The 70,603-nt window shown below is 53.6% G+C and overlaps 1 protein-coding gene across 1 annotated transcript; it reads right to left on the reverse strand.

Moving 5' to 3' along the window:
- Positions 1 to 5,098: 5,098 nt before the first annotated feature.
- Positions 5,099 to 43,027, reverse strand: PARP1 (poly(ADP-ribose) polymerase 1). Its single transcript, XM_045982802.1, has 23 exons — positions 42,725 to 43,027; positions 38,271 to 38,436; positions 29,622 to 29,737; positions 28,817 to 29,031; positions 27,210 to 27,309; positions 24,803 to 24,919; positions 24,040 to 24,216; positions 23,145 to 23,289; positions 21,784 to 21,924; positions 20,259 to 20,501; positions 20,047 to 20,115; positions 19,680 to 19,812; positions 17,999 to 18,194; positions 14,347 to 14,475; positions 12,043 to 12,126; positions 10,585 to 10,707; positions 9,823 to 9,951; positions 8,766 to 8,864; positions 8,203 to 8,355; positions 7,328 to 7,455; positions 6,644 to 6,705; positions 5,971 to 6,085; positions 5,099 to 5,889 (listed from the first exon to the last, which is right to left on the reverse strand). The coding sequence occupies exons 1-23, from the start codon at positions 42,842 to 42,844 to the stop codon at positions 5,808 to 5,810; spliced, it is 3,042 nt and encodes a 1,013-aa protein (XP_045838758.1). The 5' UTR covers positions 42,845 to 43,027; the 3' UTR covers positions 5,099 to 5,807.
- Between the last annotated feature and the right edge of the window lie 27,576 nt (positions 43,028 to 70,603).

A 70,603-nucleotide genomic window follows, 5' to 3' on the forward strand; every position in this document is an offset into this window, starting at 1 on the left:
ACACACCAGGCACCCCTGCCCGCCGGACACTTCTGAAAGGGCAGCAGGAGGAAAGTGAATGGTTGTGATCACCTGTTGTGCCTGCTTGACATGACGCTTATAGGATGTGTTGTGTCAAGTGTCTGTTAACTGCATGGGGTGTCCGATGCATCCCCTCGGTTGTTGCTGCGTCCCTGGTCCCTACACGGGGCTGGTGTGGGGGATGCCCAGGAGAGCCAGCGGTGCCTTCCTTGGGGCTCACCCATACTGCCCCCAGAGAGTCCCCAGCCCTGCCCAGAGGTCGTGGTAGCCATGCCCATGGCTGGGCACCACAGGGGCTGGAATCCCCACCATACACTAGAGTCTGGCAATGACCTTGGCAATGTCATGGAAGTGCAGCGGGTCTGCAGGGTCAGCGCTGAAGACTGCCACTTCGACTGTTCTGAGCACTATCTGTGTTCCTGTGGTTTACAACTTCACCAGTCTCAGAAGGCGAGAGCAGCCGAGGGAGACTCAGTGATTCTCTGGAGCCGTGGTCTGAAGGGTCCTACCTTCCTGGGCGTGCTTCCGGGGAGTCTGCGCCCCATGTTCCTTGCTGGGAGAGCCCACCTAGCCCTAAGACGGGCCGCACAGCCTGGGTGTTCCCTCTCCAACCTCCCTCGAAGCTGGGGTCCCCATCTGGATCCCAACCTGGGCCAACGAGATTAGTCTCCTGGGAGCAATGGAGAAGTCATTGCTTTTTTTTGTTCTATTTCGTGTTTTGTTTTTTTCTATTAAAAAGATGGATGACGGCCAAGTCTCTCCTATCCTGCTCATAGACGTTGCTGTTAGGTGTCTAGCTGCGGTCTTTCAGCAGTGAAGTGGAAGCCAAGAGAAAGGCAGAGCTGAGTTCATCAACCTTGGCACTGTCCACTTGTTGAGAGATAAGAGCTGATGTCCAGTGGGCTGTCCTTGTCCCGAAGCCGAAAGCAGCCGCGTTCTGGGGGATTCCCAAAAACCAGGGAGCATCTGCTCAGTTCCCAGACCCAGCTTAGGAAGCCATGAACTAGAGTCTGGTCTCCCCATCGTAGTGATGTCCACTCTGGTCCTCACCTTTATTCATTGACTGGTCATCAGCAGAGAGAGAGAGGCCAAGGACAGCTGGCACATAGGTCTCTAACTGGGCTGGCTCTGGAGGGATTTGTATGAAGGGCAGTCTTCAAAGATAGGGGCTGACAGGTCAGAAACATCACGTGTGGATGCCTTCTGGGTTCATCCTTTCAGGGCCGACAAAGAGGAAGAGAGCCCCTGTGCCGGGGGACACGGAGGCCCTGCTACCTGCCTGTTACCACGTCTGCTTCCCCCCAACCCCTGTCAGCGGTCAGTCTCCCGATTCATCCCGGGCAGCCCCATAGGCTTCACCACCCCCTCGCTGTGTGGTTTGGGCTCTTGCCGGGTCAGAGAAACAAAATTGTCTAAAACCGTATATTTCTGGAATGCCTCTAAGGTGCTAGGCAGACACACAGGTCACAACTGCTCAAAGCTTTGTTATTCGCTCTAAACCAAAGACGCACACACGGGCTTATTCAAATCCGAAAGGCCCAGCCCGGCCCCTGGGGGAGCACCGCTCAGCTAAAATTAGCCCAGGCCATCTGCTTAGACAGCAGCTGGGCTATTCTGAGCCCCAGCAGGCCTGCCTGCAAGTGGGGCCGGGCCTGGGTGGGGGTGGTGTTGGAGTCTGGTCCCTTCGGCTGAAGAGAGGACAGGAAGGCATGGGAGGCCACACGGAGCAGGAAGGCCGGAGTCCTGGCGAGGTCTCATAAGGGATCGCAGGGCGCCACATGGCCCGAGCGCAAGGTTGGTGTCTTTGTCCCTGTACCTCGTCTCCCCCTTCTCATCTGGGTCTTCCTGTTTGGATTCATACGGGCTAAACATTTGCTGGGATTTCAACGGTGGTGGCTGAGATTGAGGGCACGTCGAGGTCAGGAGGCCGCCGGAAGCATTTGGCCCGGATCAGCAGGCACATTCTCGTAACAACTCAAAGGGGAGTGCCCAGCCAGCCCAGACGGTAGAGCGCGTGGCTCTTGATCTCGGGGTTAGGAGTTCGAGCCCCATGTTGGGTGTAGAGATGATTTAAAAAGAAAACCTTCAGACAGACAACTCAAAGAGGTGGGTACCAAAAGATTTCAGGGATTATGAATGGCTCGGTTCATCTTTTTATCAATGAAGAAAAAGCCTGGTTGAAAGGGCCAAAAGGGGCCATGGCTCAGGCGACCCCTGGGTCTACAGGGCTCGTGCTTTGGTCCCCGACCTCCACTTCCCCCACACGGAGCCCACCACTTGCTCTGTAAGAGCAGCCCTCCGTGTTCAAAGTGCACTGAGCTGGGTGGGAGGGGAGCAAGCTGGGGGAACGGGCCCATACATAATTGTTTTTAAGATTTTATTTATTTATTTGAGGGAGAGAGAGTGAGAGGGGAGCAGAGGCAGAGGGAGAAGCAGACTCCCTGAGGAGCAGGAGCCCAACATGGGACTCGGTCCAGGACCACGGGATCATGACCTGAGCCAAAGCAGACGCTTCACCGACAGAACTCCCCAGGCACCCCAACCTAGACATTTCTAGATACTCGACAGACAGGAGTCCAGTCTATACTCACAGCCACTGCAACCCATCACCACACACGCCAGACTCAGGTCCCAATGGGCTGCTTTGGTCCTCATTCCTACAGCTGGTCAGAGAACCTGCTTGCCTCAACTCCTTTCATGATCCGTGACCCGTCTGCCTGCTCTCGGTCAGGAATTCAGCTGATCAGCCCTTCGCCTGGTGGAGGGCCCAACCCTTCACCCCGAGGGCCCAAGTCCTCAACAGTCTTGTGTGTCACTGCTGGGGGTGGCTGGTTCCTGTTGGACACGGTAGTGCTAGGAGGTTCTCCTGAATCTAGGAGGTGCTCCCGAGTGCTAGGAGGTGCTCCTGAGTTTACGAGGAGCTCCTGAGTCTAGGAGGAGCTCCTGAGTGCTAGAATGAGGTCCCGAGTGTTAGGAAGTGCTCACCTCCATGGCACAACCTCCCCCCTGGTAGTCAGTAGGGTACTCCTTTCCCTGCTGTGGGGGCAACTTGCTCTCGGAAGTCTTAAACAGCCAGGCGGCAGTCTTGTCTTCCCTTCAGTGGAACTACAGTTGTGTCTAAGGGGAGCCATTGCTCGCTCAGGGCCTCAGACCTCCACACCAGCAGAGCTCTGGGGTGGGAAGTACACGACAGGTGGGTATCAGATGTGGTCACAGTGAGGACTACTCCCCACCCCCGCTCCTGGGCCCCCAGACCCAGGTACTGTGGCTACAGGGGACAGTGACATCCAGCAGTCTCGGGCTTATGGAGTGGAATGGATCCTACAAGATGGGAGCCATGTCTATCCAGGGTGCTCACCGCGCGCACACGAGGAGTCCCTTGTGGCAAAACCAGATGTGCCCACTCCCTCCACACCTGCGATGTGGGCTGTCCTCGCTGCTGGCACTGCCCCCAGCCCGGTGGTGGGCAACCTCCTTTGGACAAGGGTCCACTTACCCAGGAGACTTTATGGCTCTGGTTCCTTTTTACGTTTCAGAGTGAGGCTCCAAACACGTCTTCTCGTAGCCTACTTCCAACAGGTTGACAGACCTGCGCTGCTCCCCCCAGACCGGAGAGGCTGGCGAGGGACATGGGGCGCCCTTTGTCACAGGACCACACTAAACCCCTGAACGATTAACCCCAAACAAACTGCAACTCGAAGGCCTTGTAACATTCCTTTAAAAACCTGAGCCCCAATCTGCTGGCTTTGAAACAGAATTTAAAAGAAGGGACACCACCTTGGTAACATCGGAGTGTCACAGGAGGAAGCCGACCAGTCCTGAGACCCAGATGGACACATGGTGCTGGGAGAAGGCGGACGGACCCTGAGCCGGGCAGGCCTCTGGTGGGGCCACTAACCACCAGGGGTGGGAGGGTGTCCTCTTGCTCAGGGGACAGCCCGCGGGCACAGCGCTGGGAACTTCCGAAGGCTCTCCGAGAGCCTCCAGAGAGGGTGACACCCCGAGCAGGGCAGGGGCAGGGGCAGAGCCGCCAACGCAAGTCTGCCACTGCCACCCCGGAGGGACAGAGGGACAAGCACGTGTGCAGCGTCTGCCTCAAGTGCCTGAGACCGTGCATGTGGGCCTTCGAGGGGACTGGCGTGGGCAGCAAAGACCCTGGCTACACTCTTCGCTGAGGTTTCTTTGAAGGGCTCAGAAAAGTTACAATCACCAGGGTGCAGTTCAGCTACATCCTGGGGTAGGACTGGACTTCAGGTGAGGAAAGAAACTCCAAATATAAACATTGCAGCACTGTAGGTTCCCTCGGAGACATGAATTCAGAAACGTGAATCTCCTTTAAAAATCAGTTGTGATGCGAGGAAACCCGATGAGCAATCACTCCAACCTAAAAATACTTCGTTTCATCAAGGACCATGAGGGTGACGGCCTCTCCTTGCGCTGACAGGGACGGGGAAGAACACAGAAAACTCCTGATCCAGGAAGCCTGAGCCTTGCTGACCAGCTGATCTGGGACGCATCTCAGGTCAAAGGCACCAGGGACAAGTCCAGGATACTGGAGAAGGGCAAGGACTGCTGCCAGCAGGCTGAAACTGGACACCTGCCCCTGGGCCCCGGCTGCTGCCGTCCCTCAGGGCAGCTCCTCTGCAAGAACGCCAGGCTGCCCCCCCCACCACTCCCCAGCCAGGGATGCCCTGGGCTCCGCTTCCCTCACCAAACCCCCATGTAACTTTCAGGTTTCAGCCACTGGCCCCTGTGTCCCAGCAGCCACCCTGCTGTTCGCTGCGGGCTCCTTCCCCTGCAGAGAGGAGCGGCGGGGGGCTGCGCTCCGTGGACAGTCAGCCAACAGGATGTCCACCTGCACAGCGCTTGTGGAGACCGAAGTCTGTGTGCCTCCCGGCCTCTGGTTTCCTGCCGTGTGGACGGGCACCCCTCACCCCCCGCATGAAGCTGTTTGCGGCTGGACATTCTGGGTCCCCACCAAACGCAAGTGCCATCAGCCCCTGTAGTCTCTGTGAACCTCATGCCGGGAGGACAAACCGGATCCACAGTCAGAATGACACCGAACACACGACACACAGACGAGGAAACCATTTCCATTTAATCGGGAAGGACCACCAGCCCCCGGGTGTGTTAGTGACACCGTTTTCATCTGGAAGACAGAACTCCCGGAGGGAGATTCGGGAACCTCAAATGCAACTTTTCACTCAGTGCACTGCGTATTCTGAAGAGCTTCCACATCCCAGCATGTCCAGAAAAGGAAAGTACGTTTTTGTTTCTAAGGGTGAGAAATTGTTAATATTCCTCCTTCTGGTCTTCCCACAGGACTCAGATAAAAGAAGCAAAAAAAAAAAAAGGGACAATAAATGCAAAATAAAAAAAGAAAATCTAAGTAGTATGAAATTAGTTTTTATTTTTACCTCAAAATAAATGCTTAACATTTTTCCCAAACCAAAACTACAGGTGAACACTTAGAAAGAAGGGGGGAGTGAGTTCTCCCTTCGCTGGGGGAGCTGGTAAGTAAGGCAGGCGCTCCTCCCGCAGAACTAGTCTAGACACCCCCCCCATCTCCTCTATTGTCAGTCTTCCCCACCAGGGTGCTGGCCGAAGGAGGACCCCCTCCCCCACCCCCCTGCCCCCGGAAAGCTGGGGAAAAATCATCTAACACGTGAGCAAACATTCGCAGAGGAGCCTTCCTGAGACGCGGCGGCAGCCTCTGCCGGGTCTGGGGGCGCGAGCTCCGGCACCTCCATCCCTGTCCCCGGGCGGCGTCAGCCACGCGCCCGAGCTCACCACAGGGACGTCTTGAAGTTGAACCTGAGCTTCAGCAGGTACTTCAGGTTCACCTGAGCAACGTCATAGACGATATACCTGGAGGGGACGCAGGTCAAGGAGCACACACTCTCACGGCGGCCCCGAGCCCCGCAACCCCACTCGCTAGCCAAAGGATACTCGTTATACAGCAGGCAGGTGTCGTTCACGCCGGAGGAAACCCCCGTCCCCAGGGGTACCTCCACACCGTCCATTGTGATGCTGGCAGAAGGGTCAGGGGTCGTCTTGCCCAAACCTGCACGACAGAAGGCGTAAGTGGCAGGAGGAACCGTGAGGACATTAGCTTGAGAATGTTCAAGATCAGACTTGTGTCATGTCTACGTGTTCACTTTAAAGACGCGCACGCCACACACTCTGTCCTCCTTCCGGATACAACCCCGGGCTACAAATCAAGCTCCCAAGGCACAGGCCTCCCTGATTCCAGTAAGAGCAGTGCCTCACCCCCCAGCCCGGATCATATTTCTACCGAGCCCAAGTCCAAAGCCTGCACTTCAACCCGGCAGGCCAAGGTCCTAAACGTCAGGTGGCTGGAGCTCCCAGCTCCAGCCCGGACACCGTGGGCAGCACTTGGTCAGGGATGTCCCTCGGCACCGCTGCTGACCTTTAAAATGCAAAGCCGACACACCCAGTTCCTGAGGCTCAAACCACAGACGGGGTGTGACCCAATTATCTAATGACCCTCTAGCTGTCTTCCAGTGAGCCACAGACACGCAGTCCACTGGGGAGAGAGAGTGCCCTCCCCGGGCTGTCCAGAGCACCCAGGGCGGAAGCAGCACTTTCTGGAACATGGTACCTTTAACACTGTGCTTGCCCTTGGGCAGCTTGCTGATGTGTGAAGCGTGCTTGAGTTCGTACCTGTGCAAGAGAGGATGGTCTCAGAAGGGCGACCTGGGCTTTCAAACCACCAGTCTGATGAACAGGAGCCCAAGTGAGGAGAACCTAGTCCTCCCCAGACCCTTGGCTTCCAGAGGTGCAGGCGCAGTTGCGGGTCAGTGCTCTGTGCCACCACCACTGCAGGGCCACGTGGCTGTGGCCGCAGCTCCAGAGGCTTCTCAGCCCACAAGCCCCACCCCCTTGCTCAATTACTCGACCCTGCTCTCCCTGTCACTGTGACAGGCCCGAAGGGCAGGCAGGACCAACCCGATTTTTTTTTCTGCCAGGAATCTGAGTTCATCTCCAGGTTCATCTGAGTTGATCTCAAACACAAAATCTAACATCTCTGTGCGTGCATGCGTGCTGGTGGGGGGACCAACCATCCTCTGTGCAATTCAGCCCACAGAAGGTGAACGCTGCCAGTTCCAGAGTCCTGGCTGGACTGCTCAGCCCCGGTGCCCAGGCACTCCCTTAACTAGAACTGGTTTCTACCATCGTGGTGGGGAATTTCTAGGGTCCCCTCCTGGCCAAGGGGAGCTCTCCTGTCTTGACCACCCCCGTCCGTCCCCAGCAATGGCCCCAGGCCAAGACCAGGCTGACTCACATGTTTCCGAGGGCAACCTCTCCCAGTAGGATCAGGCCCACAGGGTCTGCCTGGGACGCGTGGCAGTAGTTGGCGCTCTTGGAGACCATGTCAGCAAAATAGATGCCTTTACCGAACATGTAGCCCGTCTGCAGGGTGGAAAAAGGGCCACAGAAGACATTCTGGGGGCTGTTCGCGACACTCCAAGCTCCCAAGTATGGACTATGCCCACAGGCCAAGCTCAGGGGCCAGGCTGTTTGGACCCTGGTCCCGTGGGGCCACTCTCTGCCCCCCGCTGTCTTCCTCTCTCAACTGGGGAGAGAACCTCACAGAACCCTTGTGAAAATTCACCAAGTTAATAAGCGTTTAGATCGGTGCCCGGCATGTGGCTACAGCCCATAAATGGCGGCTCTTGTGTTTACTTCCTTCTGTCAGTCAAAGGTGAGGTGTAGGGAAGTGAGGGCATCTGCCCAGGTCATGTGCTACCACATGGCACCAGCCAGCCATTCGCTGCTCCCCACCTGTTACACCTGGACAGCAAGAGGCCTGCAAGACTGCCTCCGAGCACTGGTCCCACGGGTCACCTCTATGACCCAGGCAGGGCCTCCCTCCGGCCTTCCCACAGTCTCCTGAGGAGCACACCAGGGCTCACAGAAGTCACCCAGCAGACAGGGGCGGAGGCAATCTGGACTCAGCTTGGCCTGTGACCAAGGCCTGTTCTTTGCATGTCAACACACTCATCAGCTCTCAGGGCAAGGCCCAGACACCTCACTTTCGTTTGAGAAGCCATGGCTGATAGCCGTGTAGATGCGCTGGCCACAGAGTGAGGGCCACAAGGACAAGGTGCAGATGATCTCTGGGTGCCGCCCGCCACCCACCCTGGGCCAGCCACCTACCACGGGCGCCTCAGGCGGGGCTATCCGGAGGCCCTGGGACAGGATGCCAGCGAAGTTGGTGGCCCGGGAGCCATGCCATAGGAGCCTACGGTTATGCAGCTGCCGGAAGGGCTTGTAACGCTGGCTCTCGCCTTCACGCTCAATCCGGAAGATCTGCTCGGGGGTGAAGGGCCGGAGACAGAGGAAGCCACATTACTCATCCACCAGATGCAGAATGGGCCAGCTGCCCCAGAGCCAGAGGATGCGGCTGCGGCCGGCCTGCGAGCGGGGTTGGGTCCCCAGGGAGCAGTCACCCGGGCAGGACCCCTGGGGCAGGACCCCGTCTGACAGAGGTGTACCCGAGACGCTTTGCCATGTCTCATTGTGCTTTCCGGTCTTCAAACAAGGCTTTGAGATTGGAAATAAAAAGGATTAGGGAAAGAACACTAAGCTACCCCCAAACCCCAAGACTAACCTTTCTCCTCCACTAGTAATAAGTGCTCCTCTAGTAATTTAAAGCAAAGCAAACGGTTCTTTACACAGGCCAGGCTGGAGGATGTGGAAAGGAGGAGGAAGATTCTTACGTCAACAACTTCCAGGTCATACGCGTTGTGTGTGGTCGCGTGAGTGTTCTTAACGTATTTCCTGATGGTCTCTGCTTCTTCCGAGTCTCTGTCCACCACCTAGAACGTTGTTGGGGAGTCTGCACAAGGGAGACCCCAAGCACAGCCACCCAGCACAGAGGCCACGAGACGTTCCTCAGCCAAGACTGAGTCGGAAGTTGCAAGGACCCACCCCCAAGGCTGGGTTCTGAGGAGGAGGACTAGCGCTCCAGGTCTTTGAATCCTCAAGGCTGTGCAGTGGCCAGAGCTTCTGCCTGCCAAATAACCGTCACTTCACTGACGTAATCGCCGCCGCACAAACACAAGTGTGCCACGGGGAAAGCTGTGTTCTCGGTTTTCGTCCTTGCAGCCAAAATGCAAAAAACCCAGGAATTCTGGTTTTCCTCAAGCTTCTTCAGTAAAAGGCTTCAGGATTGTAAACCGAATAAACCCTTCACCAGAGAACCCTGCCTGCAGCATTCCTGTGAAGAAGGTGCCCCAGGGACCAAACAGGTGACATCTGGTGGCTTATTCTACCCGGACCCCCAGATCTATGCTCTGTTCTAGGCAAGAAGCAGAGGCTCTTCCTGGTGATCTGAACACCCCCCATCCCAGGCTCAGGGCAACGCAGCCACACCGCAGGGTATGAGACACAGGGAGACCAGGCTCAAGGTCAAGGCAAGCTAGGGGCTGTGGCAAGGGGACTTCTGCCCCAGCACAGGCACCTCCAGCTAAGCAGGAACTCAGGCACTGTGTACTCATTATGGCTGCCATGCGCACTTCTGCCTCTGAAACGGGCATGACAAACCTTCTAAAGTTCATGCCACACAAGCCTCCAAAGACAGATCCTCTCTAGATTAAGGAAAAATGAACTTTCTGGAAGGCCGCTCAAAAATGAGTCTCTTGTGCCAAAGACCCTGGCTTGGAAGCCTGCCCAACAATCTGTTCTGAGGAGGTCTCCAGGAGAAACCCACTCCAGTCTGGGGACCGCTGCTCTCAGGACGAGCAGACAGATGCACCAGAGACGGGGGTCTGTTACCTTAATGTCAGTCTTGAGCTTCTCATAGTTGACATCGATGGGGTCCTTGCTGCCGTCGTCAGAGCCTCCCCTGAGCAAACTGTAGGCCACCTCAATGTCCAGCAAGTTGTCTAGCATTTCCACCTTGGCCTGGAGGAACAGATGGAAAACCCTGGGCTTGGGACCAGGGTGAGGGGAGACACACCTAGGTTCAGCAGAGAAAACCCTCACGGAGTGATGGGACAGTGATGGGAAGGCCTCCTAGCTGGTTAGGGCTAGCCTGTCACCCACCCGTAGCTCCTAGTGAACTGGGGGGTGGGGTGGGGTGGGCGTGTACTCCTTGCGGGAAGGAAAAGCCCAAAGCTACAAGGGTACTGTGAGAAGTGGGGGCAGTGACTATCGCTGGCTCTGAGGCGGCGGGGAGGGAAAACCAATCTGTTTGGCCTGTGGTCGGTTACCACCATGAGAAGAAATCCTATTCAAAACAAGGGCCCAGGGACGCCTGGGTGGCTCAGTGGGTTAAAGCCTCTGCCTTCGGTTGGAGTCATGATCCCAGGGTCCTGGGATGGAGCCCCGCATCAGGCTCTCTGCTCAGCAGGGAGCCTGCTTCCTCCTCTCTCTACCTGCCTCTCTGCCTACTTGTGACCTCTGTCTGTCAAATAAATAAAATCTAATCTTTTAAAAAAAAAAGAAAAGAGGACCCAGAGGTGATCCTCCCAGCACTAGGCCCTGCCGGAAGGAAGTGACGCCCAGGCTGCTCCTCCCTCAGGCACCCTCGGCTACCTGTACACAGTCTGCGTTGTTCAGCAGTGGGGGCTTCTTCATCCCAAAGTCGTGGGGAATTAGGGTGTAGAAGCGATTTGAGAGATCCAGGATCTGGGAGTCACTGCTGCCCTGGGACACCGCCTTCGGGGGAGGAGACAGAGCAGAGACAGAGCAGAGACCGAGACAGCAATCTGACCTGGCTCGGTGTGAGCAACAGCCAGGAAATGCAGTGAAAACGTTCAAGACCATCTCATGCTGGTGTCATACCGGCCCAAAGGCAGGACCCCCCACCCCTGTCCACTTTCATTTCTATGAAGACCTGAACAATTAGGGACCCATACCACCCCCAACACCATGCAAGGTGTCAAGTGTAACATCTAGGTGGAGAGCTCATGTGTGCTCCTAAAACTCAACTACATCAATGTTTGGGAACTTCTCACAACAGAATGGGGGTAAAACCCCAATGCTATGAATACGGGCAGCACACCCGCCCATCCACAGATCTTCAGCTTAAGGGAAGGAATTGACTTTTCTTGCACCTGAAGATCCAGGTGGCCACACACAGAAAGGCTGAGCTCCCCTTCCTGCCACAGTGCCCATTTGTGTTCCATATGCGAAAGGTGCTCAATAAATGCAGAGATGGAGGAGCTGGACTGCTATGATGCTGGGCAGGCACTTGAGTGGCCACGGGGCAGCGAAAGAGCCATAATTTGGCCCCCTGCAGGCCCCAGCACCCCCCACCCCCACTGCCTGGCCGAGCCCCACGCCCTCAATTTCTTTCTGTTGCTGCAGTTGGCTCTGGGTCGTGGGGAAGGACACTCTCCCAGCTTCTCCACCAGGGGTTCTGGACAGGGAGGGGACCAGGGCTCAGGAGCAGCTGTTGCCTGGGGCCCCTTCTCCAGCAACAGCCAGAAGTCTGCTTCCCTGTGCCCCTCCTTCACAGTCCAGGCCTGCACCCCATCCCCACGGCGCAGGAGGAAGGCCCTGCGAACTGGGGGACCCTGTTGGGTGCCCAGTGAGGGGATCAATGAGCATGAACCAAAGTGAGGAAATATTTCACTCTGTGAGATTTCCAAGTAACTGCAAAATAACACCAGTTTCTTTTTAAAACACTTTATCTACACCCAATATGGGGCTTGAACTCAAGACCCCGGAGATTAAGAACCACGTGCTCCACCAACCGAGCCAGCTGGGAGCCTCAATCTCAGCCTAAGAACACCCCAAATCAGGACGTTTTTATGAGGTAGGAGAACCAAATACCTCACCCAGTTCATAGGGAGTTTATTAAGTATCTGATCATTAAAAACATGGCTACTTCACTAGTCCTGGGACCACGTTGGCGAGGAGCAGGCACTTACCACACCTGCGGCATTGAACAGAGACCTCCAGCTCCCGGTCCTCAGGCCCTGGGACGGGGCAGCTTGGGACTCTGCACTGCCCCCCGAGGACAGGCCAGCAGAGCAGCCCCCTGCCTACCTGCTGCACCTCGCTGAGGATGGAGTAGGCCGCCTGGATCTGCCTCTTGCTCAGCTTCCCCAAGGGCATCTTCTGAAGGTCAATCTGAGGAGACGGGAATGCTCCCTTGCAAAGTCGCTCCATGCAGTGGACCACGGGCAAGCTGGCGAGTGCCCCTTGGGGCTCGTGGGCCCTAGCGGCAGCAGAGACCCAACCCTGTCTGCGGCTTGTCCAGGGCCCACACCACAGGCTCTGGGGGGGGGGGGTCTTGCTCGCTTCGTTTATGGCAGTGACAAGAAATAAGGATGCCTGCAGCCCCACACTCAGTCCACCCTGGCCCAGCACAACTTGGCTCCCAGGGAGGATGAAGGCCAGGCAATGGAGCCACCCCGGAGCCTCAGAGCCCAAGCCGTTCCCAGCTAAATAAGGACCAGAAAGTGGGAGAAGGGTCCTCCTAAGTACACGCTCCTGAACATACAGATCTATACCCAAAAGAACGCTATTTTTTCAAATCAGGTACCCTGAAAGGTCACACGCTGATTCTAGCAATATGCCTTGGGGATTACCATCAGGACAAGCAGCAAGCGTCGGGAAAGCATGTGGCCTGCTGCCTGCTCGGGAGGCGTCTACACTCACCCTCTGTCTCCCACGCGGAAAATGGGGCTGGCTTGCTCTGGAGGCCCCGTGCCCCTTGTGGGGGAGGGCCCGTGTGATTGGTGTCCTGACCTCCCTGGGGCACCCCGACACCTGCAGCACACAGTGGAGCCACGAGCCGCAGGGAAATGGGACGGGGAGCAGCCCCCGCTGGGCGTGGCAGACGCGGCATCATCACACACCGATGGCACTTCCCTCCCCTCAAAGCCAGAGTCTCTACCCTGAGGAGCGGTCTGGTCCCTGGGAAGTGGAGTACCCGCTGCCCGGTCTGGGGAAGAAGGTGGGGAGACTGTTTCAGGAGGGGAGCAGGTCGTGTAAAGGAGCCCAGCATCGCTGGTGCAGACCGGAAACCGGCTCCATGAGCCACTGAGAAAGGCACTGCAACGGTGGCTGGGGGCGGGCAGTGCTCTGAATAAACAGCTCCCCCCAACTGCGGGGTGTCGGTGCCGGCGTCCCTCAGCACCTCCTCACAGGCCACGAGGACAAGAATGGGGCTCACTCAACACAACCCAGGTACCCCACTCCCTGAAGAGAAACCCGGGGTCCAGCCCCGCAAAAGTGGAGGGAGGCCACCCGTCAGGCAAGGAGTGGGTACCCCACTCTCCACATGCTGCCCATGGGCTGCCTTCTAGCGAGCTCTGCAACAGCTCTGGCCTGTCTCCTCCTGCGAGACGGTCACCTGAGCAAGAGCCAGCCCAGAAATGGTATGTCCCAGAAGAGACCTGGTCTGCTAGGAGTTGAGAGACCCTATGAACTAGAGCACAGGAAGCTGGAAAGGACACGTGGTACGTTTCTTCTGAAACGTTAAGAGAAACGAAGACCCGCTCCTTTGCCCATGTCCCTGATGAGACTGTCCGCGAGCTGTCACACTGGTCAGCCCTCCCGATGGAGGTCGGTGTAGGGATCACTTTCATCGGGAGCGCACGAGCCCTGGGCATTTGCAGGCCTGTAAGGGGACCTGCAGACTCCACAGCGTTCATCAACAGCAGCCGTGGGGAACCGTCCTGCCACCGGTTCCAAGCTTACCTTCTGGGAAAGCCAAGCTGGGCTGGAGAACACAGGGACAACTGGCCTCAACCACATCCCCCTCATCGGGCCCGAGCAGGAGGAATAGGACAAACCCACCCCACCCTCAGCCTTTTCTTAGTTTTGTCTGATGCCTCAACGTTGCTTTTCTACACTTCGTCAATGCCGCCCACCTCTTCCACGGTACACGGGCTACGCTTGCCTTCCAGAAGACTCCGGCTGGCCGGCTCCAGAGCCATGCCCGCACACACCGCCACAGCAGCAAAGGGACATGCGCAGGGGAACGGGACCCAGGGGCAGCTCGCTCAGGCATACTGTCCACCTCCTGGCAAGTCTGCAGTCCCCAGGCCCCAGAGGCCTGGCTTGGTGTCTGGCAGGATAGGCAGGGGGCGCCTGGGTGGCTCAGTGGGTTAAGCCTCTGCCTTCAGCTCAGGTCATGATCCTCGAGTCCCAGGATTGAGCCCCACATCGGGCTCTCTGCTCAGCAGGGAGCCTGCTTCCCCCCGCACCCCCCGTCTGCCTCTCTGCCTACTTGTAATCTGTGTCTGTCAAATAAATAAAATCTTAAAAAAAAAAAAAAAAAAAAAAAAAGGACAGGCAGAAGATGTGGATGGTCACCCCGGCCGCCCCCATGTGCACGGTCACCTCGTATTCCACCATAGCTTTCTTCATGCTCTCCACATCGAAGATCATCTTAATGAGCTCTTGCACTGGCTTGGGAAGCTTGGACTTGGTGCCGGGGTTCACAGTCAGCTTCTTGACCGCATCTTCATCCTTTAAAGAAAAGTGAATTGGTCAGAGGCCCCGTTCAACAACCCAAGCCAAGCGGTGACAGCGTCTGGGCCGTAGAAGGAGCCACAGGCACCCCCAGCACAGAAGGCTGAGGTAGTATCCGCACCTGGACCAGAAGCTTCCCCACGATCCCCGTGGGAGCTCCAGACCCTTCCTCCAACGGCCACTGCAGGTGCCCAGCTCCGTGCCTGCTGACCTGCACTCCTAGCCCCTCGTGCCCTCACCTGCCCACCCTGGGAACTGGCCCACGGCCCACAGGGCCACCCTGGAAGAGCTGGGAAGCCACCAGGCCAAACCATGGACCAAGGGGACACCAGGTAACTTCTCCCGTCTTGTACTACTGCACCCCAGGGCCAACCAGAAGACGTCTATATAGTCTTCACCATAGTCCTAAAAGTTCACCAATTTCCTGCCACACAGACTGACAGCAGGAACTCTCCACCCTCCGTGGCCTCCCTCTGCTCCCTGTGATCACACTTTCTTTTTTTTTTTAAAGATTTTATTTATTTATTTGACAGACAGAGATCACAAGTAGGCAGAGAGAGGGGGGAAGAAGGCTCCCCGCTGAACAGAGAGCCCGACGTGGGGCTCAATCCCAGGACTCTGGGATCGTGACCTGAGCCGAAGGCAGAGGTCTTAACCCACTGAGCCACCCAGGCGCCGCTGTGATCACACTTAACACTGGACTGTGTGTTCCCACTCTCTGGGGAACCCAGGCTAAGTCAGGACCACACAGCACTGCAGACAGCTGAACCCTTGTCACTTAGGAACGGCCGGAGGGTAGGGACTGTGCCCTGTTCCTGACAGTGTCCCCAGCAACGAGCTGTGCTGGTTATCTGCTCTGAGTGGACACTGATCCTGGCATCTGTTGTGTTCGCCCAAGCGGCGTGGCGGGCCATGGACCCTGTTCACTCTTGGCTGCGGCTGTCAACTATGCTTTCTGTCCCAACACCAAGTCTCCAAGGCTCTCAGGGTCACGGCTTCTGGATCTCTGAGGAGGCCAACTGTTCACGGTAAACACCTTATTTGAACTGATCTACTCTGTGGTCTCCCTCTCCGGGGGTGATAAGCAGAGATGTTTACATATTCAGGAGCACCGTCACAGAGGAGCCACAGACCATAAACCACCACCCCAGGCCATCTGGGCAGCCCTGCCAGATGCTGCTCTAGGCCAGTGCACCTGAATTCAGTGGCCCTGGTTTTGAAAGGTGGCCAGTCTAAACAGAGACACACTGCAAGGGCTGAAAACACACCAGATTTCAAAGATCTGGTTTCAGAAAAGGTGGGAGGGGAAGGAAAATAAATAACTAATGTCAGTTTCATGGTTTCTTTCTGATTTTTAAAATATAGCTACTGAAATACCAAGCCTACACAGGTGGTTGTCTATCTCTATTGGACAGCATCTTCCAAAAGCCATGCGGGCGTTGGGGGGGGGTTCTCGACCTAGTGTGCAGGGCAAGACTCCAGTTCTCTGGTGAGGAAAGTACCCGTGAAGGGACAGGAGCGCCAAAGACACACACCGTGACTTTGTGCTTAACTCTGGGCAATCATGATTTGGCGTCTTTTTTCTCAAAAAATTCTAAATGTTACTTTTGAAATTACTGACCAGTAGGGGGCACTGCTGAGCCAGACAGGCCAGGATCTCAACCTCAGCATTACAAAGTAAATTCTATTTTTTAAAAAAGGTATTTTAAAGTAACTTCCACACCCAAAGTGGGGTTTGGACTCAAAATTCTAAGATCAAGAGTTGTTACTGACTGAGCCTCCCAGATGCCCTGGGGTTTTTTTTTTTTTTTTGTTTTGTTTTTAAAAAGAAATACATGAGGGGCACCTGGGTGGCTCAGTGGGTTAAAGCCTCTGCTTTTGGCTCAGGTCATGATCCCAGGGTCCTGGGATCGAGCCCCGCATATGGCTCTCTGCTCAGCGGGGAGCCTGCTTCCCTTCCTCTCTCTCTGGCTGCCTCTCTGCCTACCTGTGATCTCTGTCTGTCAAATAAATAAATAAAATCTTTAAAAAAAAAAAAAAAAAAAAAAAAAGAAATACATGAGCCCCCAACGGCTTATTGGAGCATGACTCGATCTCAGGGTTGTTGAGTTCAAGCCCCACATGGGGTGTAGTTTACTTAAGTAAACTATGTAAGCAAAAAGTCATGAAAAAAGTGTATTTTCTTCTCCTATGATTTTCTTCATGTTTTCTCCCCTCCAGCTTAGCTTGTGATAAAACGACAGTATACAATACACACATCACAAGATGAGTTCAAATCAACTTAGGCTACTGGTCAGGCTTCAGGTCAACAACAGATTAAGTTTTCGGGCATCAAGTTAAACATGGATTTTCGACTGCATCATGGGGAGGGGTCAGTACCCCTGACCCTCCACACTGTTTAGGGGTCAACTGCAACAGATTTTTCTATAAAAGCAAGAATAAGCATCTTATCAGAACAAATGTCCACAAAGGTTATCAGCCAAGGGATAATGGAAGGCTATCTGGTGATATACACAGGAAAATGAGCCAGCCACAAACATGTAACAGAGGGGCACCTGGGGGGCGCAGGGGGTCAAGCGTTTGCCTTCAGCTCAGGTTGTGATCCCAGGGTTCTGGGATTGTGTCCTGTTTTTCCCTCTGCCTCTGTCTGCCACTCTGCCTGCTTGTGCTCCTGTCTTCTCTGACAAATACAATCTTTTAAAAAGTGTAATAGAAATTATTAGAAGAGCATCTGGGACCCCAAACCACAAACCAGCAGAGGCCAGGGCAATGTAATTACATTATTGTGCATGCACAAGTGGGCTCAAGGACAGAGGGAGAAGCAGACTCCCCGCCAAGCAGGGAGCCTGACCCGGGACTTGACCCTGGGACTCTGGGATCATGACCTGAACCAAAGGCAGAAGCTCAACCGACTAAGCCACCCCCTGAACTGTAATAACCTGATGGCAAACCAGGCCATACGACCAGTGAGGAAAACACGGGGTCAGCCTAGAAGCCACACCTGGAATGTAAGAACCACTTCCCAATCCGCTGAGGGAGCAACTTCAAAGACCACCCCCCCCCCCACGTTCTCAAAGACGCTACCACAGTCAGCTGAGCTCCTACGTCGCTGTCTGGGTGTGACTTGTGGAAGGATGCTGGATCTCGTTCTCCGTCCACGACCGTGACTGTTATCATCACGGTCATACTGCAGGGCACTGATCTTCGTGTGTTGAACCAACCTCACATTCTTGAGCTCAATCCCCTCCCCCCAGTCGCGGTACAGAAATCCTACACTCGGGTTATTACTCCACGGTTACACCTCTGCATCTATGTTCCTAGGGATATGGGGGCGCTCCTGCGAGGTCTGTCTGGTTTTGGTGTTGGCCTAATACTGAGCACTGTCAAGAGTCGAGAAGTGTTTCCTCCTTTGAATGCTGGGCAGCACTGACCCACGAGGCCATCAGGCCCAGGGCGAGGTCTGGCTACTATGGTGCTCCTTCCTTCTGCTGGAAGCAGATGGCATAAGAGTAGGGATTACCTGGCCGTAGTCGATCTCCAGAGGGTAGAACTTTTTGGGATACTTTGTGAAGTTCTTAGAGTGCCAGGCATTCCCAGTTTTCTCTTCATACAGCTTCATGAAGTGCTCGATGGCATCCTCTTTGGACGGCACCTGCTCTAGTTTGTTGCTGCCGATGACGGTGCCCACGCGGCCCCACGACCTGAAGATCCAGTAGCTGCGAGGGCACGGGGTGGGGAGGAGAGAAGGAGGATCACACACAGACCCGCGGGCCGGCCGCTCTTGTGCTGGGAGCAGATTCCCTGCGTTCTGCCTGGGGACACAGAGCTGCGGCCCCCAAGATGATGCCACGGACACAGAGGAACAAAGGAAACACGGCAATGAAAGACCTTCACTTGTGAGGAAATGGAGGGTTGGAACTTTCAAGAACTGCCATTCGAATCGTATTGGTGAACGGACCCAGAAAGTGCCAAAGCGCAGGTTACCCTCAATCTGCCAGCCAAGCTCACAGAACAAGCATATAAACTCTGACTATAAAATAAACACCCATCTCACTCCTCAAAGAAACAAAGCAAGCATTGCTTGGAAGTCTTGTGCTCAAGATATACAACCATGAGCGACAAAACCGAGATACTGGAGCCTCTGGGCTCAGATGCAACGGGCTTGGGTGGGGTGTGTGTGCGTGTCAGAGGCATGCAGGCTGAGGCCACTGCTCTTGGTTCCCATGGCAACTGGGGGCCCACACCACTGGCACCCTAGGTGCCACACCGCTTGGCTTTGGGGGATCCATTTTTCTTGGTGGAAAGAACACATAACTTTTAACATCCCGACAGAGATGCCCCCTGGGTGGCTCAGTTGGTTAAACAACTGGTGTCAGCTCAGGTCATGAACTCAGGGTCATGGGACTGAACCCCATGTCAGGCCTCTCCCTTAGCCTCTGCCCCTACCCTGTGCTCGTGCTCTCTCAAACAAATAAGATCTTAAACATTCTCTGCTTGGGTTCTTCCTGGAAACATCTGGGAGGTGCTCTACTGAACTGTCCTAAAGAAGTGTCCAGACCTGACAGCCCACGCTGTCCCTTCACTGTGAAAACCAGTTAAAACTAGGTGACCAGAGCAGGTGATAAGACAAAGGACACAGGACACTGGGCTTATGTCTTCAGAAAACCCAAGCAGCCTACTAGATACTTTGGATTTTTGGGGTTCTATCCGATATTCACTTTTAGACGAAAGCTCTGGTGAGAAGCTGAGGCAATGGAAGGCACCCAGCTGCTTGGTGCCAACAAACGGCCACCAGTCAAGGCTTCGTAGGCGCTGACATCATGCCTCCCCCCCCCACGGCTACACAGTATCTGGTTTTGAACCATCAAATGGAGTCCCAGCAGGGAAGCAGTTTCCACTTGCCGGTAAGACCAAGTCCAGGTTAGCCCACGAGGGTCAGGACTGGGGAATCTGAAGGGCAAGTTCGGATCCGTGTGTATCCAGGGGTCAGAGGCTCTGGATTCCTCAAGGGGCTGTAGGCAGAGTGTCTTGGGAGACGGTGGGACAGCGTGTCCTGGGAAGTCGGGGCACTGGATGGCAGGGAGCCAGGCTGTGTGGCATGTCGGTATCTTCCCTCTGGCCAAAGGCCTCCCCACACCCCTCACAGGCCCACTCCCTCGCAGGGCCACCTTGCAGGGACCCTTCCCTGTCCCCAGACACACCGGCTTTCTCTGTCATCCTCTAGGAGCTGCAGCTTGTAGTAGGAGTTGGTCCCCTTCACGATGTCCACCAGGCCAAGGGTGGCACTGAACACCTTCCCTCCTTTCTCCAAGACGTGTGCAGAATGTTCCAGACCTGTTGCAGAGGCAGGCGCCTGGTTTTCTCTCTTAAAGGGCGCTGATAAGCTTGGGGAGAAGGGGGTCTGCAGGCGGGGACTCACACCTGCCTGGACACTCCTTGTGGGAGGCTCCCCACAAGGCCCAGGCGTCCTCAGGCCCAGGGGAGCCCAAGGAGGCAGGGGTGCGCAGGTGTGGTCCGGAAGCCCCCCGTCTCCTGACCACCTGCCCGCTCGCGCTCCTGTGTGCTCACCAGAGTCCGGATCCACAGCGGCTCCACCTTTAAGAGTTAATTTCATTCTCTTCTCAGATTTGTTGATGCCTTGGAAAAGAACAAGAAAGGAAAACGAGTAAAACAAAACCAGAAAGTCGGGGTGGGGGGGCAGGGTGAGGGGGTAGTGTGCCAACGGGTCTAGGCAGCCTCAGCCAGAGCGTCCCGGGACCCCGGGCAGCCTGGGGCCTCACCTTCCTCCTTGATGGGGCCCTTGCTCTTCTTAGAGAGCGCAGACCCTGACTTTGCTCTTGGGGCTGCAGGCTCTGCTGGCTCGGTCTTCACCTCAGCGCCCCAGGGGGCCAGGAGGTGGGCTGAGAGCAAGTCTGGAAGGCTCCTGGCGGAACTGGACACATCGTGGAGGAAGTCCTCAGACACCACGCGGATGCTGGCCTCGCGCACCTCTTCCATCTTCTTGCTCATCTTCTCCACCTCCTCTGCTCAGACCGGGGAAGAACAGCTGGAGCGTCAGTGCGAAGCGCAATCACAGCCCCACCGACCAAGCCCCCTCCTCGTCACCCAGTGCCGGCGGGGCCACATGGTGCGGGCAGATGCGCCCCAAGAGACGGTCCAGCGGCGGGAGCAGGAAGGGAGCCCATGTCCCCCTGCCAGACTCTGCTGTGTCCCACGCGCACGACTCATGTGCTTCCCCCCACCTGGCAGGAGGCCTCTCGGAACTGCCGATGCTGACGTGCAGAAGCATTCTAGTTTGACGGGGTCCTGTTGGTCTGGCTCTGCTCTTAGTGCCAGAGTCGGAAATCACCAAAACCAAGGTCTAGGGGGTCGCTGTCTGTCTCCTCTGAGTTCTATGGCTCCAGGTCTCCCATCCAAGTGTTCGATCCAACCTGTGTGGATCTCTGTTGGTGGGGCCAGGCAGAGACCCAGCTCTCCCCATCATGAACCTCGGCTCCTCTGTAGCAGATGAACTAACCATGTACACCGAGGCTCGCTTCCCGGCTCTCCAGGCCGTTCTGCTGGTCTGTGCATGTTCTGATGTCAGTTTGTCTCGTTCTGGTCACTAGAGCTTATGACACAGTGTGCTGTCAGGGATCGCGAGGCCTCCTGCCCTGTCCTCAGAAAGGCTCTGGCTATCTGCAGGAGCTGTCTGCTCCAGGTCTGACAGCAGCGCCAGGCTTTCACGGGGATGGCTTGAGTCTATGCAGAGCATACCTCGTGACCCTGACTTCTGGCTCCCAACTTGGTGAATTACTTACCTCCGATTCTGCAAGTTTCTTCCCTGGACACTTTATCTCGTGCAGTCATTTGGCATATATTCCAGTTTCTTTGTTCTGCCTCACTCTATGGGTTTCTATCCGTCGCCAAAGCAAGTTCCTGTCTGGGTCCTGAAGGACCACCTTCGTGTAGGAAGGAGTCTTTCTCCGGCCCTGCAACCCCTGAGCTTGTCACACCCCACCCCAGGGCTGCGGAGGGGCCAAGACCATCAGTGTCTCCGAGGGCAGTTCAGGCTGGCTGAGAACATCAGTCAGCAGCCTTCCACTGGGCACAGAAGGCACGCACACACAAGACATGGCAGCTTTGCACATATAGGTGCTGGCTTTCCCCCATAAACGACCGAACAATGCTGTGACCAAAGACACCCATCTGGGAGTGCCCTGCTGGTGTCACACCACACTCAGCGTGTCCCCTCCCTTCCCTCAACTTCACTGTCATCCCAGGAGGCACGATGCGGCACTGCTTTACACACCAGATTCAACTCACTTTTGGTACTGATGCACAGGGAGGCCTTGTTGGCTGTGCCCGTCAATTTCCCACCGAGTTTCTCGATCATGGCCTTCACCTCATCCTTGTTCCGTGAGAGTTTCCCAAGAGTCAGGATCTTCATGTTGGACAACGGCTTATCTGGGACGAGAGAATAGTCATCAGGCCATGAGGTCTCAGGAACACCTCAGCTCCCCTCTGACCAGCATACCGGAGGCAAAAGTCTATGAAGACAGAGGCCCAGGTCTAGTGGGAAAGCAGAGGACAGGACCCACAGCACGCGGAGAGACTGTCCCATCCCTTGGCATACAGAGGACCAGGCCAGGGGAGAAGCCCCATGATGACACTGCACCATAAATGGGCCAGCCTGGCCAGTGGGGGTTCCTGGCCCTGCCCCACAGGCAGAGCAGGACAGCCACTGTGGGGACCGCGGGGCTGACAGTGGGATGGGAACAGGAGAGGGAATCACATGAGCTCCCAATTATTTTATTCTTTTCCCAACTCCAATCTAAAAATAAGCTGCAATTTCTCATATGGTATTTATTAATTAACCCCATCCAACAAACGCATCTCCTCAAGGGCAAAGCTTCAGTAGGCAGGACACTGAGCAGGCGATGGATTCCAGGCACAAAGGAGGACCTGGCACTTGAGGCCCACACGGCCCCTAGACCAGGAAGGCCCACGACAGAGCTGTGTCAATCTGCAGTCCTAAACGAAGAGTCCTACACGCACTCCTAGACCAGAACCTGGAGGGGGATGTCCCTCGAGCCCTCCCTGTGAGGCCAAGTCAGCGCTGACCCCACACCAGCAGCAGCTAGACTCAGAAAGACCACACGTACACGTGTGCATGTGTGGGTGTGCACTCGTGCGCGCACACACACTTCCCCAGGAAGAGGCAGGTTACCAACAGGCTCATGTTTAGGCTGACTCTTGTCCTCCACCCACCAAACTGTGGCCATCCTCAGACTCCGCCACATGTCTCGGAGTGAACAAAGGCACTCTCCAGCAGACGGAAAACCCCAAACTGGTCTCACTCCGTGTGCTGGTGTGTTCGCACTCACACCGATCAGCCCTGCTCTGTGGGCCTGGTACATGGCAGGGCTATGTGCCCCAGAGCCCTGAGCCTCACATCAGGCTCGGAATGACTGACATGGGGTCGGGGTGCCAGGAGGCAGGGAAGCAAGGTCTATCGTGCGGGCAGGACAACACTCAAAACGTCGTTTCGGATCAGGCCCACTGGCCCTTAAGAGGCCACCTCCCAAGCACCTTCCACCTGCGAAGGGGAGCAGGATTGACACAGAGGGAGACCCTCCCCTACTCTGGTCAGGGTCCCCCTGCCCACGGCCAGCCCCAAGCTGTACCTGGCGGAGCGGAGCTGTTCACACCAGCAGGCGCCGAGGCTGTGGAGGGCGGGGCCGCCACCACCGGGGCACTGGTCTCAGGGGGAAATATTCGGTCCTGCTTTTTGATCTTCAATTTTTTGAGGTAAGAAATTTCTCGGAATTCCTGAAGAATTGAACTTTCAGTTAAGAAACCACTTCTTGGGGTGCCTGGGTGGCTCAGTGGGTTAAGCCTCTGCCTTCGGCTCAGGTCATGATCCCAGGGTCCCAGGATCGAGCCCCACAGGCTCAGTGGGGAGCCTGCTCCCTCTCTCTCTGCCTACTTGTGATGGCTGTCTCTGTCAAATAAAATCTTAAAAACGAAACAAAAAAAAGAAACCACTTCTCCCTAGAAATAACCCCTCACCAGAGCAAAGAGGATCTGGCTCGTCTGCTTCTCATGATACGGGATGACGTGCATGGCTGGGGTGTCAGGGGGGCTGAGTTGGTCAAGCGTCCAGCTCTTGGTCTGAGCTCAGGTCATGACCTCGGGGTCGTGGGACAAGCACCGCCTGGGGCTCCACACTCAGCAGGGAGTCTGCTTGGGACTCTCCATCTGCCCCTCCCCCTGCTCTCTAAAATAAATACATCTTAAACTGATGTGAGGCATCAGCATTCAAGTACATGGCACTGCAAACAGCGTGTTTCCAGCGGTTCCAAGTTTATAGTAACACTGGCACGCATGGGCGGTGAGCAGGGTTTTCCCTGAAGACAAACCAACGACGCTCAAACTCAGCGGACAGTATGGCCAGGGTCCCTTCCGGGTCACGCACGGGACCTACATGGTACTGCAGTTGTGGGGACTCAGACAAGCCCAGAAAGTGGGATGGCAGTGTTTATCTGCTCAGACCCCAGAACCCACCCGGCTCCTGCTTACCTTTGGGGTCACCCAGTCCTTCCGGCTGGGGGTCTGGGTCTTGACCATGCACTTGGTCCAGGCGGTGACGTCACCCGTACAGTAGTAGGCATCGCTCTTGAAGACCAGCTGGCCCGAGCACTCCTCGCAGGGAAGGAGGGCACCGAACACCATGCCATCTGCCACACGGTCCAAGATCTGAAGCCCAGAGAGGAGAAGCTGCAGGACGGCCACTCCCCAGCGTGGGCAGACAAGCACTCGAGGTGAGAGGAGAGGGCTCATCCTGACATGGACTCCCTGGGACCACTGGGCTACCCACGAGCTCGGGCTGCTGTACTTCCAGAGACCTCCTGTCCAAACGAAGTACCACATCCCCGTTCCTCGGTGATGTAGAACGAAGGGGGATCCAGAGCACCCCTGCTCCTGCGTGAGGAGCCATACCAGCTGGGGAAACCGGTGGGGTGCTAGCAGTCCTCCCCTCATGAGGGTGGCTCCACGCCCTCCAGACCTTGCAGTTCCTGAGTGTCTGAGCCTTAACATGTATGGCATGAACACACCAGGCAAATACACAGCCCACCCTAGTCTCCCCCAAATCCTAAACCTGGGGTTGATGTATGGGGAGGTTGTCCTGTCTTGGACGTGGCCACCATGCCACAGAACTGCGGCCTTTCCACTCTTCCCAATTGCGACCAGCAGGCATCCCACTGGAGGTACAGCGCCAGCACTCAGGGACCTGGCCGCCTCCCGTGTCTCCCACATGTCCCATAATGCAAAGGCAGCTCACCGCTGACTCCCCAGAGGGCACTTGCTGCTTGTTGAAGATAAGCAGCTCCTTCAGGTCGTTTGTCGAACACGCTTTCTTTAGCTCGTCCTTGATGCTCCAGATCAGCTCGTTCTGGGCCTGCAGACAGAGCCAGGCAGCTGACAGACCAGCTCTGTCCAGAGACCCCACCAGAGGGGGCTCCCCCGTCTTGCTCAGTCTCCATGGGGGTCCTTGTACGTCAGCTGGCTATACCTCCAAGCTGGTCTCCTCCACAGGGACGTGGCCCAGCCACGCTCTGGGGCATCCTGGTTCCACCCGAAGCACGCTGTCCCTGGGACCACCCCTCACAGACAGGCCCCCTGGTGCATGGGCCCACTGGCCCCAATACCTGCACCCAAGGACACCAGGCATGGCCATTCTCCAACCCAAACATGGGTGGGGACAATACCCAAGCACCCCCACCCACCTCAACTACGTATCCCACTCAGCACTGCACGGAAGCACATCTGTGCTTCTCAGGACACGGAGTTCTCCATCCCGGGAGCCATACACGTGGTGCCTCCTCGTGGAAGCTTTGAGCATACCCACCTCACCAACACCGTGCCCAGGCCGGCAGCAGCCTCCCCATCAGAGTGCGAGCAGGGCGGGCCTCCTCCCTGCTAGGCTTCCCCCCCGCTGCAGACTGCACCCCTGCAAACCAGATGTAAAAATGCCAGCCCCGTCGACCCCGCGAAGTCACTCTCCATTCCAAGAGTGGATTTTAATGGGGCCTTTTTATCTTTTTAAAGATTTTTAAGTTTTTATTTATTTATTTGACATACAGAGAGAGATCACAGGTAGGCAAAGAAAGAGGGAGAAGCAGGCTCCCTGCTGAGCAGAAAACCCGATGTGGGACTTGATCCCAGGATCCTAAGATCATGGCCTAGGCCGAAAGCAGAGGCTTTAACCCACTGAGCCACGCAGGCGCCCCCTAATGTGGCCTTTTTAAAAGACTTTTTCAGTCATCTCTGCCCCCAAAATGGGGCTGAAGCTCAGGAACCTGAGATCTAGAGCTGCGTGCTCTCCCAACGGGCCAGCCAGGACCCTGGAGCGAGGAAGATTTTAACGAGACCAGCGAAGCGACAGCACGGCACACTTGTTCCCAGCTTCGCGAACCTGCCCTGCACCCACCTGTGTTGTGCTGCCAGTCACAGGGTGGGGGGGTATGGGCCGAGTCCTGTGGTACAAGTTCCAACAGGAGCAGTGGAATACCATCACCTGCTCAGCCAAGGCCAGGCTGGCGAGGCCTGGGGGGGTGGGGGTGGGGGTGGGGAACATCTGCATTTCTTACATTCCTTTCATCTGGAGAACACCACAGGCGGTGAGCAAATGCAAAGTTAACAGCAGCCACAGCCTTACTATAGCCAGATTCGCAAACGGGTCCGCTGAGGGACAATCACACCAAACCCAGGGTTCTCACCAAGCAGCTCCAACCAGGTCAGAAACTGATCCTGATTTTTGTGCCACGGCAAAACCCGGATCCTCTCAGGGAAGCGCCACGCAGGCAGAGAGCACGTTCCCACGACAAGACCGATGCCAGTTCTCTGCAGCTTCCCAGTGCCCTTACAGACTCCACAGCCACAGACGCTGTGCACCAATGTGTGCGTCAGCACCGAACACCCAGCATTTCCTGACTCATCAACTTTACTGATTCCACGCCTGCATCATCAACACGGTGCTGAATATCCGTGACTACTGACTCGGTCCACGGTTCTGTCTGCTTTCACCACATGCCTTCCATCGCTTCTGCAGACAAGAGCTCTCCACGAAAGAACTAGGAAACAGCCCCGTCTCTTCCAATCCCCTGTGCGTCCCCAGCAAGTCCGGCACTCCACTGAAGAACTACGGAATGGGGGAGCCTGGGTGGCCCAGTTGGTTAAGCAACTGCCTTCGGCTCAGGTCATGATCCTGGAGTCCCAGGATCGAGTCCCGCATCTGGATCCCGCCTCTACCAGGAGTCTGCTTCTCCCTCTGATCTTCTCCCCTCTCATGCTCTCTCACTGTCTCTCAAATAAATAAATAAATAAACAAAATCTTAAGAAAGAAAAAAAAAGAACCAAGGAATATCCCTGACTCTTTCAGTCCCCTATGCGTGCCTGAACTTAACACTGTGTGCGGTGCGTGCTAGCGGCCCTCCAGGTCAGGATGCACGCTGCCGAGAGGCTGGGGACCAGCTGGTCCAGCCCCCGGAGCCCAAGAGCAGCTCTCCTTGAAGCACCAAGGCCTTCTCTGGGTGTGGAGGGAAAGCGTGCTATCTCACCCCTGCTCCCAATTTGGGAATTCTTGGAGGTCTCATCGCGTGGGATGCACATGCACCCTGGAACTTTCCTCCCAGGAAGACGGCAGAGAATTGAGGCAACAATGAGCAGACACACAGCTCAAAGCTCACCTTGAGGGCCCTCTCAAGCCTACTATCCCTGTCCTTTTCTTTTTTAGATTTCTTCTTGGCCACTTCATCCATCCCGTCTACCTCGTCGCCTTTTCTCTTTCTGAAAGAGACATGGGAGAAAAAGAACCATCAGAACCCTGGAACCAGCAACTCAGGGGACGCAGGAACTTCCTGTCCTGTAATTCCTGTCTGCCAGGCTCCGCATGCACATCTCGCTCTACTCCCCAGAGCTCAGGGTCTGCCGGGGCAGTATTGGTGACAGGCCCCAAGTACATCACAGTTTACTTTGCTTCCGAGGGGTGGCCCCAGGGCCTTGGAAAAAGCCTGCACCTGACGTCAAATCTCCCCATGTATCTCTTGACAGAAATGAACAGCTGGAAGGTTCTGGCAGGGACTGTGACAGGTTAAGCCCATAGCCGAGGGGCAGGGATTGTAGAAGGATGAACCACTCGTGCCAGGGTTGAGCCTTTCAAGCTAAACCACAGGGCTGCTCCTGCGGCAGTTATCCAAGGCTGGACTACACTGTCATCCCCCCCAGCCACAGGAGCAGGTCCCTGCACACCTGGCTCAGCTCTCACCTGACCGGGGTCGGGGGTGGGGTGGGGGCTGTGCAGGGCAGGAAGGAGGGTCCTCAGAAGTCATGGTGGTTAAGGGTCTGCTGCAGCTGCCACAGACCCGGCTTCAAACCCCTGCACTTTCCCTCACGCATGAACGGAGAACCCATGTGCCTTCCAGAGAGTGACTTGACCCCCGTCAAGCACCCAGCACAATGCTTGCCGCTTTGTTACTGCCTCGTTGATGCTGGCTGTTGCCATGGCACACGGGGGAGCTTAGGGCTCCCTGCACACACAGCATGGGCTGGCCTGACCTTAATCCATGAGCCCGATTTTCCAGTTTTCCTGTCTCCTCCATAGCTGCATATGCTGTGCACGAGCTTGTGTGTGATAAAGCCAGGTGGCGCCTGACAGTAGCCTGATGATGGGAAGGTGAGGATCACCCCAATCCCAACACTGTTCACAGCTGGGCATGGCCCTGCCACCCTTCCCCTGCTGTGCCCATGACCCCAAGTGACTCTAGACTGGGGCCCAGAGACCAGCAGAGGGGACAGGAAAGAACAAGCGCCTGCCGACTCCACTATGGCTCCTACTGGGCTTCCCGTCCTCAATGTTGGCGCCATAGGAACCCCATACCATTCTGACACAGCACCAGGGGCTTCTCATCCACAGCTCCCCTCCTCCCGCCACGATCCTCCTAGCAACAGCAGAGACCCAGAAATGCTGGATGCCGCAGGGACAGGAAAGCAAATCATGCAAAGGTCCCAGGAAATGTAGTGCTTGGCCCGGGCACGGGGAATACTCAGGGCCGGGGGTGCTGGCAGTGGCAGCTAGCTGGTCCCGCCTGTCGGTGGATCAGAAGGGGAAGAGGGAACAGATGGGCGGGAGCTACCGGAGTTACAGGACCGTGCGCCCAGGAGGGGCACAGGGCAGCCATCACCATCCCTCACTGTGCATCCCCAGCTCACTGAAGGTCAGCAAAGAGAGATGCCAGAATAGCCTGGAATCTGCAGGGTCTCCCTGGGAGCCCTACCCCCATGACCCCCCACCTACCCTTCACTCTTGACTCCTGGGAGCTGCTTCTTCAGGGTTTCCTTATCCTCCACTGCCAGGAGGTTGAAGCCCTTGAGCTGGCTAGCGCTGTACTCGGGCCGGAAGCCCAGCTCCTCCCTATTTCTCACAAAGCAGTCTGGGTGGTACCAGCGGTCGATCATGCCCAGCTGGGGCTTCTCTGGGTCCAGCATCTTCTTGGATAGGCGGATCTGGCCCTGCAGGAAGAACCACATGTGGTACCAAGAAGATGACAAGAGTGACGGTGACATCAGGGACTTGGGGAAACAAAGGTTAGCTGGTACCCCAGCCAAGGGGCCTCGGGTCCACACCAAAGGCACTAGAAGGGCCGCTGGCAGCCTCGGACTGCTTTCTGCTGCCAAGGACTATGTGCCAGCCAAAGCCTCAGCGCCCCCGTTTTAAATGAGGTCAACTCCACCCACCCACCCAGGCACGTGAGGACGCGCAACCTCTTCCCTGAGAACATTCTGCCAGCCCGGAGCTGATGTAAGCAGAGCTTGCCTTGACCACTAGCTAGGATGCCACCCTGCAAGCCCCCACCCCAGCGGGCTTGTTCCCCCACCGCTGTGGCCCCCACACTACAACTCTGTGCAGCCTTGGGGACCAGGTTGGGGACCCCAGGCCTGACATTCTCAGGAGTTCCGAGCCTGGGAGACATTCCTGATGCTGAACCGCCAGCGCTGGGCTAACCCCCATAGCCCTGCATCTTCTCTTCTCTAGGCACCCAACAAGGCGGCTGCTGCACAGCCAGGTGGCTCCAGTGGCCAAACCCCTCCCCTGGGCTCACCTTCTCAATCTTCTCCATGCAGCCCTTGCACGTGCTTCTATTGGACTTGGCGTACTCGGCCGCGAAGTCAGCCAGTGTCTTGTCCGTCTTGCCTCCACCTCCATCCTGGCCCTTGCCTGAAGGATGGAGCATAGCAGTGCACACTCAGCTTCAGGGCAGCTGCAGAGAGCCCGAACCCCCCAAGCCCCGGACACCTCGTGCCCGGGCAACTGCGACTGGCCCAGCTCTGCGGCGTCTGTCTCTAACAGCTGTGGCTAACACAGCTGCTCTTCTGGCAAGAAAAGACGACCCTTCCTTGGACAGGCTCTTGGAACCAGGGTGGCACCCGAGGGTGCTGGTCTCACCTTCTGGCTCCTTCCATCACTGCCCTGGCACCCCCTCACTTTGGACCAAGTGCTTGCTTCCTGCTTATCACGAAAGCCGCGTCCTCCGCAACATGTGAACTTCACCTTCTGATTTCCAAGATCCTTCTAGGCATCAAAGTTACATGCCGAAATTAAAGGGTTTTTTGTTTGTTTGCTTGTTTGTTTTAAAGGGGGTATCTTCACACAGAAACAGGAGTGCGAATAGCAAACATGCAGGGAGATGGCATTTCTCAATTAGTGGGGGGAAAGCTGGGGTCATTCAGCACAGAACCTTGGGGACCAATAGCCAAGCACCCGGGAACAAAGGAGTCTTTTCTTACATAGAAGTGAGTCCTAGACTGAAAGCTTCTGTCTTAAGATCAGGAACAATACAAGGCCTTCTTCCCCCACCACATCTACTCAAAACTGTCTCGAAGGCTCTAGCAAGTGCCACTAGGGCAAGAAAAGGAGACAGAAGGTGTAAGTTTGGAAAAGAACAGATAAAGCACCTCTACCTGTAGGGACAGGACTGCACCAGCAGGAATATAGAAAAAAAAACTACTTCTACCATTAAGTGAATTGAGCAAATCTGGATGAGGCAAGGTCAACATAGAAAATGTTCCTATATATGAACAATACACATTAGAAAAGGAAATTAAACCATACTCCTATTTAAGTAGCGTTTTAAACACATAGAACACTTAGAAACAGATTTACCAAGACACACAAATCCTCCCCAGGCCGGTGTGAAGTTAACAAAGGCCCAAGTAAGTGGAGAGATACTTCAGGTCTATGGACTGACTGACCCAACCGGGTAGCATTATCAATAAGCCAATCCCGTTTGACCCCTCCCTGCCCCCCTGATTCCCTATGATGCTAATTAAAATCCTAGGGAGCCGGTTTGGGCAAGAAATCCTTAAGTTTACCACAAAATTTGTAGGGAATAACAAAGGACCTAGAAAGGTCAACACAATATTGAAAGAGAACAAAGCTGAGTGAGTGATGGCACCATCTGTTTACTTTGGAACTCTGATGGGGAGGTAACCACTTATTCCCTCCACACTATCAGATTTCATGATGTCCCATAAAGTTGTAGGAATTAGGACAGTGAGATGCCGGCAGACACAGCAGCCAAGGGGACCAGAGTCCAGAGACACACCCAGCCATGCAGTCATGTGTCTTAAAGTCTTCGCACAAATGGTAACAGAAACAACACAGTACCCACCAGGAAGAAATAAAAAACCACCCCCTCCTCCCACCTAACACAAACGTTCAATTGGAAACCAAATATGAACGCCAGGACCACCACACTTCCAGAAGAAAACAAAGGAGGGTATGTCATAGTCTTAGAACAGGGAAGATTTCTCAGGTGGACAGCCCTTACTAAAAGAGAAGAAAAAAAAAAAAAATCAACCACTACTCTTCATAAAATGTCAGTAATTAAAGAATGGCAATACCCAGAATGATAAAAGGTATCCACGTTATCTATCTCTAATAAGGGACTCGCACCTAGAATATATTTTTTTTAAAAGACTTTGTTTATTTGACAGAGAGAGATCACAAGTAGGCAGAGAGGCAGGCGGGGTCGGGGGAGGGAAGAGATCATGACCTGAGCCGAAGGCAGAGGCTTAACCCACTGAGCCACCCAGGAGCTCTCGCACCTAGAATATTCCAAGAATTCCTACAACTCAAGAAAAAGACCAATACCAACCAAAACCATGCTGAGCTCTCACTACACTCAAATTGGGAGCAAATACCAAAGCGTGCCTGTGCCAGGTGCTGACAGGGATGGGAACTGGTACAACCCAAGGACAGTCGACAGTTTTCTGAAACAGCTGAACGGACATCCACGGACACTCTACCACTCCATTCCTAGGCGATCGTCCTGGAGAAACATGACTGCGTGTCATGCAGAGAAGTGTACACAAACGTGAACAATCACTGTATTTGCACCAGCGCGAGGCTAGGAACAGAAGGTCGGCTCAACAGTGATCTACGGCAAGGATCACCCCTCAGCAATCCCATGTGGTGACACCCCAGGCAGCCTGTGCCTCACAGGGCTTGTGCTGAGTGGAAGGAGGTTATGGGAGAAGTCCATGCTCTTCCTTTGCTTCAGAAATCCTAAGTCACACAAAGTTAATCCAGAGCCATGGTCACCCAGGTGGGGAGGGTAACAAAGAGAGGGCACAAGGAACTTCCCGGGGGAAACGGGAATGTTCCCTAACTTGATGGGGTACAGGTTACACGACTGCCCGCATCTGTCAAACTCACAGAACTGCATGGAAATTATTTTAAAAATCCCAGATGAAGAACTGAGAAACAAGAGCAGAACCAGAAGCTGCAAATGAGCAGACAGACGTTGATCAGAGAACATCCAGTTCAGGATGAAGCTTCAGTACAGCAAAACACACAAACGTGCTTCAAACAAACACGTCAAAGGGCAGGCTGGCTGGTTGGTGGGCACACACAACTCTTGATCTAAGGGTCGTGAGTTCGAGCCCCATGTTAGGAGTAGAGTTTACTTAACCCTCCCCCCCACAAAACTATGTATTTTAAAAAGTCAAAACTGGCAAATATATTTGCAAAACAGAAGACATAGAATTCATATTTTGTTTCATTACAAAAAAACACAAAATACCCTAAAGGATGAGGCAAGGACACCTACAAATACCAAATTAGTAAAACTGACTACAGAGTGTGACAAAGCGTTCCACCCCACCAGGAGCCCAGTGAAGAGGAATGGAAATACCTGATGTGGGGACCTGTCCCGGGCAGCGGGGGGGGGGGGGGGGGGGGGGGGGGGAGGTGGTGCCGCCAGTCTAAGGGCACCAAGCTTTCTGGAAGGCAATCAGACACAAACACAGAAGGCCTCAGGATGGTTCGTGCCTTCTAGCAGCCATCTCTCGGAATTAAAGAAATAGATGGACAGCTGCCCAGTCTGGACAGAAGTTTGAAGCACCTCTATCTGCAATGTAGCAAAAACGGATGACAGTGTGGCCTCAAAAGACAGGCTGTCTGGAACCAAAGCCTGGCTCACTGGCCTTGGCCTGGCCTTGGGGCCCATCAGTGCATCTCCAGTGGACATAGGCTATTGCACAAGGGTGAGAGGACATTAATGTCAAGGGTCGTGAATGAAGCACAAAATAGAGCAAACTTCAATAAACGATAAACAAATACTACATTAAAAAAAAAAAAAAGATTATTTGACAGACAGAGATCACAAGTAGGCAGAGGCAGGCAGAGAGAGAGGAGGGAGCAGGCTCCCCGCGGAGCAGAGAGCCCGATGCGGGGCTCGATCCCAGGATCCTGAGATCATGACCTGAGCCGAACGCAGAGGTTTAACCCACTGAGCCACTCAAGTGCCCCACAAATATTACATGTTTTTAAAAAACTCACAAGACTTAACATGAGGGGCGCCTGGGTGGCTCAGTGGGTTACAGCCTCTGCCTTCGGCTCAGGTCATGATCCCAGGGTCCTGGGATCAAGCCCCGCATCGGGCTCTCTGCTCAGCAGGGAGCCTGCTTCCTCCTCTCTCTCTCTGCCTGCCTCTCTGCCTACTTGTAATTTCTGTCTGTCAAATAAATAAATAAAATCTTAAAAAAAAAAAAAGACTTAACATGAAAAGAGTAAGTGTCGGGGTGCCTGGGTGGCTCAGAGGGTTAAAGCCTCTGCCTTCGACTCAGGTTATGATCCCAGAGTGCTGGGATCGAGCTCCGCATCGGGCTCTCTGCTCAGCGGGGAGCCTGCTTCCCCTTCTCTCTCTGCCTGCCTCTCTGCCTACTTGTGATCTCTATCTGTCAAATAAATAAATTAATTAAGAAAAAAAAAAAGAGTAAGTGTTAAGGGCGCCTGGGTGGCTCAGTGACCAACTCTTGGTTTCAGCTCAGGTCATTGATCTCAGGGTCTTGAGACTGAGCTCCAGGCTGGGCTTCGAGCCCGGGGTGGGGGGGAGCCTGCTTGAGAGTCTCTCTCCTCTCCCTCTGCCCCTCCCCCACTCATGTACTCTCTCTAAAATCAACAGATCTTATAAAAGAGTAAATATTCTACTGTAAAATCTAACATAGAGGTTAACATCACTAGGAAAATGTGAATCAAAATCACATGAAAGAACACCTCAGGATGGGTATTATAAAAAAGGGAAAACACACACCTCCTCAGACAAAAGAGTGCCAGTGAGGACATGGGGGACCTGGAAGGACCCTGAAACCCGAGTGCCGCTGACGGGGTGCACAGTGGTGCAGCCCCTGCAGAACACTGTGCATCACAGGCGGACCACGAGCCCCAGCAGCTCCCTGGGAGGGCAGGGGGCGGGGTCTGGACCAGGTCCCCGCACACCTTCGTCCATGGCAGCACCATGTGGAACTGCCCCAGGGCAGGAATGACCCACACGTACCCCAAGGCGGGGGACGGATAAACTGTGGCCTACCCAAACTGAAGCCCATGGCACGGACAACCCTGAGCAAGACAAGCCAGGCCCAGGAGGACAAACCCAGCACGACTCCTGGCACAGGAGGCACCCAGGAGCCCCATCCCGACAGAAATCAGCGTAGGGGAGGAGCCACTGTGAACCGGGCAACGAGTTTCGGGCGAAGGTGAGAACATTCTAGAGAGGGTCAGGCTGATGGAGTGCACGCGGGAACACGGCTCCGAGGGTGGAGTTCCCATTACGTGTGTTTTGCCACACACACAGTGAGAGAGCATTTAACAAAGTGACACTTAGAACCCCATTTCTTTTTTTTTTTTTTTTTTTTTTAAAGATTTTATTTATTTATTTGACAGATAGAGATCACAAGTAGGGAGAGAGGCAGGCAGAGAGAGAGAGAGAGGAGGAAGCAGGCTCCCTGCCAAGCAGAGAGCCCGATGTGGGACTCGATCCCAGGACCCTGAGATCATGACCTGAGCTGAAGGCAGCAGCTTAAACCACTGAGCCACCCAGGCGCCCCTAGAACCCCATTTCTGCAGGAAAGAATAAACACAGCACACACTCAACGATTTGAAAAAAATTCCTAAGGAGACATCCCACAAGGCCTATGACCATCATCTTGGAATTACAAGATCTGTTAAGACGTAAACTTCCTGGGTGTCTGTTTATTAAATCAGTCTCTTTGGATACAAAAATCCTTAGACAACTATAAGGTATTAATTATTACGTTAACTTTAGGACTTAAGATGTTTTGCAAGAGAAACAGTTACAGCAAACTTACCATGTTCCATATTACAAAATTATCTACTTTAATACACATCAATTGTAACTAGAAGGGACACATTTCTAAACAGATAAACCCCACTAACCAGAACACAAAAGGGGAAACCACCACAGAACAAGACCGTGCCACCACTGCCCTCAGTGAAAGCAGACCCGCTGGCTCTCTGGACCGTTTCCCAGCAAATTTGCTGTTTTTATTCACGAGTGTGAGCAGTGTCACTGACCTCTCAGTTTCTGCAGACCAGCAGTAGCGGGACACAAACCTGCCGAGTGGAGGACAGAAAGAATGGTGCAGCCCAGGGACCACGAGCTCTGCGGGGAAGGACGGCGGCCGTTCCCTCGACAGCCCAAAGGCACGAGAATGGGTTCCGCGGGGTCCACTTCTACGGTAGACCAATGAGAACCCAGCCTCAGGAGATCTTCAACAAGTGATGAAAACTATTTAAAATGTACAGGCAGAGGGGCGCCTGGGTGGCTCAGTGGGTTAAAGCCTCTGCCTTTCGCTCAGGTCATGATCCCAGGGTCCTGGGATCGAGCCCCGCATCGGGCTCTCTGCTTGGCAGGGAGTCTGCTTCCTCCTCTCTCTCTCTCTCTCTGCCTGCCTCTCTCCCTAGTTATGATCTCTATCTGTCAAATAAATAAAATAAAATCTTGAAAAAAAAAAAAATGTACAGGCATCTCAAGCAAGTTAGGTTTGTGGGTATCAACAAACTGACTCAAGTCTATGTGGAGGCAAAAAACCCAGGACGGCCAACACAGTACTGAAGGGGAAAAAGTTAGAGGACCGACACCATCCGACTTCAAGACTTACCATCAAGACGGTCAGGTACCAGGAGGACAGACAAACCGATAAACAGACCAGAACAGACCACAGTGACACCCCCCCCCCCCAACACAGTCACTGACACCTGACATATGAGCAAACACAATATAGTGGAGGAAAGACAGAATTTCCAACCAGTGTGAAGTGGACATCTGCACACAAAATGAATCCAGATCAAGACTTTATCTCCTTTACAAAATTTAACTTAAAAGAAAAATGTCAGGGGCACCTGGGTGGCTCAGTGGATTAAGCCACTGCCTTCGGCTCAGGTCATGATCTCAGGGTCCTGGGATCGAGCCCCACATCGGGCTCTCTGCTCCGCAGGGAGCCTGCTTCCTCCTCTCTCTCTGCCTGCCTCTCTGCCTACTTGTGATCTCTCTGTCAAATAAGTAAATAAAATCTTTAAAAAAAAAAAGAAAAAAGAAAAAAAAATGTCACACCGTGAAGCTCCCAGAATGTGACGTGGGAGAAAAACTTAGCTGACCTAGGTATGGTGATGACTTTTAGATGCAACACCGAAGACAGTCCAGGAAACAAAGAACGGTCAGCTGGACTTTCCTACTCTGTGCCAGACACTGTCGAGAGAATGAGAGAGAAGACGTGCCACAGACACGGAGAAGACCCTTGCAAAAAGACGGAGTTGATGAAGGACTGTATCCAAAATAGATAAGCAACTCTGAAACTCGACACTGAGAACATGAATGACAAATGGCAAAATATCCAGATTTCTCCCTAAAGGAGAGATGCAGACGCCAAGAAGCACATGAAGATGCTCCACATCATACGACATCAGGGGATTGCAAATCAACCCAAGACACCCCTAGTGCCTATCAGAACGGCCAAAACCCTGATCATGGACACCACCAAACGCTGGTGAGGGCGTGGGGGGAATGCAAACTGGGGCAGCAACTTAGGGAGGCAGTTTGCTGGTCTTCAGAAAATGAAACATCTACCCAAATGAGCTGAAAACCTATGTCCATAGAAAAACCTACGTGTGGGGCCCCTGGGTGGCTCAGTCAATTAAGCATCTGCCTTAGGCTCAGATCATGATCCCAGGGTCCCGCGATCAAGACGTGCATCGGGCTCCCTGCTGGGCGGGGAGCCTGCTTCTCTCTCTCCCTCAGTCACCCCCTGCTTAAATGCTCTCTCTTCTGTCAAATAAGTAAATAAAATCTTTAAAACAAAAAAACCCTACATGTGGATGTTTACAGCAGGTTTATTTATAATTTCCCAAACTGGGAAGCAACCCAGATGTCCTTTCACAGGTGAGCGAGAGACCGCGGTCCATCCAGACAATGGAGTATCATTCAGCACCACAAAGAACTGAGCCATGGAGCCGTGAGGAGACACCGAAGAACCTGCAACGCCCATTGGTTTCTAAGTGAAGAGGCTGCACATGACTGACCCCGAGCACAGGTGACACTCAAACAAGGGGGGAGGGGCTGGGGTGCAGATCCCCTTGTGCACTGAGAATCCGTGTGTAACTTCTGATTCCCTTGAAACTAAATAACAGCCTGCTGTTCACTGCAAGCCCCACTGACAACCCACAGCTAACACACCCTCTGTCACACGGTTCCGTGTAGTATTGTTCCCCCAAAAAGCAGACGACAGAGAGCAAACCATTACGGGAACAGAAACGTTCACAGCCCCCTATGGGACTTACTGAGGAAGACACACAAAGAAGGGGCCTGCACAGTTCAAACCCGCTCTGTCCAAACCGCACACCATCCGAACCTGTAACACGTACACCGCCACGAGGGAACCCTGGAACTGTGGACTTGGGGCAACAATGAGGGCTCCATGTAACCCCCGGATCGCTCTAGAGGCAGACAGGAAGAGGCCCTGCCCGCATGGGGGCACGACGCAGATGGGAACGCTCTGCACTTTCTGCTTCATTCTGCTGTGAACCTACAAGTGCTCTAAAAGAAAGCCAATTAAAAACAAAACTGCAAAAGATTCAAAAGCTTCATCTCTGGGGTGCCTGGCCGGCTCAGTGAGAGGAGCAGCAACTCCTGATCTTGGGCTTGTGGGTTCAGCCCCACACTGGGTGCAGAGATTACTTAAAAGAACAATAAAAAAACAAAGGCTCCATCAGCAGCATCTTAAAAAACAATATACTGTGCCACAGGCAAGTCAATGAGGCAGCTCGGTTATCCACATGCACAGGGGAAAACATGGCAGGGGCAGCCAAATGCTCTCCCAGAAAAGGCCCTCGTGGAAGCTGCCCGGTGCGGGGTTGGGGGGTGACACCTGCCACCTCCCTCATCTCTACACACCTGTCACACCTCCAGCCTCGGCGGTCTTCTTGACTTTCTGCTGGTCGTCCCACCTGAGCTCAGAGAAGCCGTCCACCTCTACGTCGGGCTGTCGGATGGAGTGCCCGACCTTCCAGAAGCAGGAGAAGTGGTACCAGTGTGGGACTTTTCCATCAAACATGGGCGACTGGAAGAGGAAGAGAGAGAGGTGAGCAAGCAGCCTCAAGCCCAGTTCTCAGCCACTGCGCATGTGAGACCCTTCTTCGCTGAAAACCCAGGACAGCAGTGCCCATGTGCCCCATGTCACTTGAGAAAAGCTGTGAGCCAACGAGAAATGGCATCCCCACCCAGATTTCTCAAGTTTTGCCCCAACAGCTGCTCTTCGGACGCGGCTGGGGAACAGCGGCGCTCCTCAACGGAGCTCTGCCCCAAGGGCCACACACCTCAGTGACACGACTTCCCTCCCGGGGCCATGGAACGCACACAAGATTCCCATTCCGTGACCTCATCCTGCTGCACCTGCCTGGGAGGCCAATGACTGCCCCCGTTGGGCCTAGGTGGCCCAGAAAGGGCTTAGTGTCTCTGGTGTCAGAGTACGAGGAACAAGTCCCAGATAATGAGCAAAGCAGAGAAACCATGTCAGGAAACCGTGTCAGGATGGCGCAGCCGTGCCAACATGAGTGGAAGGAACTTCTCTGAGGGCAAACGACCCAGCGATCTGTGGACAGCAGTCTGGAGCTGGACGGTCAGTGGGCATCCCAGGAAGCCCCGCCACAGGGGAAGGTGCTGACCGTCACGGCATGCTTCCTCTCTCCTATGATGCTTCCCACTCGCGTTGCTCCTGACGCGACAGCTGCAGGCTCTTCTCCTGGGGACACTGCCAGCTCTGGGCTTCCGGGGCCCGAGCACCCTCTGGCCTCAAGAGCAGATGGTGACGGTGACAGGGCAGAGTGGGACAAGCACCGCATTTACTCGGTCCCCGGCACCCTTTGCAAGCCATCACGGGAACCGTCAACTGCCTCCGGGTAGGGCACCCCCATTTCACAGGTGTCTGCAGCAAGTGACTCAGCCCGACACGCATCCGACAGCAAGGTTCTGTCCGCTCACTATGCTGCTTGGCAGAATGAGCTCCTTAAAAACACACACATGGTTCTGACCAAAGCAGAGGCGGCTCCAAAAATCTGCTTTTACAGGAAATAAAGCTAAATGCCACACAGATGGAATGAAAAGTATTAAAACAGCATCAAACATTAACCACCATGTAGGAATTTTCAGATGGGAACTGTCGGACAGAAGAAATACCCTGGAAAAACACTGACTTCTCCCACCTAGCCCCTTCCCGGGCTGTGAGTCGCCTCTTTCTCAGTGTAATATATGCAGAAGGAAGGTTCACTCCAGGGTACTGCAAGGACTCCCCAGTATCAAGCCGCCTGGTTTCCTGCACATCAGCAGTCCCCTTGGCCCAGAATGCTCCTCAGCCCCAGTCAGCTCCCCAGAAGGCTCCTCCCAGGCCCCTACCAAGTAAGAACAATCCCTCTGGGCACTGATTCCATCAATGCCTGTGCCCTGCACCGGGCTGGAAGCTGCCTCCATCTTGCTAGCTTCGGGCAACACCTGCTCATAGAAGGCAGCTGGACTGTGGACACCCCAAGTCTGGAGATAAGAAAAGACAAGGGAAGGATGGGGGAATTCCTGCTGGGGAAAAGATTGCTCACTCCCAATAAATGGCACTTCCAAATGGACTTGTGTCAAACTTCCAACGAGGCAGGTGACACCTCCAGAAGTGTCCGCCATCTTGCGTACATTTGCAGTGCCTTGCACCTGGACTCCTCCTGCCTGGGTGCCACCCCCCCCACCTCTGCAGCACTTGGGTCACATGCAAGCACAGCAGGGCATGGGGCCCAAACGCCTCTGCCCCACGCTGGACCTTGTGGCTCTGGTGGGAACCTTGGTCTGGGTGCTGTGTCCCAACCATTAATGCAGTGTGGGTGACAGAGAGGTGCAGCCCACGGGCCTACTTATAGCACCAGCTTGGGGGCTGTAAGGGCTCCTGGTCACACTTGAGAGGAAGGACCCCTGAACAAAGTCAGGTTTTACCCTAGAACTTGGGAGTGACAACAACGTGGCAGGAAGGGAACTGGAACAAGATCACAAGACTATGCTTCCACTTGGCAACTCAGGTAGCAAAATCTCTGTGTACTCCTAACACAGACTCAGCACATACCAGGGAACTGGGTCCTCACTCAGTGAACTGTTTCCTTCTGTGTAAAACAAGGCAGCCCACTGCCCACCTACTCACAGATAGCATGGAATGCCGGTTAATGGCGTGAGACCCCACTGTGTACCTGCTGTCTGCCTCAAGCCCACCCAAGACAGAAGAACGCAGGGCCCACCCGTGCAAAGGCTGCAAGGCCCCTTCAGCCCCTGGAGACTTCCTCAGGGCACACCACCCAAAGATCAGGTATCTGACACTCAGAACAGTCCTCCCATACAAATGTAAAAGAAGGTATTTAAGTCCAAGTTGGATAATGGTTTCGTTCTTTTCTGGCCTCCAGCTCTGCCTACAAGACCAGACTTTACATTATGAGTTAAAACTCCACCCCCAAATACAGTTACAGAAAACCACTTACTTTTAATAATAATTTCTTTCACCATCAGAAGCGCCAGACTAGCCCTCCTCTGTATTTGGCACACAGGCTGCACTAAGGTTTTGTCTGTCCTTAAGACACGGTCCTCTCTGGCTGAGTAGTGAAGCCCACCGATGTGCCTTTCTCGAATTTAAGAACACCTCATAGAATACACAAGCTCACAAAATAAACTGATTAGACTGAAATAATTACCAAAATATTAAAAAATTCGGTGGGATACAGTGAGCTTTAAAGCACGAAATCAGCACCCATTCTAACAACTACAGTAACTTTAAATACTGATGAGCATAATGGATGACTTTAAGAAACCCCCAAGTGCAAAGCAGCATGAAAATACCTATAATTACCACTTCTGACAAAAATCTCAGGTAACTCTTTTACTTTTCTGCTTTTACTCTGCTGTTTACATACCTAATTGAAGGAAGTATTTTATCTAGAGACTAGTGACTACAGAAACGTGAACTCCTCTAAACCCACCGAATGCCACCCCAGATTTTAGGTCAAGTACCCCTGCACTGAGAAAGGTTCTCCTTTTTGTTATTTAAAAAAAGGAGGGGTGCCCGGGTGGCTCAGAGGGTTAACCCTCTGCCTTCGCCCCCGGTACTGGGCTTTCAGCTTGGTGGTGAGCTTGCGGCCCCCTCGTCCTCTGCCCACTTGTGATCTCTCTCTCTCTCTACCAAAAAAACAAACAAACAAAAAAAACCTCTAAAAAATGAAATAAAATAAAAAATGTAAATTCCAGAGGAGTTAACAGTGTCACAAGAGGGAGCTTCAGATCAGGCAGCCCACTCGTTCAGGCTGAAGATCGGAAAGCCGAAATGGATCCTACCCCAGCACTCGATGCCTGATAAACATATAGGGTCAGCAGGCTCTGGGGTCCAGAGGGGGCCCTCCTTGTGTCACTAGTACCTAACAGTGCCTGACATGCTCTGTGTTCCCTGAAGGGTGGTACTGCTTGGCAGGTACTGAGGCCCTCAGGACACCAAGACCAGAGAGCCCCAGTCTCCAGGCGCATCTAGTACCCACTCCGCTCCACTTGGTAAGTTACTGAAAACCCAGCGAGGACTGTCTGGACTTTTGTAAAAGTCACTGCTGCCTCAGAGAAAATCAAGTTACCTTGAGCGAGGGCACTGAACTCAGTGAACACGAGCTTCATGCTGGTGAAGAGTAGCACCGGGCAGGGGAGAACCAAGACTTAATGGGCAGACGGAGCACAATGGCAGCGGGAGGAGGGCCTCAGAAAAACCGCCCAGGCCTACACCCCCATCCGGGAAGCCTCAGATACCCGTCAGGGCGTCCCCAGTGTGTTCAGAAGCCCCAATGAGCAGCCCCCTCCAGTCTCTCTTACTCAGACCCGACAGCTGTAAATGCCGCGGGAAGAGAACGCGCCTGGGAGTCGGGAAAGTTTGGGGAAAATAAGACTTCAAACCACGAACTGGACTAAAAGCGAAGGCACTGTACAGAAATGACACCAGCTGGTATAGTTCTGCATAATTAAGAAAAAACTGAAAGTAAGCGGAGGTCGAAGCCAAAGACGAAAATAGTTGAAAAAAAAAAAAAAAAACCCGCAGGCGCCCGTCGCCATCATCAATGTAGGACAAAAATCACCCAGCACGAGGGAGGTCAGAACCAGGCCGGCTTCGGAAGCCCACGCGCGCCTCTGCCCCCACCCCCAGGAGGCAGCGGGGAGGAAACAGCCCCCAACCTGCAGCAGGACCCCGAGCCGCACTTCCCCGGCTTTCGCGGGCTCCCGGGGGCGTCCCCTCCCCCTCCCCCGGCGCCCCTCCCCCCCACACTCCCCGCCGCGCACAAAGCGGCCGCGCGCACCTGCACCATGATGGCCATGCGCAGCGAGTCCTTGGGGATGCTCTCGCTGCATTTCTTGCAGGACGCGCGCCCGCTCTTGGCGTATTCCACCCGGTAGAGCTTGTCCGAGGACTCCGCCATCGTTCCCTCGCGCCGCCGCCGCTCCGGCCGCCCCGCCCCGGACACGCGCAGCCCCCTGCCCCTTCGCTCCCCGCAGGCACCCGAGGGCCCCGAGCTGCTGCTGCCGCCGCCGCCGCCGCCGCCGCCGAACACGCCTCGCTACCCCGTAGCTCCCCGACCGACCGCTGACGCCTGGCCGCGGGCACACCCCCCGCGCACGCGTCCTGGGGCACGCCCCCGGCGCTCGCGTCCTCGGGGCACGCCCGCCGCGCTCACACACGTCCTCGGGGCACGCCCCCCGCGCACGCGTCCTTGGGGCACGCCCGCCGCGCGCGCGCCCTCTGCCGGCTGCAGAGGCGGTGTTCCCTGGGTGCCTGCGGCTGAGCGAGCCCGGTGGGCGGTGGCGGGGAGTGGAGCGAGCTCCGCCTCCTCTGCGCCCTGACCCTGTGCGCTCGCGCGGAGAATTCCGCCCCACCCGCCTCTGGAGACCCGGCCAGAGGTCTCTGAGCGCCCTATGGTGCAGACCCGGGAGTCGGCGCGAAGTGTGGGGCACCGGGGCGCCTGAGGCTCTGCTATCGCCGTGCCCGGGGGCCCGTGCAGACCTTGACCCGCGCGCAGTCTGGAGGCACCGATGTACCTGGGGCTCTGCTGGCAGGCGTCAGCGCTCCACCTGACGGTTAGGCCCCTCAGCACTTGAAATGGCGGAGTTAGAAGACCTTCTGCTAAACGACTATGTCGATATGGAACTCGTTTCTGTGTTAATCCTGTGCGTTTTAGTTTAGTCATTTAAAACGTGGCGGGGGAGGAGGCGCCTGCCAGCTCTGTTCAGTGTCCGGCTCTGGATTCCCCCTGGGGCTGTGCTCAGGGCGCGGTAGGCTTGAGATGCTCTCTCCCTTTGTCCCTTCCTCTGCTCGCTCTCTAAGATAAATAAGCCAGTCTTTAAAAGAATAAATTAAGGGCGCCTGGGTGGCTCAGTTGGTTAAGCCACTGCCTTCCGCTCAGGTCAAGATCCCCAGAGTCCTGGGATTGAGTTCCGCATGGGGCTCCCAGCTGTGCGGGCAGTCTGCTTCTCCCTTTGACCTTCTCCCCTCTCATGCTCTCTCTCACTGTCTCTTTATCAAACAAACAAACAAACAAACAAATAAATAAATAAAACCTTAGAGTGCCCGGGGTGCCCGGGTGGCTGAGTCAGTAGACGGTGTGACTTTTTATGCCAGGCCCATGACATAATATGAGGCCCCACCTTGGGCACACAGCCTACTTAAAAAAATGCAAAAATAAAACGGTCCAGTGGAGTGTGCTGTATCTGAGTACTGAGTTGTGCTAGAGCAGACAAAAATTAACAGGATCGATGAAACTTGGCAGAAAGAAGAAAGCTAGTAACAAGACAGGGGATCCTGAATAGGCAAATAGGTTGTGAGACACAGATAAGAATCTTAAGTTAGGTGTGTTAGCGATGAACAGAAGAAGTGGAGTATGTGATGATGGCACCTGGGTGACTCTGGGTTAAGCCTCTGCCTTTGGCTCAGGTCATGATCTCAGGGTCCTGGGATCGAGTCCCACATCGGGCTCTGCTCAGCAGGGAGCGTGCCTACCCTTCTCTCTGCCTGCCTCTCTGCCTGCTTGTGATTTCTCTCTCTCTCTGTCAAATAAATAATCTTTAAAAAAAAAGTCTGTTTTGCAGGCTAATTGGGCCAATTATAGCTGTGGCCGGGTGCACTCGCACGTGTCTCTGTGAGTGGGCTCCAAGTACTTGGAGTGACCTTGAGCATCCTCAGCTCCGGTATTAGTAACCCCATTGTCTGACTGGCTGGTGCAGTGGAGAGATAGGAACAAACGACCATCGCATAACCCCAGATTTAGATGATATGTTCTACCTATCCTCTACCCCGTCCTTTGTGTGTCATCAACCCCATGTTGTATCTCTTCCTGCAGGAAGTTTAAATCAGGTGTTTCAAACTGATGCAGTGAACCCTGTCGTTCAAGCATCTTTCTTTGGTCTGTGAGGCTTTTTCTCTTTTGTGACTTCTGGAACACATTGTATTCCAGATATGTCTCTGGGAGCTACCACGGCAGTAGAGGTCCATGGACATCGCTGGACCCACAAAGGGGTTCTGGGCACACACAAAGTAGGCAGCTAGATCCCACTGCGTACTCAGTATTTTTGCCTGGATGTCTTAAATGCTTCTCCAGTGATGTCCAACACTTCCCCTAATACTGCCCACTCAGGTGTGGTCCCTGGTTCTCCCAATGCTTAGGCCAAACACCTTGGTGTCAGCTGGACTCTTTTCTGTTCCATATCCAATCCAGCCCCAAATCCTGACTTCTGGTTCCAGTGGTTTCTTTCATTTTTGGTGTTTGGCTACCTGTGTGCCCCCAGCCCTGTGACCCTGCCACCTGCCACATTTCTACTTTCTCAACTGCAAAGGGGTGCCCACGGGACCCCTGAGCCCGCACCCTGCTGTCTTGTAGAGGGACAGGGTGTGAGAGACCGAGTCTCTGGATGAGCTCAAGGAATGTAGTGTGATTTTCCTTCGATAAAACGAAGGAAGGTAAACGACAAAACCAAAAACAATTAAAATGACACACACATGAGTACAATGGTGAGGGAGAATTTTTCTCCCTCTCCATCCCTCCCCATTCCCACATCCCAGAGGCCATCACTTGTCCCCGTGTATTGCTTGTGCTGTGTCCTGTGGGCCTCTGTGCGTGCACACACAAACACACAGACACAGTTCATAAAAACCTGCATAGAGAGAGACGATCACACAGAGGAAGGAACCTGAATCAACTTGTCATCAAATTTAATGGCAGGCCCATGTAGTATTGATCAGAAAGAAAATTCAGAGGGAGATGGACCTTCTGTAGGGGAAGAAGAAGACCCGAGACCACCTAGCAAATCAGCATGCTCAGGTGAAACCGTAGCGGGGGTCAGGCCTTACGGAGAAAGAATGAAAGCAGGGAGAAACCCCACAAGGCTTCAAAATGAGTGACCCAAACACAGGAGCCAAGAACATGGTGGGACAGAGCTGAGATGTCAATGGAAACTACACATGCCACAGCGGCCACTGGCCTAGCAGGGGAGCCCTGCCCTGGACAATCCTGTTACACTTAGAAAACCCACATATACACTAATGAGGCAAGCGCAGGTCTGAGGGAGGCACATGTTATTTAGAATGCTGTAATGTCTGAGGACGAGGTCCTGGGGGCTTTGAACACAGATGAAACTGGGAGAACATACGAGAAAGAATGGGAGTTATGTTTAAAAATGTGACCATAATCTAGGGGCGCCTGCATGTCGTGGTCTGTGAAGCGCCTGCCTTTGGCTGAGGTCTGGATCCCAGGGTGCTGGGATCGAGTCCCACGTTGGGCTCTCTGCTCAGCGGGTAGTCGGCCTCTGCCTCTGCCTCTGCTCTCTCCTTCTCTCTTAAAAAAATAGATGAAATCTTTAAAAAAAATTTTTAAAAGGTGAATGTAAGTCTATATAATCAGAACTTCCGTAAGAGAAACAATGATAAATTATACTTCACTGAAATTAAAAACTTTTGCTTTTCAGAGGACGCTACAGTGTGAAGAAACTAAGGAAGCAAGCTCACGATTTCGCAGCTTTTTATTTCTTTAACCTTTTGTGCATTGGCAGGAAGTGGTCTGAGCTGGGCATCCCAGTTCACTCACCAGAGCTCCGGGGGTCCACTGTTCAAAGAGTTTTAATTTTAGCTCTTCCACATTTTACTTTCCAGGATCACTAGTTGCTGTGTTTACAGGCACATGCTTGGCATTTATTGGTGTTTCTTTTTTTATTATTAAAGATTTTATTTTTATTTATTTATTTGATAGAGACACAGCGAGAGAGGGAACACAAGCAGGGGGAGTGGGAGAGGGAGAAGCAGGCTTCCCAGGGAGCAGGGAGCCCAATATGGGGCTCGATCCCAGGACCCTAGGATCATGACCTGAGCCGAAGGCAGACGTTGAATGAGTGAGCCACCCAGGTGCCCCTTTTGGCGTTTCTTTAGGTTTCGGTTCTTCTGCCTCGTCTGTTACAGGAAGGCCATCGGATAGTCTGGTAAGGGTCCCCAAAACACAAATGGTGAAATGCGGGACTGTAGAATCATGAGGTTGATACAAGGACCACTCAGAGCCTTCCAGCTGTAACTACCTGGTGGTTCTAGTACTGTGGCCGTGGTCCCGGCTAGCTGGGTGAGCTGTACCCCACCCACCTGGACCTCAGTCTGGAGGTCACCTTCCTGCCAGCCCGAAAAATTACTCAATAAACCCATCCTGCCTCCCGAGGGAACCACCCGTCACCTCACCTTCTGTCTAGAAGACCTGCCTCCCGCAGCCCCTGCTTGTCTTTTTTTCTGGTACTGTCACGGGTTTATCAATTTACCTTAAAATATTTCTTCTCTGCCTTCGTGGGGACCTTGGGCAGGGGGACTTTAGATGATATATATTCAATAAAAAATATTTTTTAAAGATTTTATTTATTTATTTGACAGATGGAGATCACAAGTAGGCAGAGAGGCAGGCAGAGAGAGAGGAAGGTAAGCAGGCGCCCTGCTGAGCAGAGAGCCCGACTCGGGGCTCGATCCCATGACCCTGGGATCACGACCTGAGCCAAAGGCAGATGCTTTAACCCACTGAGCCACTCAGGCTCCCCAATAAAAAATTTTTATTTTCGGTTTTTGTTGTTGTTGTTGTTGTTGTTCTTAAAAACTAGTGTTGATTGACCCCTGAGCATTGACCTCTGGATTGTTGTGCTATTGTTTTTGTGCAGCACAGTCCTAGAAGCAGGATGCCCGATGAGGTGTGTATGTTGACAACTTTTAGAGAATCTGGCAAATTGCCCTTTGAAGCCATGGTCCCAGTTCATATACTTGCCCCAGCAGCACTGAGACCACCTACACTCACATTTGTCAGAGTATGGAGATGTACATTCTCTTATATTTTATTTTTATTTTTGTACTTTTTTTTTCAAGATTTTATTTATTATTTGACAGAGAGAGATCACAAGTAGGCAGAGAGGCAGGCAGAGGAGGGGGAAAGCAGACTCCTCGCTGAGCAGAGACGACCCCCCCACCCCCAACGTGGGGCTCGATCCTAGGACTCCGAGATCATGACCTGAGCCAAAGGCAGAGGCTCAACCCACTGAGCCACCCAGGTGCCCCTGTATTTTATTTTTAAAGATTTATTTATTTTAAAGAGAAATAGCAGGAGCAGGAGAGGCAGAGAGAGAGGGAGAGAGAGACTCTCAAGCTGACTCCTCTGTGAGCGCAGAGCCTGACACAGGACTCGATCATGACCCTGAGATCACGACCCTGAGATCGTGACCTGAGTCAGATGCTTAACTGACCGCTCCACCCAGGAGCCCCCAGTATTGCCCATTTCTTTTTTTTCTTTTTAATTTTTTTAAAATTTTTATTTATTTGTCAGAGAGAGAGCACACAGGCAGGCAGAGTGGCAGGCAGAGGCAGAGGGAAAAGCAGGCTCCCCGCCATGTGGGGAGTCCGATGCAGGACTTGATCCCAGGACACTGGGATAACGACCTGCGCCGAAGGCAGCCGCTCAACCAACTGAACCACCCAGGCGTCCCTGTCCGTTTCTAATGTTATTTTTACTGATAGTTTTGATTGCCGATGAGATGGAATATCTTTTTATATTCCATTGGCTATTTCAATTTCTTCCCCTGTGAAGCTCCTACAGTACCATTAAAAAACATTGACCACGTTATTTATGCTTCAAGTTTTTTTTTAAATGACATAAACATGTCTTGCTTTATTTCCCTGTTTGCTCCTACTCCCAAATCCTCTTTCCCATATGTGACATTGCCTGGTTTATTAACGAGAGGAGGAGAAAGCTGTTGCCTGAGGAAGGGAGAAAGAGGCGGGAGCTTGGGGAGACTGGGTGGGCAGATGAAGTGGGGTCTTTGTCTGGGAGAACCAGAGGTGGCTGAGCTCTTGATTTCAGCTCAGGTCAGGATCTCAGGGTCTTGGGATTAAGTCCTGTATCCAGCTCCCTCCTCTGTTTCTCCCTCTCCCACTACTCCTCTCTCTGCTCTCTCTCTCTCAAGTGAATACATAAATCTTTAAAAAATAAAAAAACGAAAAAACCCCACAATAGAAGCAGCCTCGTTGTTTTTCCTCCTGATTATATAATATTACACGCACAGTGTAAAAACAAAACCAAGCCGCATGACTTCAAGGATGGGGAAGAAGGTAGGACTTGCCCAATGCCACTGCTGACCGTCTGGGGGCCGCCTCGCAGGCGGCATCGCAGGCCGGGCTCCCTGGTCTTGTTCCCATTCCCGGCTGCGACCCTGTTGCTGGAGCAGCATCCAGCTGGAACGTGGCCGCATGCAGGACTGCAGGCTCCCCCTCAATTGGGGGGCTGCCTTCTCAGCCTCATGGAAGATGTGGATGGGTGACTTGAGCCGAAGCACGCTGAGCACCGAAGCCTCAGGACCTGGGGCAGGAGACAGGAACGACCGGGCAAGTCCAGTGGTTTAGTTCAAAATGCAGGCCACGAGGGGGGCTCGACCTGGCACCCCTCCCCGGTGGTCTGAGTGCTAGTGTCCTTGGGGACCTTGTCATGTTGTTTCCAGGGGACCTCAGATGGAACCATTCCAACCAGCCCAAGAAGGTGGACATGGACTGCGGTCCTGCCTGTTGCTCCGAGTCTCCTGGACCTTCTGGCAGTTTACTCCCCAAGGAAGGAAGGAAGAAAGGAAGGAGAAGGGGAGGAAGGGGGACGGAATAAAGGGAGAAAGAGGAGGCTTTTACCATGAGCATTGCATTTCCTACTGTATTCTTAGATGATGGCATTTGCTCCTTGACTCTTAACGGCTTTATCCAGTGTCCTGTGGATGAATGAGGGAAAGAATGACACAACCCCCTCTGCCTGGCAATATACCTAAATTTAAACACACAAATTCTTTTGTATTCTTAACCCTTAGCTCTCAACGGGCACTTGATAGACACATCGTAAATGCTTGTCGAATGAATGACTGACTGACTAAACGATTAAAGACCTACATAAACATGTAAAAAGAGGGTTTTCTTTTTTTAAGGTAGAAGTCTTTTTTTTTTTTTTAAGATTTTATTTGTTTATTTGAGAGAGAGAGAGAGCATGAGAGGGGGAGGGTCAGAGGGAGAAGCAGGCTCCCAGCGCAGCAGGGAGCCGGATGCAGGACTCTATCGCAGGACTCCATGATCATGACCTGAGCCAAAGGGACTGCCTTGGTTTTCGACTTGCCTTGAAAATTGTCCCATCGAGTCTACTAGGAGGATGTGGAGCTGTTGGGGTCCCTGTGTCAAGGGCGCGGAGCCGCTTTGAAGATTGTTATGTCATTGTCACAGGAGTGCGGACCCCCCCAACCGTGTTTATGTAGTTCCAGTTTATGTCTCAGTAACTCTTCTTTTAAAAAAAAAATAGCATCAAAATTCCGTGATTCTTTTTCCTCTGCAATTTCAGAGGGCAGAACATTTCGTTAGGACTAAATACACACACATAATTTAATGTTTTAGGAGATCTGACTTTTTGATTTACGGGAGAACCCATAAATGGGTGATGGGATTTATTTGACTTATTGAGAAATGACTGAGTGAAATTTAATTCCCTGGAGTACAATAATGTACAGCAAAACTGCCGGAGTTTTTAATTTTTTAATTTACTTTAATTTATTTGTTGGTTTATTTATTTATTTGACAGAAAGAGAGAGACGCACACACACAGCGAGAGAGGGAACACAGGCAGGGAGAGTGGGAGAGGGAGAAGGTAGGCTTCCTGTCGAGCAGAGAGCCCGATGAAGGGCTCAATCCCAGGACCCTAGGATCACGACCTCAGCTGATCCTGAAGGCAGATGCTTAACGGACTGAGCCACCCAGTTGGCCCCGCTGGACTTTTTAAACAGAGAGGCATCTCGGAGCTGCGTCTGGTCTCCTGGACTTACAGCTGGACAGAAATCATGGGATTTCCCTAAGGTCACTCAGTAGCAAGTGGCAGAGTGGGAGAGTGCTGCTCCGTGTTCCAGCTGTGTTTCCCCCGTGCTTCTCCACGGGAGCACGGTTAACTTACATCAGTCGAGAGCTAGTGTTCCAGAAAGAGGCATTCTCCTCTGAGATGAGGCAGGGGGTAGGGGTGTAAGGAAGCATCAGTGAGCGAGCCCTGATGATTCATACTCAGGAAGCAGGTCCCTCCAGGACCAGGGACTATGCCCTGGGAACACAACCAAACACCTCTCTGAGCTGCCCAGAACCTAGTGCAAACCCGTGCACTCTCCCACTAACCTGCAAACCTGGAGGACGGAAACTCATATTTGAAGCTCTGTGTGTAGCATAGTGAGTGACTCGATAAATGTTTGCACATGAGGGGCGCCTGGGTGGCTCTGTGGGTTTAAAGCTTCTGTCTTCAGTTCGAGTTATGATCCCTGGGTCCTGGGATCCAGGCCCTCATCAGGCTCTCTGTGAAGCAGGGAGCCTGCTTCCCTTCCTCTCTCTGCCTGCCTCTCTGCCTACTTGTGATGTCTGTCTGTCAAATAAATAAATAAAATCTTTAAAAAAAAAATGTTTGCACATGAAATGGCAGCTGCCCCATTTAGAGCCCACCCTGGGGCAGAATTGAATCACAACCAGCCATTACCTCACGCAGTTGAACTTGCTCACGCCCCCTGAGCCCTACTTCTGTTGCTGGGTGTGCTTGGGGAAGAGCCTGCCCGTTTGCATCAGAAACACCCGACATTACAAAAATAATTACAGTCCCAAATGCAAACAGCCCCAATACCCACAAATGGGAGAATGAGTGTGTTGTGGAACACTCACTCAGGGGGATAGTATACAGCAACATAAATGAATGAATCACAGCCCACACATTAATATATAGGAACCGCAAAACACAGTGCTCAGTGAAAAAATTCAGTCAGAGGACAATTAATTTAGATTTGATCCATTTATATAAAATTCAAAATGAGGGAAAACTAAACAATCTATTGTTTAATTTTTAAAAATATTTACTTATCTTATTTATTTATTTATTTATTATTATTTTCTAAAGATTTTATTTATTTATTTGACAGACAGAGATGACAAGCAGGCAGAGAGGCAGGCAGAGAGAGAGGGGGAAGCAGGCTCCCCGCTGAGCAGAGAGCCCAATGCAGGGCTCGATCCCAGGACCCTGGGATCACGACCTGAGACGAAGGCAGAGGCTTTAACCCACTGAGCCACCCAGGCACCTCTCTTATTTATTTTTTAAAAGATTTTATTTTTATTTGTTTGAGAGAGAGAGAGTGAGAGCATGTGCGTGCATGGGGATGGGGTGGTTAGAGGGAGAAGCTGACTCCTCAATGAGCAGGGGGACCGATGTGGGGCTCAATCCCAGGACCCCAAGATCATGACCCAAGCAGAAGACAGATGCTTAACTGACTGAGTTTTAGAAAATTTTAGAGAGAAAGAGAGAGTGTGGGTTGGAGGGAAGGGAATACGGAGGGAGAGAGAGAGAATCTCAAGCAGACTCACCGCCCAGCATGGAGCCTGCCGTGGGTTTGGATCTCACGACCCTGAGATCATGACCTGAGCCAAAACCAAGTTGGATACTCAACTGTCTGCACCACCCACATACCCCTAAACAGTCTTCTATTTAAAGTTCATCATGTTTGTTATAATAATTAAAGAAAAGCAAGGAAATGATTTACATACTTTTTTTTAAGGTTTTATTTATTTATTTGACAGAGGAAGACACAGTGAAAGAGGGAACACAAGCATGGGGAGCAGGAGAGGGAAAAGCAGGCTTCCCGCTGAGCCGGGAGCCCGACATAGGGCTCCATCCCAGGGTCCTGGGATCATGACTGGAACTGAAGGCAGACGCCTAAGACTGAGCCACCCAGGCGCCCTTACACACATTTTCAATAGTCATTCTTTCAGGTGGGCTGGAAGGAAACACAGCTCGGGGAGTTTTGAAGTCGTTGGTGTGACTCTATTTCTGAAGTCAGATGATGGGCACATGTCTATTACTTACTCTTCCTTCAGAGGGTCATACGTAATACACACATTCACGTGCTTCGTGATGAAAACTTTCAGGGATTCTACCACTGCACAATGACCCAGGTGGAAACTGCCCCTAGCATTTGACCCGGTCTGTCATCAGAGGAGGGAAGCCATGGCCCTCCAAAAACCTACGCGGAACGGGTTTGTCTGTTGGGGGTTGAAACGGGGTCCATTTCCATGCCTGTGTGCTGAGCGCAGTCCCTCGGATGGGAGGGGTCTGCCTGTTGGGTGAGCAAGGACCTGGAAGGGCAGGGGTCCTTGGTCCCAGGGGAACTGTATGTCTTCCCATAGGATCACTTTTTGAGGCATCCTTAAAGGGGGAATGTACTGACATTCCCCCCACCGCATCACGGGGTTCCAAGGGTCTGTGCTCAGGGGGTCCATGAGCAGACAGTCTCCCAGGGGCTCGTCATTCACAGCTGGTCCCTCTGGGAGACCACAGAGCTGACCCTGTGACAAGTCAGGCACAATGGACGGGTGAGGCGACGGACAGGTGAGGAAGAGAGGGGAGAAAGGCCAGGCCTGGGCTTAGAAAGTTGTTCATGTGGGCAGTGAAGAAGAATCCTTCCTCTTACAGGGATGGTGGTAGGTTGGGGGGGAGGGTGTGTTCCCATCAGATCCTCTTATACTTATGACCCAACCCTCCATCCTTTTTTTTTAAAGATTTTATTTATTTTTATTTATTTGATGGGGAGAGGGATTACACACGTGTAAGCAGGGGGAGCAGAGGCAGAGAAGCAGACTCCCTGATGAGCAGGGAGCCTGATGCCCGGCTAGATCCCAGGACCCTGGGATCATGTCCTGAGTCAAAGGCAGACACTTCACCAACTGAGCCCCCCAGGCGCAGCCTCCCGCCCCATCTTTTTTTTATGTAAGTGTCAGGCAAAGCTATCTCTTCTTCCTTCCTTCTTTTTTTCTGGAAACGTTGCCTGTGTGATACAGTGAAACCATCCCCAAAGCCGAGGATGGTATACTGTGGGTGCTGCCCATTCCCTTGCGTCCCCCACTCCGTGCCTGCCCCCCCCACCCGGTCCAGCAGCAGGGATCCGCTCCTTGCTGGAGGCTCCCACGCTCTGTTCCTGGCCCATAGCTTCGGCACTGCCTTGCCCACCTGAGGGGCAGCCCTGTCCCCTGGACCCCCAGCGGGACTCTCACCCTTCTCACTCTGTCCTTAGAACCAGCATGGGGGTGTTGGGTCAGGTCCTCATCCTGCAAGTGGCTGTCACTGACGGTTCCAAAGAGCGGACTCTTTATGGGTGGGCAGCCATTCAGCCTTGTTTACCCCGACAGTCCAATTCACACCTGCGGTCCTGGTGTCCGCCTGGCTTAGCGTGTCTCTGGGAGGCACGTGGCCCCACTTGGGGGATCTGTCCTATGGTCACCCCATGTGTAGGACAGTTGTGGTTGGGCATGGGAGTGGGGTTTCATAGGTTAGAGGCCTTTGGATTGCTCTCAAATAAGCTTTTCATTATAGATGAGGCACCTGAGGCCCTGGGCATGAGATGATTGGCTCACGACTGGGCCCTTGGCCGCAAATGGGCAGGGAAGCCCAGGACGCTCTGTGTGGCACCACCCTAATCCTACCTTCCCTTCCCCCAATCTACCAGCAGGAGGCTGATCTGAGGTCATCTGTGCCCGTTGACCTCACTGGGGGCGTTGAGAGCATCTCTGGCTCCGTTCTCGAGGAAACCTCACTAAAGTTTGGGGGGGTTATTTCCTGAGCCTGGAAATAAGTCACCCCACTGTCCACTAGATGGTGTGCAACGCTCACACACATCCCTGGCTCGGGCAGAGACACAACCCACGAGATCTAATCCTTCCCAGTGGCTTCTTGTCTTGTTTGCTGGCCTCGCGCTCTAGATAGGGTTTGGGAACTGGCAGGAGGGCAGGACGGGGTGCATGTGGAGATCCCTCCTGCGGCCTGGTTGCAAGATGGGAGATGCAGCTCAGGGGCTGTCCTGGTGGGAGGGCAGAGTGGTCTGGGCCAGGGCTGTCGGCACCGGGGACAAAGAACAGTGAGAGGTGGAAGAAACACAGGCCCCCACTGCTGAGGGCATGGACCACGGTCTGGATTCACTAGTTTCCTTTACAAGCTGGAAGGCCCTGAGGGGCAGGGCTGTGGCTTCTCAGGCTGGGTATGGCTTATGCTGCCCAGAGTGCGTATTCTGGACAGACTTTTCCTGTGACGGGAGGTACGATAGCCCACACTTACTGGGTGCTTATGTGAGCCCTTCTACCCACCTGCCACGTATTGATTTCCTGTATTCCCCCGAAATACGCATCTTGGGTGCCTGCCCAGATCAAGATCTCTGGGACAGATGGGCCTGAGTCGGTGTGTGTTGAATACCCCATTCTAGAGCCCCCGTCGGGCTGGGAGACGCCTAAGAGGTCAGTCAGGCTTGTCCTGGGAGGGGATGTGGGGCTCCAGCTAGCAGAGCAGCTGTTCAGGGACCCCGAGGACCGGGGGCCACGTTTCTCTCTTCCACTCTGAGGGGCTCATCACTTCAGGGCTTCCTTCCGCTTTCTCCCTCGCTTCTGTCCAGGACACCTCCAGGCCCCCTCATGCTGTTTCTCTGTCCTCCTGTGTCTCTGTCCCAGCTGTGCCTGGAGCCCCCCAAGTCCAGACAGCAGCGGGCGCAGGAGGCCGAAGCATCAGGCGGTGGGGAAAGTGCTCTGTCCCCAGCAAAAACGAGAACTCTATGTCGACAGCCATTCATTGGGTACCTGGCATACACCAGATGCTATGCCAGTCACCAGGCTCAGGAAGACCCCCTCCTGGCACCCCAGGGCCTCATTTCAGCCCCAGAGCAGTCCAGTCGGCTGGTGGAGACAGGAGCAGGGTGCAGTGCTCACGGGCCAACGCGGCGGTGGGGTGGGGGATTGTGTTCACGGAGGCCGGGAGAGCCTCAGAAAGCATCCAGGGAACTCTGCTGCCCCTGAAAACTTGGCTCGGGTGTCATGTCCTCCCAGGAAACCTCAAGACCCATGGGGCAGAGTCTGGGTTGATTTAAGAGCCCAGGGCCCCCGTGGCTTCCCGTTCTGCAGGAAGGGCCCTGATTCTCAGGGTCACTGTGCTCCGGGAGCAGCTCCGGGCACAGCCCCGGGCAGGGCCCTTGGCTCCTCTTCTTGCTGCAGAAACCAGGGCCTTACGCACAGCAGGAGCTACATTTCTGCTTGTTGAATGAATTGGAGGTGTTCTTATGAACTGGGAGGATTTAGAGGGCGAGGATGGTGGGGGCACGGGGGTGCGGGAGTCTCATGAAGAAGAGAGGAACCAAAGGCAAGGAGGATTCCCTCCCCCTCTCCCATTACTCTCCCGGGCCTCTGAGCAGCAGGGACCCCCCTCTGTCTCCAGAAACACTGAGCTTTGCATGGCCACCTGCTCCTTTAGAGCTGGGGACACTGGCCCAGGCCCCACACCGGTTCTCCCGTCATTTGCACGGCCTTTCAGGGGAGGTGTGTGGCAGGCCCGACCCTCTGCCCACGGGGTGCCCCCCACCCAGCGGTCACAGCTGAGCCTGCTGCTTTCTTCTCTGGATGAACTTCGGATTCCCCAGGGAAGCCGCGCAAACAGATTGATGCTTTATTTAATGGCCTGTGGTGGGGCTGGGGGCATCGCAGTGATCTTGGCCATCGGCCAGAGGGAGAAGTCCTGAGCTGGCCGTGTGTGTGTGTGTGTGTGTGTGTGTGTGTGTGTGTGTGTGTGTGTGTGGCGGGGGAGGCGGCCCTCCCTCCGGCAGGGCCTCTCCCCAGTCCTGCCCCCCGCCCCCCTGCTTCCCTGCAGCCCATCCCAGAGCCCTCATCCCAGAGCCTCAGAAGGCTGAGTTACACCTTCCAGTGGACTGAGGCACTGACGTCTCCTGCCAGATAAATGAAAGTGTTCAATCATTCAGCCATGAGCCACGCAGAGAGACAGACTCTTAGCCCCTGGAAGGAAAGACTGGAGGGGTGGGGAATGGGATGATGGGGCCAGTGAGCATGGCAGGGGGATGGCGGGGGCATGGCAGGAGGGCAGAGAGACAGAAGGAAAGCGAGGTTGTGGGGCAGCTGAGGCAGAGGGAGATAGCTGGTGCTCTGGGCACAGAGCTCAACGACTGAGGAGGACTCCTCCCTCCCTAAAGTCCCCTCTTTGGAAGGCTGGGACAGCTGAGCTACCTGGGGTGTGGAGGCCACAGCCAGGCAGTCCCGGAGGGGGGAAGTGTGTTTGTGGCCCCCCAAATTGGGGTGCTTGAATGCCACTTCCCATGGTGGCCCTTCAGGGCTGGGGCCAGAAACTTCCTTCCTGAGGACCAAGGATCTGGCTTCCCTGTCCCGAGGACACAGGCCATTGGGACTCCCACAGGCAGGGGCTCCTATCACTCTTTCAATGATGCACTGCTGAGTGAAACCATCAACAGTGGCCCAAGCCCAGGCAGAGGACAGGGACGTGATGAGGAGGGCTTGGCTCCTGAGCCAGGGGGCCCGAGATGTGGTCCTGATGGGGCTCAGTGCTGCTGTGTGAACCCTTGTGGAGTCTGAGGCTCATGGCAGAGGTATGGGGGGTTCCCTGTGGGGTAAAGGGACTGCAGGAGGGGGCTGTTGAGGTTGTTCCCCGTTTGGGCACCTGGACCACCGGGGAAGGGTTCATGCATGCTGTGTCCCTGGGATGGACTGGAATGACAAGGTGTCTCTCAGGAGAGGGAGGGGCTGCAGGAACACAGTTCGGGGTGAGGCCCCAAGGCCCTGGAGCTGGGCACAGCCATCCCTCATCCAGAGGATGTCATCAGTTTTCAATTAGTGGGCGCCACACTCCAGCACGGTCATGAAGACACTGTCCCTACTGGAGACGGCGTGGAGCAGGGATGGGAGTCAAATTAAGTTATCCCCACCCAGCAACAGCCAGGCTTCCCTGGGGAGCTGATGGTTTACCTCTGGCACGCTTGGAGGGTGACCTCTTTCCATCATCTTCCTCCCAGCCAGAGGGCTGGGGGTCAGAGATTTTTACCCCAGGAGGTGGCTCTGGGTCTTCCTTCTGGACAGTCCCAGAGCTGTGGGGTTTTCTGTCACCTTTGGCCTGCAGCGGGGGGATCCCGGGGGTCGCAGAGCCTGGGAGGGCACCGGGGTGGGGGTCTGCATCCACCGAGGGTGTGGATAGGAATGGACAGCCCTCCAGAGTGATGGAGGGGACCCAGACTCTGTGGTGGGGAGTCTGTCCAAAGGCAGAACCAAGCAGGAACGGGAAAGAGGGACCAAGAAGCCCATGGCTCGGGTCAGAACACAGGATGGTGGTGATATGAGCCAGAGCTAGGGAGAATGTGAGAAACCCACATCCCCTTCTTCCGAGGCAAAGCCCCCAGGGAGTGTCAGCTTTCTGGATTGATTTGCCCTCATCTACCAGAGGCAAACAGGTTTTCATAAAACTCAAGGAGACATCTGCTGAGAAGAATTAAGTTAATGGCCGACCCAGTGATTCTCTGGGGAGCCTTCAGTCCGGGTCCTGCTGCTTACCTCCCCTGGGGCTGCTCAGAGGGCTCTGAGCTGTGCACGGAGACCCATCACATGTTGGCAGGGGGGTGGTGCAGAGCCAGCTCCGGGCCTTTTGCCTGGATCCACAAGGAGTGCTGATATGCTGGGGACCTGGCGGAGGGGGTGGGCGTGGGCTCGTCATGACCCTTGGCATTCAGGTCACCCCCATGACCATGACCGGCATGGAGCCACCCCTTTGCTCCATGTCCCTGGGATGGATCCTGAGACATGGGAAGAAGGCAGAAGGGAATAATTCTTCTCTGGCTTCTGGGCTGGGGGAGGTTGGGCTGGGGCTTGACTCCCCCAGGCCCGGCTTCCTGACCCCCAGATATTTATAGCTCCCTGCCTTCCGGTGAGAAAGAAGAAAGCCAGCATCTATGGCACACAGCTTTTCCTTCCTGTGTCCTGGGATCTTTAGATGTGTCTTGGTGCCTCGGACACGGGCGTGTGGGCGGCACTTGGCACGTGGGGCATTGGTACACGAATGGGTGACTCTTTGGGGTGGACACGGTCCTCTCTCCTTTACAGGTAAGGCCTTGGAGTCTGAGGGTTGTCTAAGAGCAGTAACGAGATTTGAGTGCCCGTCAGACGCCACCTCTGCCCTCCACCGTTCTGTAAGTCTGAAGTCCCGCCAGGGCCACTTGCCGGGACATGGGAGCTGCTGGGGGACTGTCACCTGGTGGTCCGAGGGGAAGGGGGGCTGGGAGTCCCGCACAAAATTTGCCATGTGGATTTTCACCAGTTTTGCTCTCCATAGACAAGGGAAGGTGAGAGGGCAAAAAAGCTATTAAATTCTCTAATTCAGCAGAATCCATTAGGATACTTCCGATTGCTGGGAACAAAAACCTCCACTCAAAATGACCCAGACAATGTGATTATTTTATGTAACAGAAAAGTCCGCAGCTAACCAGGCACTGGGGTCAGTGGATCTTGGGGCTCTTGGTGTGACACATGGATGGGGCAAAGGGACTGGATCAGACCCTCCATCTGGGCTGCAGTGGGGTTCGGGGAGTCAGCTGTGATGTACTCAGTCTTTAGGGCACATAGGCAGCCCTGCTTCAGGACCTCCCTGGGAACGTTCTAGAAAAAGCTATCCTTCCTGCACTGCCACAGACCACTGCCCAGCATAGGTGGCTTGAGGGGTCCAGCATATCAGCCACATCAGTAGTGGTAGCCCCGGTGGTGGCTGCAGGGTTTGTGGGGGCAATGGTGGGCGCATGGCTCCAGGCACAGCAGTGGCGAGGTTCTCCCACGATGCTGGGTCGTCAGCCATGCCTAGAGAGGCCTGCCCCTGGAGAGCGGGAGAGGGAGGAAGAGCGGCAGCTGGCTCGGGACAGCCAGGACCAGCTCACTGGCAGGGTCCCTGGGGAGCTGTGGAAGACACGGGTCTCTGCAGGCGGTGGTATTTCAGCCAACAGATGGGCCGGGACAAGCTCACTGAGTTTGGCTCTTCTTGCCAAAGTGATCCATTGGCCTCTGACACTGGGCCCAGTGACACACACCAGTTGACACCTGGGAGGGTTGGCTGAGAGAGCCCTGCATGGCCCTCTCTCTCCCAGCTCTGGCCCCTCCCCCAGGGAGGACCAGCCTGGACACAGGGCCGGGAGAGGGCTTGACCAAACCCTTCTCTTTGTGCATGCTGGTGGTCACGTGATGTCAACACTGGCTGGGGGTCCAGGAGGGGGGGTGGTGCTCAGTGGGTGAAGCATCTTAGGCTTGGGTTGTGATCCCTGAGTCCCAGGATGAAGCCCCACAGGGAGCTCCTTGGTGAGCAGGGAGTCTGGTTCTCCCTCTGACCTTCACCCTGCCTGTGCTTTCTCTTTGTCAAATAAATATATAAAATCTTTAAACAAAGCAAAACAAACAAAACAAAACACCGGCGGTTCCCTGGTGGTGTAATGAGACCAGGGTGTGTTTTCCCTCCCCTTCCTCCCCTCCCTTCCCCACCCAACATGCTTTCTTTTCTTTTTAGTGATTACTGAGAAGTAAATTTCAGAGTAACACAAAACATGTATATTGAAGTTGATAAGAAACTAGCCAATGCTTTCCAAAGTAGCTGTACTGCGCTGTACTCCAAGGAGAATTCCGATAGCTTCCCTTGCTCATCAACACTTTCTAAGGTCTTTAAAATTCAAGTCCTTCTGGAATCCAATCACAGACTCGATCTGCATTTTCCTGAAGATTAAGGACATCAAGCATCCTTTTGTGTGCATATTGGCCGTTTGTAACCTTCTGTAAAATGTCTCTTCAAAGCCCTGCCCCAACTTTTCTGCTCCATTTTTTATGAAGTTATTTTTCCTTTTCTTTTTTTTTTTAAAAGATTTTATTTCTTTATTTGACAGAGAGCGGGATCACAAGTAGGCAGAGAGGCAGTCAGAGAGAGAGGGGGAAGCAGGCTCCCTGCTGAGCAGAGAGCCGGGCTCCGGAAGGCAGAGGTTTTAACTCATTGAGCCATGCAGGCGCCCCTGAAGTTATTTTTCTTAAGACTGAGCTTCGACAGTTCTTTATAGATTTCTCAGTGAGGATGTATTTTGCATTTTTTTTGTTATGCATGAGGTGGGGCGGACCTTCGCCTGCTTAAGGGCCAAAAGTATTTCTTTTTTGGCAAACCTTACAGTCCTTGGCCTGCTCTTCCACTGAGATGGGAGCCTTTGTTTCCTGGTTTCCAGGAGGTCCTCAGAGTTAGGCAGATTAACCGCTGATCTAAGATAAGAATGGTAATTACTTCCCAGAGTTTGCGATCCGCCCTTGCCTAAGTCTGCGGTGTTCTTATTTTGATATATTTGAACGAACAGATCTTTTCTTCTATGCTCTAGGATGGGGAGTCTTAGTGAGAGGGCTTCTCACCCCAAGATTACAAAGAAGTCCACCAGGCTTTCTCCTCCCGTGTCTCAGCCAGGTCACCCTGCGAAGAGCAGGAGGCCAAGCTAGCAGTTGCCGTATCGGGAGATGGAGGCCCCCCAGGCGGCCTGAAAGGCTTTGAGAGGAAACGGGGCGGGAAGGCACAGCGAGATAATATCCAGGGGCACCTGGAAGGCTCAATGAAGTGTCCAACTCTTGATTTTGGCTCAGCTCATGATCTTGGGGGCATGAGATGGAGCCCCTAGTTGGGCTTTGTGCTCAGCGGGGAGTCTGATAATTTCTTTTTCCCCCGCTGCCCCTCCCCCCACTAAAATTAATAGAAATAAATCTTGAAACAAAAAACTGACCATGCTATCCAGCGGGCCACATCCCACAAGAGAGAGAGCAGGTTGCCTCTTGGTGGGGGTTTCCGCCACCATACTGCAGAGAAGCCCTTTGGGGAGGACAGGCTCCTTCTTGCCTGTGACATCTCATTGGTCCAGGCCCCGGGTGTGCCCGAACTGGGCCCAGGAGGTGTCCTTTTCTGGGTCCTTCTGTTCTCCTCCACCTCCTTTGATTTAAACTCTCCCATGGTTAGTCTGTTTGGAAGTTCCCCTGGCCTTTGCTGCTGTGTGGCGTGAGGCCTGACTCCAACTGAACGTTTTTTTCCAGATGACCATCGAGTAGTTCATCTTCTCTCTCCTGTCCATTTGAGGGCCTCTTGTGTGGTATACAAAATCCTGGTATTGGGCAGCCCGGTGCAAAATTTCTTTTCTGTTCCATCTGTCAGTCTGTCCAAGTTGTTTTAATTACTGAGGTTCTCCGGTATGTGTCAATATCCGATCTACTTCAGTGGCCTGTGACCACTCTCCGCTCTCCTTTTCAGCATCTTCCTGGTCAGCCTGGTGAATGTTCTTTTCCTCTTCTTTCTTTTTTAAGCAGGCTCCACACCCAGATGGAGCCCAACTTGGGGCTTGAACCGACGACCCCGAGATCAAGATCTGAGCTGAGATCAAGAGTCAGACGTGCACCCAACGCACCCTTCCCCCTCCACCGCTCCACCTGTCCACCCCGCCACCCCCTCATTTAATGCTTTTTTTTTTTTTAAGATTTTTCTTTATTTATTCGACAGAGATCACAAGTAGGCAGAGAGACAGGCAGAGAGAGAGGGGGGAAGCAGGCTCCCCACTGTGCAGAGAGCCGGATGTGGGACTTGATCCCAGGACCCTGAGATCATGACCTCAGCCAAAGGCAGAAGCTTAACCCACTGAGCCACTCAGGCACCCCTCATTAAATGCTTTTAAGGACATAAACGTTGCTTTCCGGCATTGGCTTATCTGCATGGGTGAGCCAGCTTTGTTTTATTTTGTTCCCCAGTTTTATTCTCCTTGGCAATGTTTTTAAAGGATTTTGGTGAATAGTCACGTGTTACGAGTTTGTACATCAAAGGGAGTCTTCCCAGTCTTATCTGGGAAGGGTGAGGCAGGTAGGGGGCTGGCTTTGGACAGTTCTGTTGTTTTTAAGATTTATGTTTGTTTTAGTGAGGAGAGAGAGAGCGAGAGAGTGTGTGCACGCAGGTGTGGGTGGGAAGAGAGGCAGAGGGAAAGAGAACCTCAAGCAGACCCCCTGCTGAGTGTGCAGCGGAACAGGGGAGGATGCAGGGGGCTTGATCTCACGACCCTGAGATCATGAACTGAACTGAAATCAAGAGTTGGATGCTCAGGGCACCTGGGTGGCTCAGTGGGTTAAGCCTTTACCTTCAGCTCAGGTCATGATCTCAGGGTCCTGGGATGGAGTCCCGCATCGGGCTCTCTGCTCGGCAGGGAGCCTGCTTCCTCCTCTCTCTCTGCCTGCCTCTCTGCCTACTTGTGATCTCTCTCTCTGTCAAATAAATAAATAAATAAATCTTAAAAAAAAAAAAGAGTTGTATGCCTAACCGACTGAGCCACTCAGGTGCCCCTTGATGGTTTTTTAGGAATAACGTAGCTCTTGCTTTCCCCCTCCCCTCCTTCCTGCTACCCCAGACAGAGGAGTGGACCCCCAGCCCAGGCCTGGAGGTCATCACCCCACAGGCTTTCTGAATCAGTCATCTGGGAGCGGCTTACTGGCTGGAGTGACATTCCCACCCCAAAGGCCACGCTGTCCCGTGGTAAACTCTGCAACTCTCCCTAGCAAGAGTCTTACTATCTCACCTTTCCTCCTGTTCTTTTCCTCCTGGCTTTGTGTAGCTGGAACGGAGGGTGGGGCAAGACCACATGCCTCTGGGGTCCCAGACAGACCAGGGTCGGCCACTCCCACCGACAAAATCAAAGGCAGAGTCGAGTGATGGGGAAACCGGAAAGGAGTCTATTTCTGTAAGGCCAACACCGGAAGACAGCTGTCTAGTGTCTCAAAGACATTCTCCAAAGTGCTGAAAATACTTCTAGGTTTATATATGGAAAATGTGGGACGAAGGAAGGTCAGTGGGTCCTTGCAGGTGGGCAGTGAAGGTCAGGTTCATCATTGTCTGGGGATCAGTCTGGAGGCTCAGGGCAGTCCCTACTGCTTGAGGGGGTAGTTTCAGGTCCCTTCAGGGATGCTTTGCCCGCAGGGTGTTTGCCTGAGTTAAGAGATAGGCTGGAGGGAAGAATACAATCAGACAGTATAGACCAAGGTCAAAATGGAGGTGGTGTCCTCTTTTGTTGAGAGAGGCTTTGTAAATGGGAGGACAGGAAGGTTTTGAGCTAATTAGGGATTTGGGCACCAGGGTCCTTGTTCTATGTACACTGGTTCAGAGTCTAATGAAATAGCTCTGTGAAGGGAGAGGAGCTTATTATGGTCTGTCCTAGGCTACCAAACAAACACACCTGTCTCCCCAAATATTCCTCAAATGAGGGACTGTTTCAGCTAGGTTGTCTAGGGCTGCAAGGAATGAAAAACACAGCTCCTTTCGCTTGAACAATGAAGACAGCTCTGGTCCTGCGTGCTCTTGTCTGGGGCAGGGGTGTGGGGGGGCGATGTCTGAGTGGACACCATCCGAGCGTCTGGCTCTGTTTCCCCTCACTCAGTCCTCCCCTGGGCTGGCTTCATCTTCACGCTCAGCCTCATGGTGCAATAAGAGAACTTTCCACGGGAAGAAAGTGAGGCTAACTTCCCAGGAGCTGTGCTTAAATCAGGTCACAGGCACCGACCACTTCAAGGGAGAACAGAATACCCTGAGGTTAATCAGATCTACTAACACCGGTGGTAGTTGGACTTCCTCTGAAGCATGTGGGTCAGCACGACACCTGAGTTACACTGGGTTCTGTTGCAGGGGGCAGGGACGAGTGTGGGGTAGGCGATCAGGCAGTGCCCACCAGAGAGGGGTTCCTCTGGCCTTGGATGATGAGAACAGTTGGATCCCAGGGAAAGAGGAGAAGGGAGCTGTTATGTGACTCTGCCCATTGGAGCCGGTGCTCTTGACTGGGGGAACGGCCGTCTGACCACTGCACAAACCTGGTCAGCTGGTCACCTGGTCAGCTCTTCCAGCTGGAAAAAAATTAGCTATGTGACCACCCCCACCACGCGCTTCGCTTCCTATTTACCCGATGCCTTTCTTAATCCAATGTCTCAAGTAGATTTTCTTTACCGAGAAGATAACGCTTATCGTGGGCAGTATAAGTTTCTGACCTTCTTGTGAGTTCATCATAAATGCCATATTTCTCACTCTAAGTTAATAAATAGTCCTTCTGGTTCCTCAAATAATTCCTTTGGAATTTTGATTAAATCCATTGGCCAAGGCCTCATGACCTCTGGAGGACTCGGGACATCTGGACCTTGGGACCTCCTGAACTGAATAACCAAACTGGAAATTAAAAACCTGGGTAAGTGTCGGGGTGCCTGGGTGACTCAGTTTGTTGGGTGTCTGACTCTTGATTTTGACTCAGGTCATGATCGTGGGGTTGTGGGATTGAGCCCCGTATCTGCCTCTGTGTTTGCCCTGGAGTCTGCCAGTCCATCTCCCTCTGCTACCCATATCTGTATCTATACCTATACCTACAACTGTCTCTCTCTACATCTAGAATAAATAAATAAAATCCTAAAAATAAAAATAAAATACCCAGGTAAGTGTAGGTGGGGACCATTATCCATATTGAGCTTGTGGACGGTACCTGTTGGGTTCTGGACGATCATCACAAGAGTGACCTCAAGCTGGGGGGACCCACCCTAAAAAGGATTTCCTGCTCTCAAGTTGACTATGCAGACCTGGGTGGCCAAGGGGACAACTGATAAGTGAACAGGTAGTAGTACCATCCGGGAAGCACCTGGACATTTTCTAGGTACCCGTTTCAAAAGACGGGCTAGAGCGGCTGAGACCTTGAATCCCGCAGTGGTTAATCCAGCCACCTTACAAGGGCGACTGCAGGTTGGGGAGGGGCAGAAGGGGTTTTGCTGCTGGGTATCACATTAATTAGTAAGTCAGTGAGCACTTATTAATCATGGCTCATGTGACCACCACGAGGAGACAGGAAAGCTGCAGCTGGGATACACAATCATCAGAACTTCTGGGTTTGGCAGGAAAAATTCCGTTTGCATGCAGAATGGGGTAGTTGTGGCTTTAGGTGCGGCTAGATGTAGGTACTCAGAGCTGGACTGGGGATGTGGGAAGCCAGGCAGAGGAGATCCCTGTACTCTAGATGTTTACAAGCTCTGTCTTGGGCTGGGGGGAGACCTGATTAGGGTCTGCTTTCATTCACCGATCGCTAAGGGGCTTTTGGCAAGGGCAGATTAAGAACTAAGAGGGACACCTGGGTGGCTCTGTCAGTGACGCATCTTGCCTTTGGCTCTGGTCATGATCTCTTAGGGTCCTGGGATGGAGTGCCACATCGGGCTCCCTGCTCTGCAGGCAGTCTGCTTCTCCCTCTGCCTCTGCTGCTCTCCCCCTCCCTTGCTCATGTACTCTCTCTCTCTTTCAAGTAAATAAAATCTTAAACAAGAAGACGAGGAAGAACTAAGAGAAATAAGACTGCCCTTAGAATTCTGGTTCTGGGGGCGCCTGGGTGGCTCAGTGGGTTAAACCTCTGCCTTTGGCTCAGGTCATGATCCCAGGGTCCTGGGATTGAGCCCTGCATCGGGCTCTCTGCTCGGCAGGGAGCCTGCTTCCTCCTCTCTCTCTGCCTGCCTCTCTGCCTAGTTGTGATTTCTCACTGTCAAAAAAAAAAAAAAAAAAAAGAATTCTGGTTCTGTTCCAAAGGGAGACTGGAGCACATTGGCGCCAAGAACATGAGTTGGTACCAGCCCCGAGGGCCACCTCATCCTGTCCGCATGAATATATTTGGGTGCCTAATTTGCATGCCTGCAAGACCCACAGCTAGAGGGCGGGTGATGAGGCCAGCACACGCTGCTACGGAATCTCTGTTCGCTGTTTTGCATGTAACCCACGGTCTCTGGGGAGCATCTTCACGGGGACCCAGTCCCCAGGCTAGGTTCTGCAACTGCTGCAGGGGTGGGGATTGGGGGAAAGAACCTCAGTTTTTCAGGGTGACGAAGGAACCGTCCCAGATGTCACAGAAGTGTGTTTTCAATAAAAAGTTGGTTTAGGGGCGCCTGGGTGGCTCAGTGGGTTAAAGCCTCTGCCTTTGGCTCAGGTCATGATCCCAGGGTCCTGGAATCAAGCCCCACATCAGGCTCTCTGCTCGGCAGGGAGCCTGCTTCCCTTCCTTTCTCTCTGTCTGCCTCTCTGCCTACTTGTGATCTCTGTCTGTCAAATAAATAAAATTAAAAAAAAAAAGTTGGTTTAGATTACTTTGTACTGGATACTTTTTGTTACGTGGAACCAATCCTGTGACACATGAATGATTTGAAAAGGCTGCCTCGGTTGGTTTCCACCAGTGACATCGGAGCTGATGACTAAGGAGGGTCCTGTAGGTTGATCTACACCCCCCACTGCCACTGACTCAGCTGGGTCCCATCTGACACCCAGGCTGGCTGGTGTGGATGTAACCAGCCCTCCCGGGAGAGAACAAAGGCCCACCGAGGGGATTCCAGGAGCTCCTCCCCAGCATCGTGGGAGCCCACGTGCCCTCCCAGGGGGCACAGAGATGGGGTTTCCCCCAGGTTTTCCCTGGGGGTGGAGGGCAAAGCTCCCACCCAACAATTGTTTCTGTCTTTGAAGATGTTCCATGTAACAGCAGGTCCGGTGGCATTTAGGAGACCTGTCCCACGTGTCCCCCAGGCAGTCTTAGGTGAAGGGGGAGGGGCTGTCCGGAGTTTTGGAAAAACTGAGCCCTTTGGCTGCCCTTCCAGCTCCCTGCTCACGGGCCGGCTGACCGACCACACAGCGACAGAGGGGTACCTCCTCTTCTTCCAGCACCATCGGACGTCAAGAGCAGGGGAACACACTCCGGGAATCGTGCTTTTGTCTTTTAACTTCTGCCTTGTTAGTTTTCGGGCCTGTGGAGTGCTTAACCGTCGTGAGAGCAGCAGTGACCGTGACACGACGATGCCTGCAGTGGGCCTATGTGGGCCGCCTTTCCTTTTTTTTTTTTTTTTTTTTTTTTAAGATTTTATTTATTTGACAGAGAGAGAGAGAGCACAAGCAGGCAGAGAGGGGTAAGCAGCTTCCTGCTGAGCAGAGAGCCTGATATGGGGCTCGATCCCAGGACCCTGAGATCATGACCTGAGCCACCCAGGTGCCCCCGCCTTTCCTTTGAGCAGACTTAACGCCATCACGTCCTGGGAACAGCCCAGGTCATCCTCTCAGAAGCCCATCCAGTGCATCCAGGGCCCAGGACCCTGGCAGTGGGGGCGCGTGTGTCCTGTGACAGGGCAGACTCTGAACTCTAGCTCTCTCAACCCCAGCCCGGTGGCCTATTAACGAGTCATAATGCATCTGACTGCTTCTGCCTGGCGGACCTTCAGGGTGAGGTTTGTGTGTTCTCTGCCCCACGATCTGTGAGACGCTGGATCTGGCATGGGGTGGGGGGCCTATTTGCCCAAAGGGCTGGTGTGTGGTGGCCTCTGAGACTGTGTCAGTGACTGGTGGAGCTCGCGCTCCAGAATCAACCATGGAGGAGGCCGTCAGGCGTAGGAAGACAAGGCATGCTTTTCCTGGGAGAGGAGGAAGGGCATGAATCCAGGGTGCGTGGGGAGGAACTAGAGGGACTCTCAGAGCCCCTGCCAAAATGGGTGAGGGACATGCAAGTCCGGTGAAGATGCACTTGACCCTGGGGAAGAGCCCTCACTGAGATGAGGCGCTTCTTTCCGGGAGCCCAGCCTGTCTGGGAGCCTAGAGGGTGGGTAAGGACTGGGGGTGGTAAGCCTGTGTCTGTTCAGGGGGCTGTACCTTTCCTGTCCACCTCCTTCTCCCTCAGCCCTCAGAGCTTTGGGAAGGCATTAGATACTGGCTGTTCTCCGACAAGCAGTTATTACATTTCCTTTGTCAAGTAAGTTCATGTCCGCAAGGCACTTTCAAGTAATAATAAAGATGGCAATAACAGCTTGGGCTTAAGGAAGACGTTTGCTTTGCGGGCACTTCTACTCCTGTTATCTTGTGATTCCCTTAACGGAGGACAAGCACTTAAGGGGGGAGAAGGGGACGGGCGGCCCTGGCGCTGTGCGGGTGATCAGCTCCTGCCTTCTCATCTGGTCCCTTGCCCCGCCCCTCCCCCCACACTGGGCATCTGGAGCCCAACTGTCAGATGAAGAAAAGGAGATTCAGGGAGATTAAAGCACTTGCCTTAACATGGGTGCTTTTAAAAATTTTTTTGCAAAGAGGCAGGCATAAACTAATCAGTACTAACACAAGCCACTTGTTCACGGCAACCCTGCAGTGTCCTCGGCGCCCCCCCCCACCCCCCCAGGTCTGACCCAGAGCTGGGCCACCTCTGAAGAAGCACTCACGAGAACACAGAGTAAATGATTGAAGCGTCATGTCCCCCAGGACTCCAGTCCCTTGGAGGGAAATTGCGGAGCTGTAGTTCTCAAATGCAGCTCCTGCAGCTCCTTCCCGCCCTCCTGGCCCCTCGGGGACCCCATGCACCCTGCCCCCCAAGGCCCACGCTCCCCCCCCTTCCCATTCTTCTTGTTGCTTAGACTTTTTCATTGAGAACTCATTGGAAGAGTTCTTCAGGTGTAGGCAGGTTTCCGTCCTGTGTCAGTCTGTGCTTAGTCAAAAGGAAAACAGACATGAAACATAGAAGCAGCTAGACCACCAAGGCCCCAGGGAACAGTAAGTCTGCAGAGGGAGTCGCCAGACACCTGCCGGCCACCGCCTTGCTTTGGCGTGATCCCCAAAAAGACAGCAGGCAGGTGTTTTGTCTGTCTCCTGGCCTCACCTACACCTTTTTGCCCCAGAGGGTCTCGTGCTCATCGCTCCCCTGCTTTCCCTGCGATTTCACCAGATATGTACCTGGCACAGTATGTTCTTTGGTCTTGTATTCAAAGGCCTTCCTGGATGATCCATAGCATACATCTTCTTCTGGGACTTGCTTTTTGGTTATTTTTTTATTTTTTTATTTTTTATTTTTTATTTTGGTTATTTTTTTAAATTTAAATTCAATTAATTAATATATGGTGTGTTATTAGTTTCAGAGGTAGAGGTCAGTGATTCATCAGTCTTCCATAACACCCAGTGCTCATCCCAATAAGTGCCCTCCTGAAGGTCCGTCACCCCTGGTTGAAAACCCACTGGAACAGAGCCTGGCTCATGAAGAGCGCTCTGCAGACAGTAAGTACTGTTATTTGCCAAATGAATGGGTTGTTTAGGGAGGAAGTAGGACATGGTGCTTAAGAGCATAGGTTCTCCACTTGGGGAGCTCCATCGGTGAAGCGTCTGCCTTCAGCTCAGGTCATGATCTCAGGGTCCTCATCCGGCTCTCCGTAGGCAGGGGTCCTGCTTCTCCCTCTGCCTCTGCAGCGCCCCCTGCCTATGTGCTCTCTCTTTAGGTCAAATAAATAAACAAAATCTTCTCCAGGGGACTCCAGCTTTCCAGCTGCCAAAACTCCAACTCATGTTCAAACTCAATTTCCCCTTCTAGCCTCAAACCATGATCTGATTCATATCCCATCCATGTGCTTTCTCCAACACTACCATAATACCAGTCATAATTTAACACTAATCCCAATCTTTCTTTTTTAAATTTTTAATTTATTTGTCAGAGAGTGTGAGAGCACACAAGCAGGGGGAGGCAGAGCCAGAGAGAGAAGTAGTCTCCCTGCTGATCCCAGGACCCTGGGATCATGACTTGAGCAGAAGGCAGATGCTTAACCAACTGAGCCACCCAGGCATCCCAACATTAGTCCCAATCTTAACCATAAATCCACCCTACCTTGATCCTAACCTTAACCCTAACCCTAATCCAGCCCAACTTCAACCCGACCCTGACGCTAATCCTCTGCTAAAATGAGCCCTGATCTTACCCCAACACTGACCCTGACTCCT

The sequence above is a fragment of the Meles meles genome, chromosome 17 (genome assembly GCF_922984935.1).
Source record: "Meles meles chromosome 17, mMelMel3.1 paternal haplotype, whole genome shotgun sequence".
Lineage (NCBI taxonomy): Eukaryota > Metazoa > Chordata > Mammalia > Carnivora > Mustelidae > Meles > Meles meles.

Coding starts and splice junctions, on each gene's coding strand:
- PARP1 (XM_045982802.1), bottom strand. CDS start 42,844: ATGGCGGAGTCCTCGGACAAGCTCTACCGGGTGGAATACGCCAAGAGC. Junction 24,920..27,209: donor GGCTTGAGAGGGCCCTCAAG/GTGAGCTTTGAG, acceptor CTCTGTCTGCAG/GCCCAGAACGAGCTGATCTG. Junction 20,116..20,258: donor GGGCCCCATCAAGGAGGAAG/GTGAGGCCCCAG, acceptor TTCTTTTCCAAG/GCATCAACAAATCTGAGAAG.